This window comes from Mesoplodon bidens (genome assembly GCF_964165515.1).
Source record: "Mesoplodon bidens genome assembly, chromosome: 1".
Lineage (NCBI taxonomy): Eukaryota > Metazoa > Chordata > Mammalia > Artiodactyla > Ziphiidae > Mesoplodon > Mesoplodon bidens.
The window spans coordinates 229,611,704-229,683,792 of NC_138176.1; the positions used below are offsets into that span (position 1 = coordinate 229,611,704).

Consider the following 72,089-nt stretch of genomic DNA (forward strand, 5'->3'; position numbering starts at 1 on the left):
GGAGACTGGGATTGACATATATACACTACTGATACTACGTATAAAATAGATGAACTAATGAGAACCTACTCTATAGCACAGGGTACTCTACTCAATGGTCTGTGGTGACTTAAATGGGAAGGAAATGCAAGAAAGAGGGGTACATGTATATATATAGCTGATTTACTTTGCTGTACTCTAGAAACTAATACAACTTTGTAAAGCAGCTATACTCTAAAAAAATTAAAAATAAAATAAAATTACCAGAAAGCTAAAACAATAAAATAAAAAAGAAATAAAAAGAAATAATAAAGAAAACCTCCCAAACCCCAAATAAACAAACAAAAGAAATGCAGACTGCATTGTGGATTATAATGGCATTCTACTTTCCCCTTAGAGTTCCATGGGCCCTGTATTCCCTGCATATGAGAAAATGCAAAATGTTCTTGGCACAAAGAAGGAGTCTCCTTCTGCTTCCTCTGCTGTGACAAGTGACAGAGTTGGATAGTCAGAGCTATAGTCATCTAGGGAGGGCACCACCCATGGGGTGCAATAAAAGAAGTCATACCTGAGGTATTGCTTTGCTTCAGGAATCCTTCATGGCCAGGTGTACTAATGTCTCTGAGCCAAGCTGGCCTCAGCCAAAGTAATTTTCTTCATTGAATATATCTATCATGACACTTTAAATATACAGAAGTTAAAAGTCAAATTTAAAAGTTTCTGTGAGAGCTAGTACATAAGACTGGAAGTCAGAGGTGAGGAGTTGGGGATCCAGTATTGCCGCTGACTGGCTCTGTGACATGGGGCTGGCACTCCAGCCCCCCAGATGACTCTTAAGGTGTCAGTCAGCTCTGGTTCCATTGTACCTTGTTATCCAAGGAAGCATGCAACTACACCAGTGAGATAACACAGGAAAGAGTTCATCATGCTCTCTCCCCAACCAAGTGTTTACGTTTCTAATCTTCACTATCAGAAAATTATTTTTTACATGTGTCAGTTTTCTCATGTTATGAGTTAAGTCAGAGGGGGAAATATTTTTTTCTGCATTACCTAACACTATTTCTAATATTGTAGTTGATTAAAAAATTAATTGATGACTGGATTTTTTTAACTGAAAATGGGAAAACAAGGGCCAGATGATCAGCATAGCTCTACCATTATTGACAGATGATGTTACTGACAGATGAGTTACTAGAATTCCATATTGTGAGGTTTATTGCAGTTTTTTTCTATACTAGGAAGAGGCTACATCAAATTAATTTGGTGATTCTAGCATAATGGTTCTCCATTCTTTTTTTAAATTATTTTAATTTTTAAAATTGAGGTATAATTGACATAACACTATGTTAATTTCAAGTATACAACATAATGATTCAATATTTGTATATAATGCAACATGATCACCACAATAAGTCTAGTTAACATCTACCAATATATATAGTTACACCTTTTTCCTTGTGATGAGCACTTTTAAGATCTGCTCTTAGCAACTTTCAAATCTGCAATACAGTATTATTGACTATAGTCATGCTGTACATTACATATTACATCCACATGACTTATTTATTCTATATCTGGAAGTTTGTACCTTTTGGCCCCCTTCACCCTTTTGCCCTCCCCTCACTTCCTGCCTCTGGGAACCACTAATCTGTTCTCTGTATCTGCAAGCTTCTTTTTTCTTTTCTTTTCTTTTCTTCTTTCTTCCATTTCCCCTTTCTTCCTTCCATCCTTCCACATAGTTACTAGCATTGCATATTCTGAGGTTTATTGCAGTTTTTAAAAGTGAGATCATACAACATTTGTCTTTCTCTGTGTGACTTATTCACTTAACATAATGCCTTCAGGTTCCGACCATGTTGTCACAAATGGCAAGATTTTATTCTTTCTTATGGTTGAGTAAAATTCCATTATATATATATACATATATATATATATATACATATATATATATATATATATATGTATATATATATATGAGCCAGATATTCTTTATCCATTCACCCATTGATGAACAATTAGGTTGTTTATCTGTCTCCAGGCCTTAGCTCTGGGTTTACTCCCTGTGTAGACCATTAACCTATGTACGAAGATCCCAAAGATTTGCTGCCTTGGAAAGCTAGGTTGCTAATCATGGGAGGTACACTGAATGGATGTAAAGATGGCTTGGTGTAACCTATCACCAAAACTGGAAAATGCGCTATTCTACTTTATAATCATCTTGGTACTGGCATTCACATCCCAGAGTCATGAAAAATTCAAATTAATCTGTCAGGCAGAAAGCAACAAATCAGGGTGAGAAATTAAAGGGCAGTGAATTGAATTAAACATATTTAATGTAAGTATGGAAAAAGTTCCTATACTTCTGAAAGGGTTTTGAGATATCATTTAAATTTGAGAGTCACCAAATTAAAGGAGGTTCTCTAGCTCCCAAGCTATATTCATTAGTTCTATAAACATGCAAGTAGTTGCCATGTTTTTGGTGGGTCCGTGCCATCACGGCCAGATATGGATGAAGGAAGCTCCAACACATGGAAAACAAAGCAGACTGCCACACAAGTCTCTTTTATATAAAACTGTTCACTTTTTACTCCTTTTATTAGGACCAAGCTGGATTTTAAACATTTATAAGGACTTCTCATTGCTTTTATTTCCCTTTTGGGGTTTTGTATTTTATAGAAGGTATGTGAAGATAACTTAATCCAAAAAGCTTGCATTTAATATGGGGAAAAACACATTTACATGGTATCCAGATCCTTTATCCAACTGTATTTTGCATACTCCTCCAGTTTTTTATTGGTAACTTTTTCTTTCCATGTTCCACAGTATTATTTATCTTTCTGGCATTTACAGAGCTCCCCTTCTATTTTCTCCCTCACCAATAAGTATCTTTCAACTTTTGGCTTCTTTTCAGTCAAAAACACCTCTACATAGCTTATCTTCTTTCTTCCATTCATTTGGATCACATTCCCCATAAATTTGCAAATAAACTTCTAATAAACCCTAATTTGGGATCCATTCCTGAAAAATAATTCAAGTTGGTATAAGTGTTTTAGATTCTCTTTTCTAGGAACCTTGAGAAATAAAGTTAAACGTCATTCCTTCAATTTTACATGTAAAGAATATAGTTTTAATAGCATTTGAGAAATATACCTATTTATAGGCTATGGATAATAAAAGATTTAGAAGGAATCTGACCAAAACGACATACAATATAAGCAGCAGAGGGGTCTTCAAGTAACACTGTCTTATCTAAAGCAAAGTTCTTTGGCCTGACTCTAATGCCTGTTGAGGAACTTTTCTTTATTTGGTTTCCTTTACACTTGGAGTAGAAGAAAAAGGAAAAAAGAAAACTGGAAATGTAAAACAACCCTTCAGTCTGCTTCCAAGAACATCTTGTGCAGCTCACAAGATAACATCTCCACCTACTGTCATTTTAAGGATCCTACAGCAACTCCTTAAAAAATGATTAAACTTTTCAGACCAATATGTCTAACACAATTTTAGTTAGTTTAACCTTAAACATGTGTTATTTAGAATTAATTAATTGGATTTGAGGAGGCATCAGCATGAAAATTAAGAATGTAAGGAATCTTTCTCTTCAGAGAAATAAAAAGAGCAGCCACAAATAGTAATCAGTATGATAGAACAATTACCATCCTTGTAGTTCCTGAAGTGGAGAAATGACATGTTTAAAAAAAAAAAAAAAAGCTAGGTAGGTGTATCCTATCAGTCTAGGTTTTCTGGTTGCTGTCCTTTGAATGCATGCAGCCTATATAAATGAGATTGGTATTCATTGACTGAAAGGCAGAGAGTTTAGGGAAGAGTATTTGCTGAGCTTCTAGTATGCACTGGGTATTATGCCACTTGTTTCTGGACACACTTTGAGACAGTATAACATAGTGGTTTTGTCTGCAGGTTTCAGAGACAAACTGGGGCTACTTATTTGCTATATGACCTTGAGTAAACTACTTAAGCTCTGTGTGTCCCAGTTTCCCCAACTGAAACGTGGGGCTACAGGGGGCTAGCATGTTTGCCAAAGTTACTGGGGAAAATAAATGAACTAATATGTGAAAATCCCTTAAAGTTGTTTCTGGCACATAGTAAGTGCTCATTATTAACATCATCATTTAAACCTCATGAACCCCATTTTAAACTGGCGCTCAGAGAAGTTATTTCTCCAGGGTGTCATAATCACAAAATGGTAACAGGGATTTGAGCTCAGATCTGTATGACTCCAAAGTTCTTGCTCATTCCTCACTGTTGGAGTATGTTAAAAAATATATATATATATACACACACACACACACACACACACGACTTGTTAACTAAGCAAATTTAAGACATTCATTAGTGCCTCGAATATATGGAGACAGCAAATTGAAATCACAAATTAGTGTAGAAGAAAGCAACATGAGGTTGGGAATTAGGGGGCCTGTGTTATTGTGTTAACTCAGTGGATTATTCTGGGCATCAAGTTCCTCCTTTGTCAAAGGAGAAGCTACATGATCTAGGTTCTTTCCAGTTCTAATATTCCATGAATCTATGGAGTTGGTTCCTAAAGTCGTCTGTTTCTTTGGTTGTCTGCCATATAAACCCAAGCTCTATTTTTAAAGGAGGCAAAATTCAGGGTTATGCGTGCAGAATGAGACACAACCGTATCCATGAAAGCTGGTTTTACACGAGTACAACCTGGTTCTTCAGCTCCGCCACCGCCAAATCACTCTCCCAACTGATTATAGCGGTAGAGTCCGACCTATTACTACTAAGTCTCCGATTCAGCCCAACCCTTGAGCACTTAAACCACTCAATCTTTACAAGTCTAGTCTATTGCAAATCCTCCGTTTAGGCTTATACCTCCCCACCCCCACCCCCAAGTCCTTATTTAAAGAGGTCCATAGTTAGTATATATGAATGTCTTGGGTCAGACTAGCAGTTTAAGACTTGAAAACGCTGAGAAAAATAACCTTTACAATGCATCCACATTCCCCCCAAGTAAGAGAAGTACGGAAGTTCAAATCACAGCCCTTGTTTTTAAACGCCTCAACAAAACACACAGGACCTTTTTTGGTATCCGTCTCTGCCCAACTGCGCCGGCAACTGGCTCTTCTCGCTCCAATTGGCTAAAGCGTCTGTCACTCCAAGAGTTTTTAATCTCCCCTTCCAAGAGCCACCTTCGGATTTAAACCTTGGTCCCGCCCACTCCCCCGCCTCCCCTCCCCGGGGCTGGTCACTGATTGGTCGAGGCGTCATTCCTCGTGGGCTGCCAAGGCCACCAAGCGCTGCGCCAGCTGGGAGAGCCAGGCTAGGCGCGAGGACGGCGCGAGCTTCTTCACGTGGGCTCCCCTCCCCCCTGCGGCGACCACCGCTCCGACCGACTGGCCCCGAAACGGTGGCGGCGGTTTGTGGTAGTTGGTCCCAGGGATTTAGGACGAACATTTTAAGACCTGAGGGGTGAGGAAGGAATGGGGGCCGCGGGGACACTGCCAAACCGTTGGTAACGGATGGAGACCCTGCCTCCTGGCTGCAGAAAGCCCTGTCCGACTCCCTGACCCGGCAATTGAGCAGCGGGGACCCAAGCCCGGAGGGAGGCGGTGTTTGCGGGTTGCCCCAGCCCCGTCGAGCAGCGGGAGGGCAGGTGCCCTCGGCGTGGCTTCCTGCCCCAGGGGCATCTTTTGAGCAGACTGGTGCCGCCGTCGCCGCTCGCGCCGCGAGGCCTCGCAGGCACTCCGCCCCCAGCCCCGCGGTCCCGTCGGGGACCCTCTGCGGCTCCTTCCGTCCGCGGCGCCCTGCCCTCTCTCCGCCTTATTTCCGCTCTCCCCCGCCGCCTTCCGGCTGCTTCCCTCCATGTTCTTCTCTTAACACTCTTCTGTCGATCGCTGCAGGTCCAGGCCGCCCGCCTGACCTCCCGGCCGTGCAGTTGTTGTCGCGCCCGCGCGTCCCCTCTGGAGGCTTTTGGACGACGCCCTGGCCGTCCCACTGCTGGGTGAGATTTGGCAATTACGTCGTTCTTTTCATCGAATTGTAACGGGGATGAGCCTCGAACTTTCTTCTCTGCCTTGGACTCTCTTCTGTTCCTCCCCAAGGGCTCCCTAGTGTGTCGGGTGTTGACAGTGGCGGGCTGCGGGTGGAGAGGGCGATACTGACCCCTCTCCCCCGCGACAAGCGGCGTGCAGCCATGGACTACTACACGCGTGAATACCCGCACAGTATTATCTTTGTTTCCTAACGCCACATGGTCTTAATTACTAATTAAACAAAAATATTTTGGGGGGTGCCGGAAAGACCGCTGAACCTGGAGTCAGGAGACCTGGGGTTTCATCCTTGCATTGGTTTGAATTCTGAGATTCTTGTGAAGCTGCTTGTTTTATTTGCGCACCGTTGCTTCATATGTGAATTTAGTTTAGCTAATGTTGACGTTTCTTTAAGCTGTCTCTTTACATTCTTGATGAATACTCTATAGCCTTTATCGTATATGGTGATTCTAACATAGGCCAATATCATGGAACATCAGCAGGTGCTTTTAAAGACTTGCCTTCTTTTACACATCTGTACCACTTTGTGTTTGAGGATGATGCCATAGAACCAGGAAGCAGGATATGTTGCATGTATAAGTAGACTAACATATAAATAACATTCGCATGTTGATAGAATTTTGCTTATTTAAATAATTAGAAGGTATTTTCCTTTCAAGAATCACTGCAGCGTATAGTTGAGGAGTTCGACAAACTTCCATTTAGAGCTTTTCAGAATTAAAGTTCATCATGGGCTCTAAAATATTCCTTTCCCGAGTACACATTAAAAATATTCTATTTTAAGAATAGCTTGTTTGCAATTATGTGCCATTATAGACATGAAGATTAGTATTAGTGCTGCAGTTATTAAATATTACCAGTGCCATAATTAGCACTGCTTCAATTGCTAATTTTCACTTAAGAAGATGGAGTATTCAACTTGAACATAATTCCCTAAGAGTATAATACATATCAACACTTGAAATACAAAGTGAAATGTAAAGTGTATATTTTATTGAAAAATAAGATGTAGCATTACTAGAGATATAAGGAGGTAAAAATTATCAGTAACAAGAATATGCCCAATTTGTGGACAGAAATTAAGCCTTATATTTTTAAGGGTGTCGTTTTTGTTGTTAGGAAACTTAGACATGCTAGTTTAAGGAGGGTTTGGTGTAAAATCTGTCCAGATATGCATATTAATGCTGGATGTTGTTTCTCATTTAATTACCTGAGAGTTGGTGAAGCAAGAAAATGAGTGAAGAAAATATGATCTCTGTGTTCAAATTGTAACAGATTTCAGGTGACAGATTATAGAAAACCTTATGTAAGCAATAGTAATGCATAATTTTGTAGTAGTGTACAAGAATTTTGGTCCTATTGTGGATAGCTTTATCCAAAGTTCAAAGAGCACATTACACTTGCGTATTCAAAGCACTATTTAAAAAATTTATTTTTAGTTACAATTATTTTTAAAATAGTTCAATTTTTAAGTCTTTTCTGAATTTAAGCCTGCCCTCCACAGTATTGCTAGAGGTTGTGAGACACCTAGTACTAAAACTTTTTATACTTGATGTATTTAACTTCTAGGAATAAAAATGTGCTCTCATTCTTTCATAAAAGTAATGGAATTGAACTGATCCAATTCTACCCTTTTAATGTTAGACTTACACATCCATACATTTTTGACTAATCCTTCTCATTTTTCCAACCATGTTCCTCTAGTGCAGTCTGTCACTAAAATGAATTGTTGCTAAAAAACCTCCACTGACCTGCTAACCATGTACCACACTCAGTAACAACTGAACAAGTGAGGAATTTAATGCCATGCAATTTAAGGGATGCCTTAAAGATCTAATGTGCTTTCTATAAATGTATTTTGATATTTTAAAAATTAATACTTTTTCACTATTGCATTCAGTTTTTTAAAATCCAAATAAAATTTATAAAATGTTCATTTTCACAACTTCATAAATTTTTAGAGTAATTCAGAAGATGAAGTTTCAATTTAAGTAATTTGAACACAACTGACAAGTTCCTTTAGATGAATGATTAATTTTCATTTATATTTTGCTAAAATTGTGCTTGTTATTTTTTCATTAATATATTTTCTATTTTGAAAGGCAGTAGGAATTTGAAATTTTATATTTTTGTTAACTTATTAAGATTAATGAAGATATAGTTAGCATTTCAAGCTAAAGGCTTGATTCAAATTGCTGCTTGAGTATCTATCCTGTGATTAGCTATACTATCTTGGACATCTGCTTTATAGCTTAGTGGGTTTTTTGTTTTTCTTTTTCTTCTACTTTTGAAACTGAGATGGAGAGGAATCTTTGAAAGTCCAAAGTTTAGGAAAAAAGATTTATCTGTGAAAGCTAGAGTTTATAGGGTACAACAACTTTTAACATACCCTTCCCACTTTTTTGTTTTTTTTGCATAAACCATGTATGCCATTCTCATGCTCAGGACCCTCCTTCCTTTACTCAGATTCCTTGGGTCAGCAGGGTAGGGGGAAAGTTTGTAAAACACTTAGGACTGTGACTACACAGCTGAAAGTGGCAGAGGACTAACTGAGCCTTGGAGGCTTCAGTTGGTATGTCAGCTTTCTCATAATGTATTGGACTGCTGTGCTTCCTTGGAATTTTGGTAATTCTCAGATTGATTCTGGAACATTTTGGAATGAATATAAAGATATTGTATGCCTGTTTTAGATTTGATTTATAATTCTCTGGTTGAGGTTCTTGAATTCTGGCCCCTTTAGAAATGTATTTTGGTTAAATTAAGTATGGTCTTTATGTTAGATATTTTTAAACTTTCTTAATTGTGACTTAGATATGTGTATATGTTACTTGTGTTTTAGAGACTTTAAGAACATACTCCTTTTTAAAGAGAGGGTAGGATTGGTGACTTTCCAGTGTATCTTATACTTCTGTAATTTCAAGTTTTTATATTTTGATTGAGATTTCTTGAAATGTACTGAATATAACATACGTTTCTAGTATTTGTTTAGTGAAAAGAGTCTTTAATGTGGAGTCTGGCCTATTGGGGGCTTTAGATAATGTCTTCAAAAATACAACGTCAGTGACATGGATTAACCCAAAATATATGTCTATAAAGTAATTGGAGGGGTGGGGTGAGTTGCAGAAATCAGCCATTTAGAGCAGGCTACGCATTACAGTAAAAAAAAAAAAAAAAAAAAAAGTCCAAGACTTCTTTGGATAAAATGGAAGCAGAAACCGTATTTATCTATTATGTTTATAGGCAGTAAATTTCATGTGTAAGGTAGCATATTAAACTAGAGCCTTTTTTTCCTCATTCTTTTTCCTGCAGCCTGTTTTAAAAATGGAAATCTCACACTTTGCTTTTCTCTACATTGTATCAACATGATGTCTTTAGTGTAGTGGGCCAGTATGATGTCCTGTGGGATGTTTATTCCATTAAGTTTCCTCTAGACTAAATGATAGAAGAGAGCCAGAGTTTATAAATCTCTGAGGGCTTGAGCCTCAGGTCTTTTCAGTTACTAGTTTTGTGACCTTAAGCACATTTCCTTACCTTACTTACTCTTGATTTTCCAATGTATAAAATTGGAGGTGGTTTAAGGTCCACTTGCAATTATAATATTTTCTTACTGTAAAGTCTTCAGTGACGGTATAATGGCAAAACCTAGAATAAAAACCATCTTAGGGGCTTCCCTGGTGGCGCAGTGGTTGAGAGTCTGCCTGCCGGTGCAGGGGACGCGGGTTCGTGCCCCGGTCCGGGAGGATCCCGCATGCCACGGAGCGGCTGGGCCCGTGAGCCATGGCCGCTGGGCCTGCGCGGCCGGAGCCTGTGCTCCGCAACGGGAGAGGCCACGGCGGTGAGGGGCCTGCGTACCGCAAAAAAAAACAAAACCCACACTGAGAGACCACTTCACACCCATTAGGATCGCTATTAGCAAAAAAAAAAAAAAGGAAAATAATAAGTGTCGGTAAGGATATGGAGAAATTGGAACCCTCCCGCATTTCTGGTGGGAATGTATTAAAATAGTGCAGCAACTATGGAAAAAAGTTTAAAAAAAAAAAACCATCTTAAACAAAGCAAAGTAGTTGTATCATTTAAAATGCTTTTGATTTTAAAGGAATGATAGTAGAAAAAAATTGTGTTTAAAGACAAGAGGTTGGTTAACTAATCTTTCTCTCGTTAATGATTTTGATTGTCAAAGAGTAGCATCTCTTTTATAAGAATCTATTAATAATACATTGATTTATTTATTGGGATTTGATGTCACATTAATAAAATATATTCCTGAAGTATAGTATAAGGTACACAGTTAGCTGAATGTACAGCCTTAAGACTTTTCCCTTGATAAGACTTCTTTCCTGCTTCTGCCATTTAGTAAATATATGAGGCCAGTAAATTAAAAGAATCTGAAAAGTATATGAAGAGAAATGAGGCATTACTAGCCTGATGAAATGAACATGGAAGGAGGAATTAAGGAAAAGCTGAACAGCTTTTTACCTTTTCTGGAGATGGGCCTTTACAATGTAGCTTTATTATTTAAAACAAAAGTTCTTTAGGGTATCACATGTACCTGTTCTTCAAGTGTAAATACATTTTTAAAATGAATTATCAGTACCCAAATAATATTAATGGGTGGATATTCTGTTTTATTACAAGGATGACAGAATGTTGACTATTTAAGCCAATGTTGAATTCTGTTACTATTCACTGGTTAGACTAGGGCAGATTTAAGTTGTTTTTTAAAATTATATTTGGAAAGATAACTTAATTAAGCTTGCACATATGTGAAAGTTGTGTCTTGGAAGAGGGGGATAAGTTAGGTCATTTCATGTATGGAGCACCAGTTGGATTAGAGAGGAGGGTGGGAAGAACTGGTTGGTTAAACCTAAGAAGATGAAATTCGGTATGACTCTAAAATCTGGTTACTTGATATAGGCTAGGACAGATTTGGGTTTTTTTGTTTTTGTTCTTTTGACAGTTTGCTTAATTTGAACTGTGTCATGCAGCTGTGTAAAACATGTAATCTTTCTCTCTACTGGTGGACTTTTCAGTCTTGGCCATCATGCTTTTAAAGGTAAAAGAGGATAGTGAGGGAACATGAAACTATACAAGAAGCAGTTAATACACCCATTTTCCAAATGGCTCTATAGAAAGCTAATAGAGGTACTAAGGAGAATTAGGGTATCATATTGAAATGTTTGGAAAACACTGAGTTAAACAAAACTGAAAGGTTTGTTTAACTAAAACTTTTTGTGGGCTTAAATATGCTGGTGTTCCTTGTGATGCTCTTAAGAGGAAGGTATAGTGATTCTCAGATGTTTTTAGGCATTGAACACAATTTTGAGGCCTGATAATAGCTCCTGGAATAATCCTTTTAGGGACATCAATTTAGAAGATGTTGGGTTAAAGAAACTGATAATGTTTAGCCTGGAGAAGAGAAGAATCATTTTTCAAATGCAGTTATATGAAAGAAGCATGTTCAGTTTGGCCAGAAGAATAAAGTCAGAACCTATAGGTGAAAGTTACAAGGAAAGAGATTATGATCCATTAAAAGGAAGAACTTTCTTAAAGAGTTAGCCAAACTTAACGTTGCTCTAGTGGATAGTGAGTTTGTTGTAAGAATTCAAGAGTAAGATGGATGACTGCTCTGCAGCAATATTATAAAGAAGATGTAAACATCAGGTGGGTGGTTGAATTAGATGATTTTTAAGGTCTCTGATAAGTTTGAAATTATTTTATTAGGGGTTTTCCAAAATGTTTTTTTTTTTTTTTTTTTTTTTTTTCCCGGTACGCGGGCCTCTCACTGCTGTGGCCTCTCCCGTTGCAGAGCACAGGCTCCGGACGCGCAGGCTCAGCGGCCACGGCTCACGGGCCCAGCCGCTCCGCGGCATGTGGGATCTTCCCGGACCGGGGCACGGACCCGTGTCCCCTGCATCGGCAGGCGGACTCTCAACCACTGCGCCACCAGGGAAGCCCCCAAAAGTTTTTGTTGATGGATTTTTTTTCCCCTCTAAGTTTGTACAGTGTTGTGATTTTTTTTTAATTGTGTTGTAGTTTTTCAAAGAAGGCATGAATGATTGATTAGCTATTTTAACCTTTTTTTTAAAACTATTATGAAAGAAGTCTGGATTCAGGTACTGGTATTGCAGTTTATAAGTTTTATGATCTCCGGCAAATTATATCACTCTTTGGAGATCTCAGATTATTAAATAACTAAAACGAGGGTAATATAAAGTAGGGGTTTAGGAGTCCACTATTTAGGCAGACGGGTCTCTAATTTGCATATCTACCTTACAAGTGCTATGACTTTTGTCTCTCTTAGTCTTAGTTTATTTATTTTTAAAATGGAAAAGAATACTTACCTCACAGGGTAGGTACTAAATGAGATAATGTGTATAAAGTGCCTGTTGTCATGCAGAGTATATAATGTGGTAAATAAATGAATGCAGAAATAAGCATAAAATGGAATTTCAGAAATTAGTAGAGGTAAAAGTGTAAAGTGATTTGTCAAAGGTCTGTTGACTGAGAAGTAGAACCCAGGTCCGTTACTTTTAGTTAAACCACAATGTGTCTCTCTCCCTGTGTCATTCATTGAGCATTAAACATATGCCAGGGAATGTACATTGTGGTAGAGATCTGGAAATAAAAGACTAGACCCTTCTGAAACTCTGTCGGGGGCTGGAGAGGAGGAGGGGTAGGGGTTGACAGCCCAGCACTCTGTGTTGGTAACAGTACAAAGGAATACAGTACCTAATTTGGCGTTGAGAAGGGAGGGTCGACAAGGGTTTTTTGGGAAAATATTAAGAGTGGGCAAGGCAAAGAAAGTGAGGAAGGACTGGGGGAGCAGCCGATGCAAAGGCTGGTATCCGCGAACATGGCACATTTGCAAAATTGCAACTAGATAAGTGTTGTTGTTGACATATAGTAAGAAATGAAGTTGGAGAGGGGTAGGTGGGCCAGGTTGGGAAAGGACCTTTATGACTTTTCTAAAAAAGAGTTTAGATTTTATCTTTACGGAGGAGTGGGAAATCCCTGAAAGGGTTTTCTGCTTTTAACAAAAGTAGCATACTCCTGATAGTCACAGAAAAGTGACAAATGAAGGTCCCTTAAGTCCTTATTCCTACTTACCAATGATAACTACTGTTAAAGTTCCTTGTAAATTTTTCCAAAATTGGATACCTTAATTTTTGTATTTACAAGCATCTGTGAGTGTATACATATATATCTTTAAACAAAACACACGGTTGATATATAGTAAAATGTATTGTTCTCCAACTTACTCTCATGTGATATTTCTTGAATATTTTTCTATATCAGCACACACAAATGTATGACATTCTTTAATAACTACATAACATTCCATTGTGTAGTTATACCATAATTTTTAAATCACTCCTCTATTGGTAGACAACTAGATAGTTTTTAGATTTTTTATTTTGCATACAATGTTTCAGTGAACATGCATGTGCATATATCTTTATATACTTGTGCAACTATACCTGTAGGTTAATTTCTTAGTAATTGAATTACTGAGTATATGTACATTTTAGATTTTAATAAATATTAACAAATTTTCCTCAAAAAATCATTCCAATTTAATGCATACCTGCCCAAAGTGTATGAAGTTATGTTAAGGATTTTTTTGAATTTTCTGTTAGATTATTCATCCAACAAATAATTACTGAGTACCTACTGTGTACCAAGCACTGTGGTGGGTAACAGGGAAAGTGTTCAAGGCAGGTGGGATCTCTGCTCTTATGCAGCCCAGAGTTTAAACCACAGAAAGTCTGCAGGTATTTTGTTTGGTCTCTACAGTTTTTATTACTGTTTTTTTAATTGAATTAATTTCCTTTTTTTTTTTTTTAACCCTGCAACATTTTGTTTTCAAGGAACTATGAATCTCTTGTAGAGATAATGCTCTCTGAAATGCAGGCTTAAAACATAGAAGGTACCTAACTGGATGATGATGGTGATATTACTCTTTCCTGGATTGTAAGTCCTTTTAAGGCAGGGTCTATGCGTGAACTCTCTTGTTAAAAGCCACATGGTGCAGCAATGCACCCTTTGTTTGAATCTCTCCAGCATGTCCAACCTGTATTTGAATACTTCAGTTTGGCGGGAAGATACCTTCTGTTCAGCCCTTTCCAACTTTGTGCACTTCTCTCTGCTTAGTAGAACAATACAATAGCCAGGCGTTCCTTTTAAAATGAAAAATCATATTACCCTTGTGCTCAAAATCTCCAGTGACTCCTCATTTACTCAGAATAAATCCTGAAGTCCTTCGGCACCTGACTTACAAGGTCTGTGTGATGAGGCAGCTTGTTACCTCGCTGACTTCATCTCCCACTGTTCCCCTCTTGGCTTTACCATGCTGGTCCCCTTGCTGTACCTTATATGTGCCACGCACGCTTCTACTCTTGGGCCTCTGCCCTCATTTTTCCATTTGTGTTGAATGTTCTTCCCCAATAACTGCAATGGCCAGGTTCCTCAGTGTTATAGGGAGGCCTATGCTGGTTATCTGTTTAAAATTGCACCCTGTCTTCTGCAAACCTCTTCCCCACCCATGTGCCCTGTCTCTCTTCTTTTTCCCCCTACTGTTATCTTTTAACATATATTATTTACATATTACCTGTATTATCATTTGTTTTCCTTACTGGAGTATAAGCTATACAAGGGAGGAATTTTGGTCTGTTACTTGCTGTTGGATCCCAGACATAAGGAGTAGCGCCTGGCACACACTCCTGGGCCTCTGTCCTCTGTTTTCCATTCATTAGTTGGTCCTTAATAAACATTTCTTGAGTAAATGAATGAATTTGAGTTTGCAGTCCCTGGTCAGCCGTTTGTTTTATTAATTTATTATACAACAGTATTATTTTATTAGAAATTACTATTAATTATATATTGTATTATATTAATTAGATAGTAAATACATTTATAGTGCTTATATGCAAAATACTATTTTAAGCACTTTATGCTTAATCCTGACAATAACTCTGTGAAGTAGAAACTGTTACTATCTACCTTTTAGAGACAAACTGAGGCCAAACTTGCCCAAAGTCATAGCTAGTAAAGGGGAGGAACCAGGGTTCACACTTAAGCAGTTGTTTCGGTACCTGAATTTGCTCTCAATTATGAAACCATACTGCTCCTCTTATTTGAAGGAAATGAGCCTTTTTTGTTGTGTTGCAGATCATTTTTCCCTGTTTTTAATTTTCCGTCTTAGTTTTGTGGTATTTTTTGCCTTCAAAATAGTTAATACTTAGGTAGTAAAAATAATCTAGTAATATTTTTCTTTGAGGCCTTTTGTTTATTTTTTAACAGGGCCTTCTTGACTCTAAGATTTAAAAAATAAATTTACCCATTTTTTTCCCTTAGTTCTGATTTGTAGGAGAAGCTTAAAGTAGTCACATACGTATTTTATATCATCTTGACAGCATTGTGGAGATTTTGTTTGTAAGAGACAAGGCTAAAACCTGGAATAATGGTTAGGAACCTAGCATAGTTGGCCCTCCGTATCCATGGTTCCACAGCTGCAGAGTCAACCAATCTTTGATTGAAAACATTTGAAAAAAGAAATTCCAGAAAATTCCCCAAACTTGAATTTGCCAGGAATGCTGGCAACTATTTATATAGCATTTGCATTGTATTTACAACTGTTCATATACCATTTACATTTTATTAGGTGTTCTAGTAATCTAGAGATGATTTAAAGTATGTGGAAAGAGGTGCATAGGTTATAGGCAACTACTATGCTATTTTATGGGACTTGAGCATATGTGGGTTTTGGTATCTGTGGGAATCCCCTATGGATACTGAGTAATGAGGAAGAACTATGCTAATTCAAGTAAGACATAATTGAGAACAGGCTGTGGGGATAGACAGGAAAAGATTGATTTCAAGAAATATTTAGATGGACACAAAGCACCAAGCTGATCTCCCTGTGCTACGCATCTGCTTCCCACTAGCTATCTATTTTACATTTGGTAGTGTGTATATGCTTGTAATCTCCATATGGCAGTTGCCTTTCGATGAGAACCAGTTCCCTCTGGTACATTTACCAAATGCATTTCATTTTTGCAAAGTAGAGATTAATTACGTGCTCCATGAACTGAAGGAAGGGAGGTCAATTTATTTCGAAACGGTAGAATTTACATGGAAAAAAATCAGCCAAAAGAAGTAAGAAATAGGTATTGTAGGGTTACATTCAAGGTCTACAGTTGGTTCTACACGATGTTCATGTCTTTATTTTCACAACATTCTTTTTTTTTCAGATTCTAAGATATTTTATGTTGCACATAATAGAGTTATTTCTAAGTTATTGAGAACTGTTAGATGTGGTGATAAAAAACAAAAATTCTTTCCTTCAAAAGAAAAGAAAAAAATATTTAGAAGGGAAAATATGCAGGTCTTTGTGACTGATAGCTGTGAGTCAAAGGAAGGACTCAGGGTTTAGTCCCAAGTTTCTGGTTGTGACAGTTTGGAGAAGGAGTAATACATACTCCTTGTGGTGTCATTTATTGGTTGGATGGATGAATTGATGGAAGTCAGGTAAACAGGAAGGAACATGTTTGGAAGATAAAATGACTTTCAGTTCTGGATCTGTTGAATTCAGGATGCCAAATGAAAATCTCATTCTCAGTGCTTGTTAGGCAAACTCAGTAGGCAGTTTGATAAATGACGTTAATAGTAGTTTAATAAGTTACTTTAATAGTAGTTTGATAAAGAACACTGGGCTGCTAAAGTTAAGGCAGTGCGGTGGATGGCAGGTAGAAGCTGTATGGGTGCATGAGCTGCTCTCCTGCCGTGTTCAGAATTACATCATTGGATGCAATAGGATTGCTTGGAAAGAAATGTAAAGACTAAAAAGATTGTGTGGGTGTGATGTGTATGATATGGATGTGTTTGTAGCTGTATTCCTCATCACTCAGAAAAACTCAGGTGTTTTAAAACAAGGAAGGACTTTGGAGGTCACCTAATTTTAGCTCTATCACTTTAGAATTTCTGAATACTTTGTTACTACTTCTGCTTGCTTTTTTCTCCTCTAACTCCCTTTCAGTTACTTCTGTTTTCCCACTTTTGTTTTTGTTGTTGCCTTTCTCTTTTTCCCTTTTGACTTCCTTTCTCTGTAGCTTAGGCCTTAAAAAGGTACTGCTTAATCGATCAGAGAGATTAAAAGAGGTTTCCAGCTTCCACTGTAGGGAAGAACTTTGGGGGCAGGGCTACAGTGATAACCAAATGTAGCAGCCACAACTATCCTTGCTTTTTTGCTACTCAAAGAAATGCTTCATAGATTCCTCCTGGTGCTCCATGTCATAAACACTGCTTTTAAACTTTGCTTTAGGAGCTGCAACCATGAATGAAGAAAATACAGATGGAACAAATGGATGCAGTAAAGTCCGAACGGGTACTCAGAATGAAGCAGCATTACTTGCTTTGATGGAAAAGACTGGATACAACATGGTTCAAGAAAATGGGCAAAGGAAGTTTGGTGGTCCACCTCCAGGTGTGAATTTGTTTATGTTCAAAGAATTGAATCTTTAAATGTAGTCATTTACATCAGGTATATATCTCCACAAGTATCCCAAACAATAGGTCTTTCCTTGTAACCCGCTTTAAGACGTCAGCAATCATTTTTACTGTTGGGAGGGAAAAGAGGTAGATTATATGTGTTACGCATGCCTTTCCCTTACATTTTTTAACTCTCCTCTTGGTTTAAGAAGCAGCTGAGAAAGAAGTCAGTATTAGGTCAGTCGGGAAAGGGTACTGTAGGTATGAAAGGGGAGGTCATTTGGGGAGGAATTTGAGAGTAGTGAGTAGAGGGGTGCTGTTTATACTAGATGCACACAGGTTATTGGGTATAACGTTTTGCCTTTCTACCAAGAGCCAGTACAACTTCCTTGCTCAAACCCTCCAATTAACTTTCTGTCAGACTTTAAAGAAAATCTTGGCCTCTGACTGCATTGATGGCTACCATTTTACTCCTCCCTCCAGTATGCATTTCCTATACAGACCTGCATGCTCTGGTTGTTCTAATATAACTAATATAAAAAGCACTTGCTTTTCTTTTTTCTGATAGATCCTCAAGGCTCATTCCCTCATTTCATTCAGGCTTTATTTTTCTCCATAGCACTTATTACTCATTGTCTCCTTTCTCTGTTGAATATAAGCTTCATGAGGGAAGGGGGGCTTCTAGCTTGTTCACTGTTGTATCCGCAACACCTGTAATAGTGCATAGCACATAGAAGGCTCACAGTAAATTTGTGGAATGAATTACTGAATAGTGAACATAAATATCTTATTAGAATTTATTTGTCTGTTTATTTATTTTTGCCTTTCAGGTTGGGAAGGCCCACCTCCACCTAGAGGCTGTGAAGTTTTTGTAGGAAAAATACCTCGTGATATGTATGAAGATGAGTTAGTTCCTGTATTTGAAAGAGCTGGGAAGATATATGAATTTCGACTTATGATGGAATTTAGTGGTGAAAATCGAGGTTATGCTTTTGTGATGTATACTACAAAAGAAGAAGCCCAGTTAGCCATCAGAATTCTTAATAATTATGAGATTCGACCAGGGAAGTTTATTGGTGTGTGTGTAAGCTTGGATAATTGCAGATTATTTATTGGAGCTATTCCGAAGGAAAAGAAGAAGGAAGAAATCTTGGATGAAATGAAGAAAGTTACAGAAGGAGTTGTAGATGTCATTGTTTACCCAAGCGCAACTGATAAGACCAAAAATCGCGGTTTTGCGTTTGTTGAATATGAATCTCACAGAGCTGCTGCTATGGCTAGGAGAAAACTAATTCCAGGTAAACTTATCCTTTTTCAAAGGTTATTTTTCTGTGTTAACCTTACTGTACTTAATGGACAGACGACAGTACCTCATAGATCAATTTATGAAAATATGTAGTGCCCTTAAAGAGGAATGGAGATTGTTTAAGGAAGTAAAATAAATCAGGTGATTCCAAAAGACATAAGCTGATCTTATGAGTCATTATTTATAATAATTTACTGATTTACTGAATGTGTACATTTTAATTTAGCTGTTAATTGTTGTTTGATAAAAATACAAAGGACAGTACATAATTCTTCTAATAAAGATCCATCTTTGAAGTGTTTTTGTTCTTTTGACTCTTAAAATTAATTTCACCATAAGTTCTGGCTAGGTTTGCCTTAGTAAAAACTATTTTGTGAGTAGGAAGCTAATGCTGACCAAATATATCGATATGTATTTGAGTTTCTGCTTCTTTGGAGAAACAGTTTTACTTAATTTTGACTTTTATTTGTTTTAATTGTCTTCAAATTAATTTATTCTTTTTTTTACAGGAACCTTCCAACTGTGGGGCCATACCATTCAGGTAGATTGGGCTGACCCAGAGAAAGAGGTTGATGAGGAAACCATGCAGAGAGTTAAAGTTCTCTATGTACGAAATTTAATGATCTCAACTACAGAGGAAACAATTAGAGTAGAATTCAGTAAATTCAAACCTGGTGCAGTTGAACGAGTAAAGAAACTTAGAGATTATGCTTTTGTTCACTTTTTCAACCGAGAAGATGCAGTGGCTGCTATGTGTGTTATGAATGGAAAATGCATTGATGGAGCAAGGATTGAGGTAACACTGGCAAAACCTGTACATAAAGAAAGCACTTGGAGACAGCTTCTTAATGGTCAGATTAGTCCCAATTCGGAAAACCTGATTGTGTTTGCTAACAGAGAAGAGAGCCACCCCAAAATTCTAGGCAAGCCACCAACTCTTCCAGCTCGTCTCAATGGCCAGCCTAGCCCAGGCCCCCCTGAAATTGAAAGATGCACTTATCCATTTTTTCCTGGAACAAAGCTTACTCCAATTAGTATGTATTCTTTAAAATCCAGTCATTTCAATTCTGCAGTAATGCATTTGGATTATTACTGCAACAAAAATAATTGGGCACCACCAGAATATTATTTATATTCAACAACAAGTCAAGATGGGAAAGTGCTCTTGGTATATAAAATCATTATTCCTGCTATTGCAAATGGATCCCAGAGTTACTTCATGCCAGACAAACTCTGTACTACTCTGGAAGATGCAAAGGAACTGGCAGCCCAGTTTACATTACTTCATTTGGGTAAGTTTAAAAGTACTTTAAACAATATTGTAGAATATGAAATTAGGCAGTATTATTATAGATTATTTATAAATTCATTTCTTTTGAACTCAACGTTAATGGTGAGTATTTAACATAAATTTTACCTCAATTTTGTGAATTCATGGTAAATTTTGTTGAGACTTCTTTTGTATAAACTTCCTATATTTAGCTATTTAAACATTACCTGGGGGGGATCATTTAGTTTTGATTTACTTTATAGAGTTCATGATCCTGTTTCATCAATTTACTGTTTTTGTAATGACTAATCCTCATTTGAACTGATTTCTGTGTAAGTTACAAGATTTGTTACTTAAACCAATTTATAAGAGTGTTACTGCATCTTTGGTGAAGTCTACACAATAATCTTTTTTTGAGGGCAGGGATAGGGAGTTGGTAAAATCAGAGGCATTTCAGATGGGTCATGTGTAGACACAACCTTATGCTCACCAATCTGGAAATCTGTCATTATTACTCATGAAAGACAAAAAGCATCATTAAGAGATGTTTATGACCATTCTCTTAATTTCATGCTTTAAAAAAAGTAAGTTTCTCTAAAGCATTTGAGGGATAATTAAGACAAGCTTTGGGCCATATGCTAACTAACTATTTGGCATTGTGAAGGAGGAGATGTATATCACTCTGGTATTTTCCCACTGCCTGTTTGTTACTGTGTTAACCTCTCCCCTCCCCCCTCCCCCTGCACCAGTTTGTCTCATTTTTTAATGCAGCTGTAGATTTCAGTTGGTTATTACTTCATGCTCAAAATAATATTTATTAGAAGAATATTGGCTTATTGAAAAGTCCAATAGAAAGAAAAGGTCTCCTACTAAGGATTATAATTGTTCTTGATTATAATTGTCAAAGTCATAGCTTAAATCGATTTGTTATATAGTTGCAGAATCATACTCCTGAAGCTTATATCTATTTAAAATTGACATTCTCAAATTTGGTAAGAAAAGGAAATCGAAAAGGAAAAACATTGTCAAAAGGGAGAGTAATTTTTATACACTATATAGACTTGCTTATCCATCATGGCCACTCCCATGGTATTATGATGAATACTTTTAGGAGATTCTGATTAGGAGGTAGAGTCAGAATTTTAGAACGGAAGGGAGGGTTCCCTACAAGAAACTTTTCAGCAGTATCCTCAATTATTAGTTTGGAATTTGGGAATTTTACAATCATCTAAGTTAATAAAGTCTTAGGTATGATTTCTGTTAATTTACAAAATAGAAATCCTTCCATTTTTCTTTTAATAAAGACAACTGAGTTAAAGATAAAATTAGGTGGATAGCAAATGATTAACATTAGGGTTCTTAGAGCAAATTGGATTAAATTATTCTTTTGGAGTGGAATATTAGGCATTCAGTTGCTGAGCAAGATACTTGTGTCTGATTTAACATGGTAATGCTGAAACGTTTTATTTCTGTATCCATTCATTTCCCTTACAAATTTAACTTAAATTTCCAAGATTCTTAAAACTGTTTTTAGTTTGTCAGACTTGCTATTTAAACATGGTTTACCCATCTGCTTTTTTTCTTTTTGTGCGGTACGCGGGCCTCTCACTGTTGTGGCCTCTCCCGTTGCGGAGCACAGGCTCCGGATGCGCAGGCTCAGCGGCCATGGCTCACGGGCCGAGCCACTCCGCCGGCTGTGGGATCCTCCCGGACCTGGGCACGAACCCGTGTGCCCTGCATCGGCAGGTGGACTCTCAACCCCTGTGCCATGAGGAAAGCCCCTACCCATCTGCTTTTAATTCGATTTTTAAGATGTTTTTTACATGAGTCGTAGGGCCATAGTTAACTCCTATTCACCTGTAGTTCCCAAAGGAAACCCCTGTTCAGTTATAGCATTTCCAACTTGATTATGTTCATTAGGGATACAGTTAGCTTCAAGAATTGAAATTCTTAGAGGGCACAGACAGTTTGCTTTAGTCATTCTATTTCAGATTTTATACACTTTATATCAAAACTGCTTATAAAAAAATTGAACAATTTGTGTTTTATATATTTTTTCAGTTTTAGTTCATCATCAGAGGCAAAAGCTAAGATCCAATATAAGCCAAAAATTTCAATTAAGTACTAGGGCTTGTAAACACAAGGCTCGAGGCCTTGTCTACAGACAGTACCACAAAAATCCTTATTGTGAATATGAGTGAAGCTTGAGTTAAGAAGCAACTAAGCAGGAAAGGAGAGAGAATTCAAGGAAGTGGAAGAATCAGAGATCAGGGGTCTTTGATAGGAATCTTTGATAAGAAAGCAAATATCAGATCTTCAGAGGTCATTAAAGTAGGGGCAGGAGCTATAGACAGCCAGGAAGTTACATATTGCCACAGGGCAGGTTAAGAATAGATTGAATATTGTTGGCAGTGTTCGGGCTTACCTTTTCCTTTTGTTAATATTGGATCATCTGGGCTTTAAAGAGCTGATGCCTTTTTATGTGCAGTTTCCTTTAGATAAAGATTGTAGGGTTTTGCTGAATGGCTCAGGGTTGAGATCACTTGGTGATAGTGATGTGTTTTTAGAGGGGAAGGGATACTGTGTTACTGATATATCCTGCATGTTTCAAGCATTGGATTGTTTTGAGATCTTGAGAGGTTGCTACTGGTTCCTAGAGTCCCTTAAATGCAGTTCCATTAGATCATCCTTTGCCTCTGTTTTCTTGAAGAATTTGACTCTAATTTTCTAGAAAGTGAATTTAACTGCTATTTTAAGATGTTTTCTTTGGGTGTAGTATTTTTTTTTTTTTAACTTGCTTTGACACTCTTCTATTACCCTTTCAGTTTTGATGCTATTTTGAGCATTACTATCAAATCTTACCTTAATGATCTTTTGCTATTATATGTGATATAAACAGTCATTTACCTTTTTATTTTGGAGCTCTTTAAGAATGTGCTTTTACTATCCACATTGTTTTGGCATGACCACGCCCATTTTTCAAGTCTGAAAAATAAAAGAGAAAAAAATTAGACTTTATTTAGTTAAATGACGATTATTGGTGTTGAGGAAAATAGAAGTTTTTTCCAAGGGAGAGCAGGCATCTATATAGGTACTAAAGCCAGAGTACTTCTGGTGACCATTTAGTGCTCTTACTAGAATCCCAAATGTTCTCATTGCATAGTACCTTAAAATAAATTTTTAAAATATTTTGGTTTTTTTTTCTTGGTTCCATTTATAGCGAGCTTTATTTTAAGCGAAATATTTTAAGAAAAGCTGAAAACTGGGGTTAATGCCAAAATTACCCCCACACACACCTTTTTTTACTTCAAAGATAGAGACTGTCTCCATCTCCAAAATGTCAGAGAATAACCTCCCTAACCTCACTGGGGACTTAGCACCCAATCAGCAGGGTAAGAAATTATCTATCACCTGATTATATTAGGAAGCTGTAGTAAATAGGATACTTACTGGGTTTAATGGTAGAGTACAGACTTGGGGGCTAGGAGATAGGTTCTATACTAAATATTTGATGTATGGAAACATCTTAGGTCATTCAGTATCACATCTTTTTAAATAAGCCTTTTCTATCGCATAATTTTGTATCTGTTTAATAATGGATCAGACTATCAGTGTGAATAATCCTGCTTTTGCTAAAACTTTGCCTCTGTTTTGAATCTGGGCCTTCTGATATTGCCACTGCTTTCCCCTGGAGGATTCTTCACCATCTAGGAGATCAAAATCAAGGAGATAGAGGAAAGTCTTAGCTTTGTAGAAGGAAGTCCTGGAAAATATTTAGTGGAAGGAGGGAGGTAGCCTCAGTGTGTGTTCATAATTCATTTTATTAAATAATTTATTAACAAATAACTGTAGGCAAGGCATTTCTTGTCTCATTTCTGTGTTTGTGTAATCCTGGTGCAAGTGGTAGTTTTTTACTTGAATGACCAGCTAAAACTTTTAAAACAGAGGTGAAGAACCTCTGTCACAAACGAGCTTGTGCCATTGATTTAATTTCATCTGACTTTTGTACTGTTGTTTTGGCCATGTCTGATAAACTTTAATTAAAGAACAAATCTGTTTTGAATGCCTCTCATGTGTTAACTGTACTTTCCTAAGCAATCTGGAGCTAAAGATAAATAAAACATTGTTTTGGCTCTTAAGGAGCCAAAGAAGAAGGCAGAGACACAAACTCTGAGCATAGGTTATTTGGGGAGTACAGAGGAAGGGGACGCCTCCCACCTGATCTGGGTTGTAAACCTTGAGGAGAGTTTATGGGCAGAAAGGGGCACAATATGAGCAAACACCTATTAGAAAAACAGCGTGATGGTGACTTAGTGGCAAACATTTCTGTATAGCATTTGCTTTGGTGATTTCAGTGAGATTTTAAGAATTAGAAATTGAGAAGATGTGGACTTTTAGTTAACTGAAATTTTATCAGTCCTGCTTTTTGAGACTTTGCAGATATATATATTTTTTAGTACAACTGTGTTGACTGTGCTTGCTTTTTCTCTAAGTAATTTTTTTCTTAGATGAATCCATTCTGATTTGTGTGGACCATTTTATGTGTGAATATTCATCTTTTTTATATCTTCTGTACTTTCTTCAGTATTCATTTTGTGTCTGACTTGTATGTTGCTTCTCATATTTTGACTTTGTAATGACAAACATCATCAGAAACTTTCATTTTTTTCTCGTCATTGAGTGCTAAAATATTTAATATATATATATGTATATATTCTAAGCGTGATAGCCATTGTGTTTGCTATCCCTTTAATATTATTTAAAGATTAGGGGATTAGGTTTTGATTTCTGTTATCACTTGTAAGTTGGTTGAAAGTTATTGAAATAGAAGACACAGCAGGATGAAGGTATAGTCTTCTGAGAAGTTTTAATCTGAAAAATAACTGGTGCTTTTTTCTTATGAGCTATCGTTATCTACAGATTGATGGGCAGAAATGCAAAAATGAAATTTCGATTTAAAAAATTTGCCAATAAATTGCTTTGAAACAAAGAGAAACCTCTAGTTTTTTTTTAATTTAAGAAATAATTTTAGAAGACACTTAAGCTAAGTATAATATAATGGTTATATTATAGTGAAATTTTATTATAAATAATTAGAAGAAAAATAATAATACTTTTAGAAAGTTATCCTTTTCTTTCCAGTTTTAATATAGATCTAACTTTTATACTATTTCAAACTTACATTTTAAAGAACAAAAATAATTTTCTGAATTTGCTTTAAAATTCACCTAGTTATGTAGGATGAGCACCAGCATTTTATACATTGATTTGTTTTCATATGACCAAGTGGTGAGATGAAAATTCCATTAACTCAACTATGTTTCTTTGACCCTCTGAGAGGGCCCAGTGTTCATGAAAACGTGTTTCTGTTCCTCTTGAAACTTACAATTTTTTTTTTCTGAAAGATCATCCTCTGGTATTACTCATAATTCTTATCTTACTAACACTTGTATTAACGGACCATAATTGTTACGGAGTTGCTGCTGTCAGAGGAGAAGCTTAACAGAGTAATGAGTAGTCAAGTAAAAGTAAAAGAAGCTGTAGTCTCAGCTGCCAACAAATTGTGACCTTGAAATGGGCAATGAATCATTTACTCTTTGTGGACCTTAGTGCCTTCATCTCTAAAGTATCAGGGTTTTACTTGGTGACCTCTAAGGACATTTTTATCCGCCAAATTATGGTTTTGTTCAAAATATGAAAAAAACTCTATTAGGTACCAAAAATAATACTTGAGTTTTCTTTGTGTGTGTACTGAGATAGATATTTGAATTAAAAATAGTTTAAAATCAAGAGGTAGTTTTGTAGGAATCAACTCTTCTCAGTTTAATATTCCTTTCTTCATATATAATAATTCAAAGCTTATATTTGTCCACTTCATAGCAGAACAACTAGATAAAAAAAAAGGAGTCAGTTACCTGTTTCATTTTCATGATGACAAGTAATTACTTTTTATTTCTTTCCCTGAATTTGTCAATTAATTATAATCAAAACCAAGATTTTAGAAAACAACCTAATTACTTAACAGTTTGGAAATTAGTTTTCCTTTTGTAACAGAAAATCTAGGAAAATAATGATGTATATTAAAACATATCATGTGACCAGTATTTGTTCCATAGTTATGTTATTAACTGATGAATGTGATCATGTGATTTCATTTACTTTATACATTTATTTAGTCATGCTTGATCCTCTGTCCTACAATTTCTTAGTATCTTTGGTTAATACATTCCTAAAATATTTGTTCTAATACACTAGTTTTAATAGTAGCTACTGCTGTTTAATTTATAAATGTAATGTATGATATTTTTATTTAATATTTTAAAAAATCATGGTTTGTAAAATTTTGCCTATTGTATCAAAGGCCACACAATAAATTTTGCATGTGCATTCTTAGATGTCAGCAGCAATTCATAATTTTGCCACATGATGTCCCCTAAAATATTTTTCAGTGTGGCTTTAAAAGGAATTTCCATGTTGTATTGATTTTTCTCTCCTCTAAGGCTTACTTATTTTGGAGGGGTTTAGAATAGTGAAAATCTATGTAGAGGTTGCACTATCGTGCCTTTATTTCTGTTTCCTGTTTAATGTTTAGTAGACAGTAATTGCTTGTGCTATAGGATGAATGGACTAGTGAATGGAGATGGAACATGTTTCGGAAAAATGGTTTTACTGTGATGAATTTATTCAAGTGATCATCTGCGCTTTTAACCGTTTTAAGATTATTCAGTGTGAGTTGCTTCCAGGCCTTTTGGTTAAAATTAAATATAGTATCTACTTTTAGTAGTTAATTTCAGATATATTATCTATCCTAGAGCAATTCGTCCTCTATCCTAGAAGGATACATCCTCTATCTAAAATCTGATAGTGCGTTACCTCTAAGAGGAGTGCACGTCCCTCTGGAGATTCAAAACAAAAGCAAACAAAATAAAAAACCTCTAATTAGAATCTCCAAATTGCCAAAATGTTAATAATAACTTGGATTTTCTTGCCCTTAAATTTGTAATATTTGGTTAGAGATCTGTTAGTTACATGTGGGCCATTCCTTACAGCAAGTGACATTTGAGCGGTAAAAATGGCCTGTATATTGATTTTTATATATATATAATAATTAATACTTTAAGAAGATGATTTATTTGGCTAGCTGTATACCTTCCTGAATTGCTTTTAATAAATATAATCTTACATACCACCCTGATAATGATTTCTACTATAAATGTATTTATAACTTTATGTTAAAAAGCATATAGGAATGCAGTCATTAGAAAACATGTCTGTTGTAATTGTATTGCCTGATGATTTGATGAGTATATTCTGAACTCCCTCACTTCTTACCTGTTTAAACAATATAGCATGATTTTTATACACAGATTAATCAAGAATAAATGTGAATAAATAAACATTGTAAACTAGGATGTACAACTCCAGCTTCTTTTATACAGTAGTTATGTTGACCTTCACTTTTTCTTTGCATGTTTGATTTCCTTTCATTATGTTTTCTAAGGATGTTATTTCTAGAGATACTTCATGCTTTTTTTTGTAATCCTGTCTCATAGGTGGATTGTTGTAAGACTACAAGCCCATGAAATTAATTTTTTTCTTGTTACCTTTGTTTCAACATACATGTTCCAGTCTGCTTGTTTACTGGCCAGATTAGGGGGTAAACAGATTTACAGCAGTTGTGCCATATGTGTCTATGGCTTTTTTTTCTTCTGCTGCTATGTCAATTTTTGGTCCAAAGGTGACCAAATATGTAGTTATAGATTTGTGAAAGTAGAGTTTCCCCCCACTATCCAAGTTAGAGCGTTCCTGTGAAACCTTTTGTAGGCTGAAATGGCATAAAGCAAAGAAGCAGTTACCTTAGGACACATCTTGCTAACAGATGGACAAAATAAATCAAGTTAAAGCACAAATGCTCACAGACACAGTTCAAAGCTATGATGGCTGATGCTGAGGCACTGATGTAGTTCTGGGGGAGGGATCTTGGCCATGCCAGTCTGGATGTTCAGGCTGCGTGCTGCCTTTATAACGAAATTGCTACAAAACAAACCCGGAATGCTATTTTTGCTTTTTGCCTTTTTTCATAGAAGGGAAAATCCTCTTTGGATTTCTTTTGGTTAGCAAAAACAGATAACTATTGTATGGTGTAAAGTGAACTTTTGAAAAGTGGGGGATACCTGTATTGTGTAATTTGGGGCACAGAATTTAAAAGGTTCCAAGTGAGCCATTATGATTCTTTGAAAAACAGGTTTAAAATTGTATTCTGCACTATAAAGTTATAATTTTTACCAAAAGCAAAATAATTCAAACAGAGAAATGTTTACTCATTTAAGCATCTCACTTGTGTGTATTAGGTGTCTACATATATTTCTTTGAGAGATCACAAATCAAGTTTCCTTGAGGGATTCCTAGGTGTAAAATTTAGATATATCAAGTATAGGAATAATGAAGATATCAAATCATTGGAAAGTTAATTTCTTTTCTCTTAAGAACTAGAGGGAAAGAGGAGATACTGAGCAAAAATAGGATTGCTTACCCTGTGAAAGCACTCTTTTGGCTTCTGAGGGGGATTTACAAATATGATGAGATAGCTGTGTTTGTTTTTCCTTCTTTATTTCTTAAGTCTATGATTTACTGACTTAAGATTTTTAAGTACTTGTATTGAAATGCATCTAGGATATCTGTGACTCTCTAGGATATCTGCTCTTTTTTACAATCATCTATTTCTCATTTATGCACCAGTGTCTTTTTTAAACCTCACTTTTCCTAATTTTTAAAAATGTTTGCACTTTTATTTATTGACTTGCTTATTTATTTTTATTTATTGTGGTTTATGCCACAAGCAGGGAATGGCATGTTACTGAACATGACTTGGGAAGGGGATGAACAGCCTTTTTCCATCAGTCGTCTTAGGCTTTGGCAAGTAGATTGATGTCAGCCAGTCTTTGATTTAAATTGGTAAATAAGGCAAATTTCATTGCCTTGAGATCTTATCTGAATTTTTAGGCAGTAATGATTATTTTCAGTTATTTTAGTCTGATGTTCTATTTTTAAAGTTTTTATATGAGAAGAAAAATTTCTGTAGTCAACTAGCAAATATTTATGTTTAGATACGAGGTATGAGTAAATTGAAACTAAATAATTCAAATGTCGTTGCCTCATTTATTTAATTATATTTATCCTGGGATGCCCTTTAAATATGTAGTTCATTAATTCAAGGAATTTACATACATTCTAAAGCCCTATTATAAAACCCAGGTTAGGAGAAAGATTGAAAGATGTTCAACTTCGCCTCAGCTCAGTTTCTTTTTGGGGAGAGAGAGCATTGTCTCATACTGATGGGGCAGGCTGACCTAAGCAGAATATTAATCTTACCTTTGTGATGGGCTATCCACTGTAGTCCCTGCTTCACTCCCTGAAAGATACGAGGTGGCTTATTAAAAATAAGTGAAATACGAAAAGATTCATATCTTACATTGAAGGAATTGAGGCAATGGGAAATTATGAGTAGGAAAATAAAGCCAAGCAAAACTAAACAATATATTGTTTAGGGATGAAGGAATGTATGACAGAACTATAAAGGAAAGCAAGAGAATGGTTAACACTTAAAAATTAGGATCATGATTACTTTAAAGACTAAAAGGAGAAGTTGGAAAGGATATAAGAGAGACTTCTAAGGTATTGATAATCTTCTGTTTCTACACCTGAGTGGTGAGTACATGTTTTTATTTTTAAAATTATGTTGACTGTACATCCATATTTTATACATTTCTCTGTATAACATCCTTTTATAATAAAATAAATAAGGTGACAAAGAATGAAAGTCAGCCAACCAACCAATAGTAAAAACCTGAATTATTTTGTCAAAACCAGAATAAGAGTCATTCTACTCTAGAGATTGTCAGATTAACATACATACCCTGGAAACAATATGGGTTTGAGTTGTGCTGGTCTACTTATATGTGGAGTTTTTTCAGTAGTGAATGCTCCAGTACTACGAGATCCAAGGTTGGTTGAATCTGCAAATGCGGAGGGCTGACTATAAGTTATATGCGAATTTTCAACTGCTCAGAGGCTCAGCACCCAACCTCTGCATTGTTCAAGGGTCAACTGTAACTCAAGGCAAAATTGGAAAGTTATGTAGTATTCAGACCAAATAATTTTATTCCGCTCAACCTATACCTGGAATGTTTTGTTTGCTTTTGGGCACCAGCATTTAATTAAACATTGGCAACTAAGGAAGACTTAGAAAATCTGTAATAAGAAGTTGGGACAGTGAACAACTGAAGTATGTAGATCTGTTTAGTCTGTAAATATTAATGCAGTATTTACAGGGGGAATATGATTGCTGTCTTCAACAGCTTGAAGAGCTGTCACATAGAAGAGAGACTTCAGTATGAAGCTCCAGGGGTTGGAATTAAGTCTAATAGAGGAAAGTTTCAGGGAGGTAGATTATGATTGAATATAATGCAGAACCATGTAAGCTTTTAAACTACTAAAAGCTCTGTACAAAAGGAAAAAAAAAACTTTACTTTTTTAACATTTATTTTAAAATTTTAATTTTTTAATTTAAGTGTAGTTGACTTACAATATTATATTAGTTTCAGGTGTACAGCATAGTAATTTGATATTTTTATAGACTATACTCCATGCTAAACTGTTATAAAATGCTGTTATATTCCCTGTGCTATACATTACACTTTTTTAAACTTATTTGTTTTATACCTAGTAGTTTGTGCCTCTTAAACCTGTTTACATTGTTAAGTAAATGTATGGAGGCAAAGCAAGATTCTTTACTAGACTATTTTAACTCAGAATTATCTTCTTTAACACCACGTGGAGTGTATTAGCCTTGCTATTTTGATGCCTTCTGAAAAATTTGCCCTTTTTTCACACTTTGATTTAAGAAAGTTTATTTTTAGAATCCTTATTCTTATCATATGAATAACCTTTTTGTTATTATTCAGTCCTGTAGGCTTAATTATTTGCATTTTCAGTTTATTAGCTGGCTGATGGTTAATCCTTGTTAATATATAATATATATGTTAATGCGACAAATATGTATTGAACACTGTGCTTTATATGAAGTCCTGAGGATCACTGTAGTGAATCAGACACAGTTGCTGCCTTCATAGAGTTTACATTGTATTGAAGGAGACAGTTATTCAGTTACAGTTCTGATAAACACTCTAAAGAAGTATGGGGTGTTATGAGAAAATATAATTGCATGACCTGACCTAATCTGAGATGAGAGGGTCAGGAAATAGTACATTGCATTTTAGAAAGAATTACAGCAAAAGGAAGTTCAGTACTTTAAATTTAGTATAGCGTACAGGCCACATCGAATAAAAGAGCATGGCATTCAGAGCCACATTTCCTGGATTCACATCCCAGCTTCATTACCTACTTGGAAAAGTTACTATAACCTGTCAGTACTTCAGTTTCCTCATCTGAATGTTAACAGTATTTATCTCATAGGGTAATTATATATATTAAATGAGTTAAAATTGTAAAGGGCCTACAGCAGTACCTTTTATATTAAAATATGCTATATAAGTATCGAAGAATAATACTTATTCAGAAAACAAATCCAAGACAACAGATTTTTCCAATTATTTATAATAATGAACTTTATTAGTAATAATAATAGTTAAGATTCCTTGAGCACTTACTGTATGTTAGGTACTGTGCTAAATGCCTTTACATGATACTACATTATTCTGTCAATTCTTTGAGGTACTATAGATATTATTTTAATGTCTTCACTTTGTTTTTTCTAACAAATGAAGAAACCAAGGCTTCAGTAGATTGAATAATTTGCCCAGGACCCCCCAGTTGGCTAAGAGGCTGTGCTCTTAACTGCTATTCTTTGTTAACTTCACATGATCCCAGTGAAAAACTGACCTTGTCTAATGTTAAACATTTGATAACAGACTGTGAACTTGTGGAATATTATTGGCAAGTTGTTCTTCTAAAACTTAAAATATAGTGTAATGGGCTTTTGTTTCATACTTTATCTCCTTTTCAGAGACAGTTTTATCTCCACTAGTCCAACAAGCCCATATACCGGACCACTCCATGTAGTGTGGACCTAGGACATCTGTCTGAATCCTGGAAGAATCATTCTGAGCTACAGAGATCTTGCGAACATATCTTGTTTACCTTGTAGCTTTGAGATTTTTAAGTTTACTCTAGGATAAGCATTGCCAGCTGATACTATATGTGTCAAGGTGGCAGAAGATATGTGTTTTTTTCCTCCATCAGATGCTAGACAGAATTTCAAATAGGCAAAGTTTGTCTACGTCTATTTCATGGTCTCTTGTTGCTTGGTATTCTCATTTTGCTTTTTGATTATACTCCAAACGTCTCATTTTGTAATTCAGCAACATAATTTATCACTCCAGTTATGTCTGATTATTCTTGTTCATCATTATTTCCTTGCTCAGGAACCTACAGTGGCTTGCTATTGTAATGTAATAAAGTCCTCTGAACTCCTCATTCTCCTGTTCAGGATGCTCTATTGTTTGACCCCATCTTACCTAACCATAGATAATACCTCTTGCTTTGATTATCTGAACTTGCCATGCTCATTGGTGTTTCCAAGCTTTTCCTAGTGCTGCTTACTCTGCTTGGAATATTATTCTACTTTTATCTACTTTATCTGTTATACAAAGCTTTTCTTGGGCATTGTAACTGAGAATGATTTGTTCTTTATAATATTACTCAACAGTTTAGTAATTTTTATATTACTGTTTATTTACTATTATAAAGTTTTAATCCATTAGGATTATAAGGCCAGGGGACTTTGTACATATATTTTTTTTAATTGTTGTTATTATGTCCTTCACTTATTATAGGTCAGTACTATCTCTTCCTTTAATACTCAGCATGTGGTGCTTTTCAAATAATTGGAAGTGATCTACATTCTGTAAGATTAAGAGATAAAATTCTGAGGAAAGATAAAGTTTGGCTGTGCTTTGAGCAGAAAGAAGAAAGGATTAAAAAAGAAATATCTGAGATATAGAGTTGGTAGGTGCAGACACACAATCAAATTATGAATGGTGCTTAACAGGATGATATATATTTATATTTCACTGAAGTAGAAATGAACAGTAAATAATTTTTAAAAGGCTGATAAAGTGTTTTAAAATAGTGAAACCTTTGAAATATAGACTGAGTCGTGGGTTATTTTATATTGAATATGTAGATATGTATTGTGTGTGTGTATGTATATATATATGAATGAAATTTGGATATTGGAAGAACAGGAGGGTATGGTTGTAGTAGTTGCTTTTAAACTATCTGAGAAAAACTTCACGTTTTTATCTCTGTCAACAAAATGTAGTATAGAAATAAAGGATTGTATTACGTACAATATTATTAGTATTTTAATGAACATTATGATAGCTTCCTAAGTTCATTATGTAGTCTACAGTTCTATTTAGTGCCATTTGTTAGGACTTCGCAAGTGGAAAATAATTGGCAATAGCTTACTGTGTATTATTTCTAAACTTAGTTTATATTAGCATTGCATTTCTTCATTCTTCTACACAGGTATAGACCTAGGCGATGGAGTTGTTTCAGTTTAGTTTCCTAAAGGCAGGAAAAGCCCTGAAAATTCAGGATGCTAATATAGCAGTCTTATTTGGAATATACTGGAATCCTGTGCTTTTAGTCATTTTCTATTTTCAGAAGAAGAAATAGCAGTATGACACATCCAAGAGTCTGAAAAACAGCTTTTCATCTTCATACCATTTACTATAAAATGTATATGGGAATCTTCTTCAAACTGAAACCAGTAAAATCTTCAAAGATACAGAATATACTTGTAACATTTAGTTTTAAGTGACTTTTAAAACTTTTCATCACATCTTTACAGAACAAGTCATAGTTCTACAGTGTCATGTCTTCATGAGTATAATGAAAATTAGAATCCTAATTAGTGGAAATTATACGTAGTTTATCTTTCTTTTGGCTCTTATTCCTACATAGCAGAAGAGTAAAATAACATATCCAATATTTCAGTTTTCAGAAAACAAGATCCTGTCTCTGACCTTTGAAGTTTTATGTATCCTATTCTTATTCTTGACTTTCAATATACCTTTTCTTTTCCTGGTCTCTTTCTGTGTCTTGATTACTGAATAATCTCATTCTAAATAATTTATCGGAATATATCGGTCTTCTTTTAATGGAAAAACACTAATAAATTGCAAATTAAACTGGACTAAAGCAGCAGTAGTAACCTTGTGTTTGATATTAAATTGAGATTCTGCTGTTAGGTTTTCACCATCTCTTCTGTATATTTATTAACAGAAATGTAATTGTCCTATATCAGTAATTGAAATCCCAGCATTTTTTCCTGTTGAACTTGATTTCATTCAACTTAAAGATGAACAGAAAACTAATTCTTAAAACTCCAGGCCCAGGTGGTAGTCTGTGAAGGCATTTTGGAAGGAAGACTTGTTCCATATTTAATAGTAATTCCATTTAGCATCTCTACTGAAAATCGCCATTATAGTTTTTTAAAGTTACTTTGAATCATTTTTCTTTTATATGTTATTCTGTATTGATAGTAACTTTATTAAGTGGTTTAATTTTTTATAATTATAAATGATCAACTTCTCATGTGTATGTTCTAATTCCTCTTTTTTATAACTTATTACATTACATACAAACAGAAAGGTGCACAATTCATAACTGAAAGCTTTGTGAATTGCCACAGAGGGACCACATCAATGTAACCACTAGGTGAAGACATAAATATCAATACCCTAGAAGCCTCCTTTGTACCCCCACTCAGATATTACTCTCTCTGTTCCCAAGGAAACCAGTCTTCTGACTACTTCTGTTTTTGAACTTTGTACAAAATTTTGTAAACTTTTGTCTGGCTTATTTTGACATTATGTTTATGAGATTGGCCCGTGTTGTTGCATGTAGCAGTACTGTTCATTCACTCTCATCAATGTAAGGATTCTGTCGAAATCATAGAGTTTATTTGCTATTTCTGTTGTTAGAAATTTGAGTGCTTTCAGTTTGGGCTGTTTGAGATAATGATGCTGTGGAGATTCTTGTACATGGTGTTTTTGCATGTATTTCTGTGGAATACCTAGGAGTGAAAGTGGTAGGTCATAGGTTTAAAACTTGAGTAGATAATGCCAAACAGTTTTCTAAAGTGATTATACCAATTTACACTTTATTAGCAGCACATGGGTTTCAGTTGTTCCATACATATCCCTGCCAATACCTTGGGTATTATCAGTCTTTTAATATTGAATATTCTGGTTAGTATGCTGTCTCGTTGAGATTATAACTTCTATATCACTATTCAGTAATGTTAGTGAGCATCTTTTAATAGGGTTATAGGGCATTAAGATATCCTCTTGATGAAGTGTCTCTTGATTTAAGTCTCTTGTCCCTTTATTGTATTGGGTCATCTGGTTTTTTCTTTATTACTTAAGATACAAGCCCTTTGTTGGAGATATACTTTAACAGATACCTTCTTCCACTTGTGGCTTACCTTGTACTCTCTTCATGATACTCTGAAAAAAACAGAAGTTCTTAATTTTAGTGTGGTTCAATTTATCAGTCTTTAAAGTTAGTGCTGTTTGTACCCTGCTTAAGAAATCTTTGCTTACCTTGAAGTGATAAAATAGTCTCCTGTATTATCTTCTGGAAACTTTTTTTTAATCTTTCAAATTTAGTGAGGTTGTGAAGTATGTGTTGTATGTATGTGTGTGTACACACATACACATACCTATATACACATACATATGTATAAGTCTTACTATACATTCTGTATTCTCTTCCATTGATCGATTTTATTATAGTGTGTTAATTATGAAAATCTTAATATTTGGTAGAGAACATCTTCCCAACTTTTTTCTCCGTAATTATCTTGACTCATCACAGCCCTTATATTTCCACCTGAATTTTAGAATCAGGTTGTAAATTTTTACCAAAAAAATCCTACTGGGAATTTGATTGGAATTGAATTGAACCTGTGGCTCAATTTGTGAAGAAAGGACATTTTTATAGTGTTGGGCCTTCTGATCCATGGAAATTGTAGATCTATCCATTTATTTAAACTTTCTTTAATTTCTCCAAACATTCAGTAGCTTGTAAATATTTGTGTAAATACCTCCTATATTTTTTATTAGATTTATTCCTAGGTATTCAATGTTTTGCAATGCCATCGTAAAAGGTGCCTTTTCTATTTCTGATTGTTCCTGTTTATATAAATACAATTTATTTTTTATGTATTGAATAAAACATTTGAGTATAATGGTTTGTTTTGGCTCTACATTATTTAAAATTTTTCTACATACACAGTCATGTCAATTGCAAATAATGAGAATTTTTGTCTTCCTTTCTATCCTTATACTTTTCTTTTTTCTCTTGCCTTATTGCACTGGCTAGAACCACTCGTCCAGTCTTGAATACAAATAATGATAGAAGGCATCCTTGTATACTTTCAATATTTCTCCATTGAGGTATGATGTTTGCTGTGGTTTTTATTATAGAAGCCCTTTATCACAGTAAGAATAGTCCCTTCCAGTCCCTTCCTAGTTTGTTAAGAGGTTTTATCACAAATGGGTGATGAATTTTTTCTTTATCTATTTAGATAATTACATCATTTTGTCTATTATTCTTTTAATGTGGTGAATTGCATTGACTGATGTTTGAATGTGACATCAGTCTTGCATTTCTGAAATAAACCCAGTTTGGTCATGGTACATTATCCTTTTTTTGTATTGATGAATTTGATTTTTGATACTTTCTTTAGGATTTTGTATCTATGTTCATTCATAAGGTTGTCCCATACTTTTCCTCATAAAAACATTAGGAAGTTTTTTCTCTTTTACCATTCTATGGGAGAGTTTGTTTAAGATTGGTGTTGTATATTTTTTGGATATGTGGAATATCATTTAAGAAGCCATCTTAGTCTAGAGTTTTCAGCCTTTCTTTTATTACATTGTATGCATTTCCAGGCTACAAATTGACTTCTTAAGTATGATTGTAGCTGCATCACATACGTTTTGATGTACTTTATTTTTATCATCATCTGTTTGAAAATATTTTGATTTCTTTTCACGAGTATAAATTTCTGAAATATGAAGATTTTTATAGTTATATTGTTTTTATTTTACTATGATTGGAAAGTATATTATGTATCATTTCAGTCCTTTGCTTTTTGTTTTTTAATGACCAATTAAATATTTCATGCCTGCTTAAAAAGAATCTGTTTCCAGTTTTTAATTGCTGTGTATTAGTTTGCTAGGGTTGCTGTGACAAAGTACCACAATCTGGATGGCTTCAGCAACAGAAATTTATTCTCCCACAGTTCTGGAGGCTAGAAATCAGAAATCAAGGTGTTGTTGGGGCCATGTTCCCTCTGAAGCTGGTAGGGGAGCATTTCCTTGCCACTTTTAGCTTCCAGTGTTTGCCAGTAGTCCTTTAGTTCATTGGCTTATAGATGCATTACTCCAATCTCTGCCTGTGTTGGATATGGTTATCTTCTCCCTGTGTGTCCCTGTGTCTTTACATGGCATTCTCCTCTCTGTGTTTCTCTATTCCTATAAGGATATCAATCATAGTAGATTAAGGGTCCACCCTACTCCAGTATGACCTCATCTTAACTAATTTCATTTGCAGTTACCCTATTTCCAAATAAGGTCACATTCTGAGGTACTAGGGGTTAGGACTTCAATATATCTTTTTTGGGCACACAGTTCAACTCGTAATATAAATTAGGCCAAGTTTACTAATTATATGTAAATTTCTTTACTTTCATGTTTTTTTGGCCTGCTCATTCTATTACTATGAGAGGGTCATGAAAATCACCTACTATGACTACAAATTTATCTTTTCCTCCTTTTGATTCTGTCAGGTTTTGCTTTTTATATTTTGAGGTTGTGTATTAGGTGCATAGAAATCTAGAATTGTTATATTTTTCTGGTGAAGTGTACCTTTTAGTATTATACTGTGTCATTCTGTCTCTATCATGCATTCCTGCCTTAAAGAATACTTTTTCTGATATTAACATAGACTTACAAGCTTTCTTTTGATTAGGGTTGCATGCGTATTTTTTTCTATATTTTAACTTTTACTTTCCCTGTATCTTAGTCTTAAGATGAGCCCAATATATGGTTAGCTTTTGTTGTTGTTGCTGAAGTTTGTTTTTGTTGAAAGTCTATGTGTTTTGAGTTTGCTCACCTTGAACTGAATATACTTATTGAAATGCTTAGAATTAAGTCCGTTGTCTTGCCATTTGCTTTCTATTCCTTGTTCGGTGTCCCTATTCTATTTCCTTTTTCTCCTTTCTTGCCTTCTTTTGATGGATTATTTATTTGCCCTTTTCTCTCTTCTTCTTTTAGCTGTATTAGTCATAGAGTCTTTATTATCCTTTTAGTTATTACCCTGTAAACTCCAACATGTATTCTTAACTCACTGAAATCTAATATTAATTAGTGCTTTTATTCCATTCCAGACAATGCAAGGACTTTAGTACACTCTTAACTTTTTAAATTTTCTCTTCCAGTTTTGTGTAGTGTCTTGATATTTCTGTATGTCTTTAACTTATATGTTTTAACTCCCTACATACCTAATTATAATAGTTTTTAGTTAATATAGATTAGTATTCATTTACCATTTATATATCATTTCCTTTGCTCTTTATTTCCTCCTATGCGTCAACTATGCTTATTTCTTTATTCTGCTCAAAGAACATTCATTTGTGTTTTCTTTGGTATGAATACACCTATGACAGGTTACCTCAGTTTTGTTTGCCTGAATATATCTTTAATTCACCTGCCTTTTGAAAGGGTATTTTTACTAGATCAGCAGTTACTTTCCTTTAATTCTTTGAGGTTATTAATTCCACTCACTGTCTTCTGGCTTCTGTTGTTTCTGTTGAGAAGTCAGCTATAATTTGCTTATTACTCCTTTACTGTAAACCTCCCCACCCCCCAGCTACTTTTAATATTTTCTCTTGTGATTTTCACAAGTGTTACTGTGATAGATTTACTTGTAGCTTTCTTAGTTTTTATCTTAATTGGGACTTTCACCACTTCTAAAATCTGTGGATTAGTGTTTTTCACTTGTTTTAGAAAGTTCTAAGTGATTCTGTTTTCATATATTGCTTTTGTCCCATTTTGTCTATCCTTTCTATATGGTACTCTAGTTATACATTTCTTAGACCGTTTTACTGTATCCTGTTTATCTACTATGTGCTTTCTGTTCTTTTCCATTCTTTTGTGTGTTTAGTTTGCATATTTTCTTCAGACCTGTCTTTTGGCTCATGAATTCTTTTTTTTCATCTGTGTCTAACATGATAAAACCATTATTTGAATTTATTTCTCAGTTCTAAAATTTCATTTGACTTTTTTTTATGATTTACACTTTCCCTCCAAAATTTTCAGGTTTGTTTTTTATTTCCTTGAGTATATTAGTCATAATGATTTTAATATCTAGTTCTGAAAACTTTACATTTCCTGTAGATCTGTTACTGTTGACTTTTGTTTCTTGTGCTTTTAGGTCAACAATAAAACATTGTTTTATCTCTTTGGTTCTTTTCGATTGAATTCCAGATATTGTATATGAAAAAAAATGTGGAGATAATTTGAAAGCGAACATGCTGTTAACTTTATTCAGAGAGGATTTATTTTTGCTTCCGAAAGGTGACCAAAGGACTGGCAATCCCAGATTGTCTTAATCCAGGCAGGGATTGAGAAGATTTGAATTTAGTCATCATTAAAGTTGGTCTACTTCTGGTTCAGTTTTATTCACAGTTCTAGACTTGCCACATCAGTAGCTCCTCAGTTCCAGTTTTTGTCCTCTTATCCTCAGAAATTTGTCGGTCTCTTGCCATCTTCCCTTGCCTTTCAGATTCTTTAGAATTGGCCAATCCTCCTAGGCAAAACACACCTCCAGAAGACGTGCACACCTCTTTGGGTTTCTTGTCTAAGATCACAGTCCACAGTTCTTCAGTCTTGGCCATTCTCAGTGCTTTCATGTGGGTAGTTTTGCTTTTAATAATTGTCTAGGTGTTATAGTTCTCACTGGGGGGGGGGGTTGATTAAATTACCTATTTCATTATGTGAAACTCAGAAAATACTGTGACTGTTTTTTTCTGCTGAGTTATCTTCAAGATGGGTATTTAAAAATCTGTAGTTTTATGTGGATCATCAAACATTTTTCATTTGTTCATACTCTAATGCAGTTTCTTAGCATAGCTTTGGATATACATTCCTATGAAGAGAGATCCACCAAAATGGATGGATGTCCAGAGTTGTACTATATATGGCTAAACTAGGCTTCTAAAGTTTAGCTGTTAATAAGCCAGATATTTTTTATGGTTTGTATTATTTTGGCCATTTATTTCTTTTTAAGATGGAAAGAAAGGATATTGATATTTTTCAAATTCACTTAGATTCTTTGGCTATCTGCTTATCAAAAATTGGGCAATCTCAGTTGTTTTTAAAATCCTTTTCTTATTTTATTGGTAGAGTAGTACTTGGAAAAACCAACTAATAAGGACTTAATTTGTATAGAAAGATATGTTTTTTCTGTGAATGTATTAACTCATAATTTTCATTCCAAAATCAAAATACTGTTCTCTTTGTTCATCTTTGCAGAACTTCAGAAATAACTATCACTTTTTTCTTTTCCTCAATTTATTTTCATATTTACTGATCAAATAGTTTTTACCTAAAGTTATCAAGGATTCCATGCACTTCCAAGGTAAGGGGTAACATCAATCTAAAGACTCAATTCTTTTCTGTCTTCACTGCTTACAGACAGGGAACACAGTCTCTTCAGCCTGGACTTATGTAGAAGAATTTGGAGAAAATAAACAGGTAAGAAAAAGTCTCTTAGGAATATTAAGTGATATATTTAGTTTCCAGAAAGCCAGTTATAAATTAATTCTTCTTATGGTTTTAAGAAGAAATATTTAAAATTGTTCAATGAAACCTTGTGAAAATTTTTAATTATTATAGCTTTGTTAATTATAGATGCATTAAGCAAAGTTTTAAAGAGTTAAACTGACTTCTATATTTCAGGTCTTCTGAAAACTTTTAACATGCTAGTGTGTACACTGTGAACCACCAGGATGGCAAACAGTATTAAGGTGGATGTAGTTGGAATGAGTGTATTATAAAGTAGATTACCCAGAATTTCTCAAACTTATTTGAAAATGGAACTCTAGTTTTTTCAAGCTTACTAAACCAAAATTATTATTGATACAATTAGAATAAAAGTTATGTTTATTAGGATTCACTGTTTAGTTTTTCCAACATGGTACTGAGAAGGATAAGTTTTAGTAGGAAGCTAAAGGTAGTCTATAGTTTGAGTAAAGATTATTACTATCCAAACTCCTTTTTACATGTAGAGGCAAAAAGAATGTTGTAGTTCCCTGGGTAGTAATCCATGTGTTATTGAGTAGGTTACAATCCTAGTTTGCTATAGCTTGGATCATAATTTTCCCCCTCATAGGCTGCTCTTTTATTCCTCTGTTTCCAAAATGGTATAGAAACTAGCATTAAAGGGAATTTGACATAATTCAATCTCTTAATACAAAGGTAGCAAACTGGAAGCTCTTGATATGATTTGTTTGGTCTCTTCAGTTTTTCGAAAGGAAAGCAACTGGGTTTCATTTCACTACAAATAGCTGGACAGCATTTGTTTTATATTTGGTCCTTTTTGAGTTCTTCTTTTGTTTGTTACATCTTGGCCTCTGAAGGCATTTGAGTTTGTAATTGCTGTGTTTCGTGTATTTTAAGAATTTTTCTGATTTGTTTTTAATGTTTTCCCATTATATAGGGTCCCTATTAAAAGTTCTTCCCAAACTGATTTGCCAAGTTGTTGAGTGAAATAACTGTTTCTATGGTCAAGTTTGGGAAGAACCATGTACTATATATACTCCCCATGGAAATCATAATGCATGTTAGCATCCTGAATAATTGTAGTAGCAATTTGTTTAGCTGTTAAACCCATCTTTCCTAAAGTTTTCCCAATGTCTTTTGGCCTAAGGGATTCTTGTTTTGACAAGGTACTTGAATTGTGTGGGTTGTAGTTTGAGAAACATTTAAACTAACCTAGAGAAACACTTGGGATTTCTTTATAACTTTTTTGAGGTATAATTGAAATACAATAAAATGCACATATTTAAAGTGTACACTTTCGTCAGTTTTGCTTTATGTATAAGTCTGTGAAATGACCATAATCAAGAAAATAAACATTTCTATCACCTCTACTATAATCCATTCCTCCTACTCTCTTTCCTAGGCAACCACTGAACTGATTGCTGTCACTATAGTGACATTAGTTTGCATTTTCTAGGATTTCAAACCCTTGTTTTTGAAGTTTAAATTATAACCTTTAGAGATAATTTAGAATGAAACGGCTGTAATTTCTTAAAAATAAAAGTACTGATATCTGACAAAGTATATGGTTATGATTGTTTTACAATATTGAAGTTGCAGAGTAAGAATTTAAAGTCCAAATCACTCTTTCAAAATTATATGGGAAAATACGTTGTAAAGTAAAAAAATAATTTAGTTGAAAACAGAAATAGATGATTTTCTCCCAAAACTGAATCTGAAAAATATAATCATCTAGTAAAATCAGAGAACTAATTAACTAGAACCTTATAAGGAAACAGTTGTAGACAATAATTTTCTTATCCAGCCACCTGTTACTAAGATTATCATACTCAAACCCTCCTATAAATCATCTTAAAACAGAAATAGTGGCCTGAGTTACCCTGTGGGCCTAGTCTTAGAAAAAATGTTGGTCATTGCCCGTCTACTTTTTGCCCTTTGCTGTCAGTCATCTGATAGGAAAAATTAAGTAGACAATAAAAATACTTTTTAAAAATTGAATTGAAGTAGGGAAAGTAAATGAAGTAAAAATGCCAGTAAATTTGATAATACTAGTGTATTCCAGCCAGAAGTATCACTTAAAAATTAATGATTTTTAAATATTTCATAGGTTATAAGTTGCTTAATAATTACCAATTCTGAAAATTCTTTCCTCTGCCTTATAGTTAGCTCTTGGTCTTCTGTACTAGGAGAAAGTACAAAATAATAAATGATAAATGTTAATAATATTCTATTACAGATGATTTTTGTAAATCTCTGTGTTTGAACCCAGCTGTATTTTATATTCGGGGTATGTATAATAAATACTGTTACCAAAAACTTGTTTTGCAGATGAAATTCAGTGGTTCAGTAAAAGAAAGTTATTGAGTTATTATAGTTATGACTCTTGGAATGATAGAAATTGAAATAATAAAATAGTAAAATGAATTTTTTTCAAAAATTTTAATAAAGATCTCATAGAAATCTAAAGAAATACTTAAAATATGTATTAAGGTGGGAAATGTATTTCATAGGTCAAAATGTCAGGTGCTTCACCCTTATACATTGCTGTTGGGAGTGTTAAAATGGTACAGCTGCCTTGGAAAACATTTGGCAATACCTCAGAAAGTTAAACATAGAGTTTACCATATGACCCAGCAATTCCATTCCTAGTTATTTACTCAAGAGAATTGAAGACATATGTCCACACAAAATCTTCCTAACGGCCAAAAGGTGGAAGCAACCTGGATGTACATTGACTAATGAATGGATAAACAAAATGCAGTATCCCCATACAGTGGTTATAAAAAGGAATGAAGTTCTGATACATACTACATGGATGAACCTTGAAAACATTATGCTAAGAAGCCAGTCTAAAAAGACCACATAAATTATATGATTCCATTTATATGAAAAATCCAGAATAGGCAAATCTATAGAAACAGAAAAATTAGTGGTTGCTGGGTCTGGTGGAGAGGGAATGGGGGGCGACTGCTAGTAAGTACAGAGTTTCTGTTAAGGGTGATGAAAATGTTCTGGATAGTGGAGTTTGGTTGCACAACTTTGTGAATATACTAAAAACCACTGAATTGTACACTTTAAAAAGGTGCATCCAAAAGAGAGGGGATGAGTGTGAAGGTAGAACTCAGAGCTAACAAGGAAAAGAAAACAATTATGAAGAATTTACTTTCTAATGGAAAATTAGTTTAAAGAATATCTGGTCAGAAACAAACTAAAAGAAAAAGATTAGTATGAGAAGACACTTTCAACTGAACTCACTTTAAAGTCTCTATTAAGGGTTTCCCCCGCTTCATATGAAACAAAAGCAGCTAGAGAATCTGTGATGTTCGGTCAAGCGGTGTAAGAGAATTAGAAACAAAAAAGGGACACACAAGAAGAGAGTAAATCAGTATATATCTATTGCTTAGTTTTCACTAAGGAACATATTGATGGTATTCGTCTCTTGTGCTGGACAGAGAAAGGTAGGAGACCAAATTATAATCGCTGCAGAGGCGGGACTGGCAAGCAGGTGATGAATGTGCTGCCGGCTCTGCTCTTGCGCCCATGTCAGATGTGGCGCTACAGTTACTACTCACTTTCTTGCTCATTCCAGACACAGCTTCAGAATCCTTTGGAATCCAGGGTCCTTTTAGCGATTACTGCTTGATTAGAATTGGCACTTAAGGTTAAGCCTATTTACTAGTCTTAATATAGGTCAAAGTTATTCTGTAAAAATGTGTCCATTCAACATATAAATATGAAATTTTAGAGGATTTGATCAAAATGTTATCTCTAATAATTATATTAAAGCGTTAAAAGGGCCTTTTCTTCAAATGAAGTGTTACATAAAAGTTTAGCATATAAAGCAAGGGAATGCAGAGCTGTGTGGGTTTAAGTGGGGAGTGTGGGCGTGGGCAGGCTCAAGCAGAAGCCAGGTAACTTAGACCATCCTCTATTTCTCTCCCCCTACACACAACAGCCTTTTGAAACGCTTTCTCTCAACCCAGTTTTGAGAAGATTGCCAGAGTAAAAAAGCTTGATCAAGTGGAAATAATACTTTCCTAGGAACTGGGAAGCCTCATTTTTAATTTGTTTTTTTCTCCATTTAACTGTGGGAATATGGAACAGTCACTTAATCAACCATCTTTTGTCTGTAATATTCTTCAGTGAAAGAGGTGGTTTGAATTAGAGACTTGTGAGGACTCAACCTATTGCTATTTAACATTTTGATTTAGAGAATCTAATTAGTCAAAAACTTTATTGATATCAACGATAAAAAGACAAAACCAATAAGAATGATCAAAAGGCTTGAACAGATACTTTACTAAAGAAGATGTTCAAATGGTCACTAAACACATTATTAGTCATAAGGGAAATCCAAATTAAAGCCAAAATGAGATACCATTCATATCACTGGAATAGCGATGATTAAAAACACTGGCAATAACAAATGTTGGTGAGGGTTTGGAGCAACTGGAGCTCTCATATTTTATTGACGTGAGTGTAAAAATGGTCACAGTGCACTGTTCGGCAGTATCTATCTCTAACCTACCACCCAGCAATTCTACTCTTAGTTATTTACCCCAAAGAAATGAAAATTTGTATCCACAAAAGGACTTGTATAAGAATGTGCAGAACAGCTTTATCCATAATAGTCAAAATTTAGAAACAACCCAAATCTTTATCAACAGGTGAGTGTGAGTGGATAAAGAAATTGTGGTATATTCATTCAATGGAATACTACTGAACAATAAAAAGGAACAAGCTACTAATACATACAGTATGAATGAATCTTAGAAATTATGTTGAGAGAAGATATAAAAAAATACTTTAAGAATACATTTTATATGAAGTCCAAGAACAGTCAAAACTAAGCATTACTGATAGAAAGTGGTTGCCTCCAGCAGAAGGGCTCTTGACTGGAATGAATAATGGGAACTTCTAGATTGATGGACATGTTTTATATCTTGCTTTGGGTGTTGGTTACATAGATTTATACAGTTCTCAGAACTCATTGAAATGAACACATAGGATGTATGCATTTTATTGTATGTAAATTGTGCCTCAATTTAAAAAAGTGTTAAGACAGTTGAATAATTCTCAGTGTAAAACTTAAATTCTGAAATTGGCTCTGTATCATTCCCTTAAGAAGAGGGGGGAAAGGGAGTAATATCCCAGTCTGAGGCAGAAACAGTGGGATCGAAGAGCTAAGGATGTTCATTGGGAAGAAAAAGCAGGGGTGGGCAAGTAAGTATATGTTAGGAATTTTAATTCATTTGTTAATTTGTTAATCAGTGATGTTTTCTGATTTTTATTGTCTGTGATATATAAGTTGTATGTTAGGGGAAAACATGGTTCATCTAGGTTTATCTCACAGTTATTGTCTCAAGTTTGACATGTATTATATTTTCTAATCACCCAGATGTTTTCCCGAATATATTTAGATTCTTAAATTGTAAAAAAATTATTTTTGAAATGCTTATAAACATCTGAAGCTTTTCGTTTCCTAATCTTTATAGTATTAGGGGGAAATTTTTTTTCTTGATTTATCCTCTGTGAATAAAGTCATCAAAGTGAACTTTTAATTTTATACTTTAATTTAGTCTCCTTAAAAATGTGAGAACAAAACAGTCTGTTAGGGTATTTGTAAATTGAAGGTTTACATCAGGGAAATATCAGAAATACAAATTTTCAGACCTGATAAGCACTCTACTAGTAGCCAGTTGTCTATCTTCTTTGTGAAATCTTCTCCTGAAGATCTCTTTTTTATCCACATTTCATGAGTAGGCTGCATTAGATCTTGAATGGATATAAACCCAAAGTGAAAGTGATTTCTCTGAAAACTACATTTCCCCACATACAGAAGTGTAAATATTTAAAGATCTGTTCTTCTAAATCATGTTGTCTGTATCACATTGTTAAAATTTGAAAGAGCTAGTTATATATACATGCTTAATAAGGAATTTATTGTATTTGTGTGATAACGTTTAGAAGGAGAGAATCAGAACTTTTTTTTAGCAATTATTTGAATTATCAGGAACACTAAGGTTTTTGTTCATACTCAATGCCATAACGCTTCAGGCAAAGTGGATCCGTTAAGAGAAGAAAAAAAGTTCTCTAATACCTAGAGTTATCCTACTTTTGGATATTAGAAGAGCAAATGGTGTCAAAGTCATTCCTTATCCAGTTTCAAAATACTGAAAATATTTTGAACTGTATGCCTTGAATGTATTTATGTCTTCTTGGAACAAACTGCTTTTATTGATCTTATGGTACCATTAATAAAAATAAAAAGGTTATAAAATTATTCTAATTAGAGTTTTACAGTGCTAGAAATTAAACCTATATTTAACTGATTATTTTTTCCATTTTTTTTCTTAACTAGGTCCTTTCTGATGTTGCTTGAGCTTATTCTCCTGCAGCTGATCTCATTCCTGTTGGCTTAATATTAAGTCCCATGAGAATACTAAGTTAACATTAATTTTTAGGCCTCATTTCTAGCACCAGGAAAATATAGAAAAAACTTTACCTGTGCATAAGGTGACCTAATTTCTTCTGTTCCTAGAAACACCATACCTTTTATAAATAATCACTTCATAGTCATTTTCACACCCTTGGCTTACTCTAAACCAAAGAACGTAGTTGAGTTTTTGGAAAGTACAGGATTTACAAATTTGGTCTTTAGTACTCACACACATCTGTAAGCATTATAACTAATGAAGCAGGAAATTATTCATACATAAGATGAATGTTTATTGTGGAATAGTAGTATTTCAAATGTTGGTTTCTAAAGAAATAATTTGGTTTAATTTTGGGATTTTTCTGTACTGTAAGTTGATAATGGTTTCTTGAAGTTTATTTTGTGAAGATGATTCATTTTACTGTTTTATGGTACCAGTAGGATTCTAATGTTAAATTGGCTTGTGGGGTTGTATAAATGTTTACATTAGTATTTAAATAATGAAATATTAGACAGTTTTTGCAGTCCAGGGGTAAATGTGTCTGCTGGTTTGGTACCTAATACAGTTTCAGAAAAGAAGCAAATATGAATTCACTGTTTTATATCTTCTTGGACGATCCCTTAGTGTCAGTACCAAATTTAAAAGGAGTTGCCTTGTGGATAGAGCAAGAGAAATCAGAGGTTCTCTTTTTCGGTGATCATAAAGACACAAAACAATAGATATCCAAGAATGCATTCTAGTAAGATCTCTGAAGCATTGTGTCAGTGAAAGTTTACGTAATACTGACTGATGAAACTATCAGGATTTGCAATGCAGTGAATGCTGAAACAGTCTTTACCAGCAATATAAGATTATCAGGATTTTGAATGTTAGAACATTATGTTAAACTGTGATTATAGTTTTAATGCTTTGTCTCTTTGAATTAAATTTGTAACCATAAAGATGTGAAGCATAATTGTTATGTATTTATTTACAGACTACAATTTCCATCGCAGCTCAATAAATAGTCTTTCCCCTGTTAGTGCTAACCTCTCTTCTGGGCCTCCCAGCCTGCTTCCTTACACTTCAAGGCCTTATTCTTATCCAAGCTATCCCTTGTCACCAACAGTATCACTTGCTGATGGCAGCCATGTTGGACAGCGGCTATATATCTCCAATCAGGCCTCATTCTTCTGAAGAAAATATTATAAATAGGAGTATGAAAGTTTCCTTGTAAAACATGCAAATTAAAATAGTTTTATTTTAGAATCGGGTTTGTACATTTAGTTTTAAAATGATAATTATATATTTATTTCAACATAGTAAATATCAGTCACAATTCAGAATAACCTACCATTGTAAAACTTTAAAAAATGCTAAGTTTAAAAAGTTACTTAGTGATTTCTCTTGATAAAGTTATAACAAACTGCTGTTCTTTTTAAACTTTTGGGATTTTAAATAACTTCTGATTCCTGAGTGGTCAGTAGAACCCAGAAATTTACATTAAATTTTTTCATTATAACTTTGCTAAATAGAGTTTCGCAAGTATTAAAGCACTTGCAGACAATGGTTACACTAGATTTGATTACCAAGGATCACTATCTGTTTTAGTGATTAGAACAATTATATAAACAGAAGCATCTAACTATTATGTAGAAAGAAATGAAGGGCAAAAAGATTAAGATGCAGATTTTATGCAGTACTAAAGAAAAAGCAATCTACCATTGTGGTCCTTGCAAATAACTATAAATATTTTAGTTAATTGTTTGTTGTAGAAATACATTATAATTTTGCTGTAATGTATTTAAGGTTTTTATAGTTACGCTCCATTTGTGTTTTTGATATTCACTGTATAGTTCTTTGAGTAATAAGTGTTATGGTTTTTAATGTTGAAATCATGTGTTAATTTTTGTACTTGAATTCAAATTCTTTGACATTAAATATACGATGCTTCTAATATGCACGTGTTTCACTTTTGTTTATTAATATGCACCAAAAAATCAGCTCTCACAATTGCTTTGACCTTCTGAGAACAGTTTCCCCTACTTGGTATACATAGGCTCAGTGTCTTCACTGGGACCAAAGCAAAGGATACTGCAGAAGGAAAATTAATAGTTTTGTGAAACGTAACAAAAGTCCTTTTCAGGGGCCAATAGAAATACTTTGTTCATGAACCCAGTGACGTTTCCTCCATTTTTTTATGAATAATTAATGAATCCAGGTCATTTGGACTGTTTAATAGTTTAGCAGTATACATCTCTAATCAGTTTCTAATGATGGTTTGCATAATTTGTAGAGACAAAAATCTTTCCTCTTAGAATATCAGACATTAACTTTGTTGATCAACTCATTGTATAAGTTATAGGGTTTTCATTAATAGAATATGAAATAGTTGCATATATTTCTTCTACTAAAGTTTTTTCTAGCAGAAGTTATCAGAGAGTAAATTAGTTTCTTTTTTCATCCTCTAAAGAAAGTTCATTCCATCTAACTATATGTAATACTTTCCAGGTTACTGCCTTAGATCTTCTAATTTAAATGAGCATAGACATTATACTTAACTAGCATTAATTTTTTTCTAACATCTGATTTTACAGTTTTAACTCCCGTGACTCACAGGTTCATATCACTCCTTCAGCAAACATAACGAGTATTTATTTCGTTAGCTACTGTGGAAATACCCTTGGGATGCAGAGGTGACTCAGATTGCAAACCAGAAGATAAACAGACAATTTAGTTTTTCATAGAAATATTTGGAATGGCCCAAATAATAATAATTACAAGTTCACACATAATTTTTTCACTTAAAATATTACACAGTTGACCCTTGAACAATATGGGTTTGAACTGCACAGGTCCACTTATACATGGATTATTTTTTCAATAAATACATACTGCAGTAGTACACCATCCATGGTTGGTTGAATCAGCCAACATGGAACCATGGGTGCTGGAGGGTGGGCACCCCCAACACCCGCATTCTTCAAGGGTCAGTTGAATATCGTGAACAATTCAGAGAGCTTACTGACCACATAATGTATTTGGAGGTCCATAGTTATATGGTGGGAAACGTATAAGCTTTGGCATCCGGTTTGATTACCACTTCTGCCAAGTAAACAGGTCTTTGAACTTGTACACATTTTTTAATCTCTCTGAACCATACTTTCAAATCTGTATAATCATGATATAAATAAACCTTATAATGTTAAAGGTAAAACACTTGCTAAGTAGAAGACACTGAAGTGGTAGACTATATTGTTTATGTATAATTATATGAAGAATATAGTAGTCATTTATTTGTACTGGTTTTTCATTCCTTCTGCCTCCTTCAACCAGAAATATATAAATCAGTGCATTCATATCAAGCACTGTCTCTTTCTATGACGTTATGGTTGAGCAGTTTTGTTCATACTGCATATGAATTTTCATTTGACTTGTGATCATAGCTACTAATTATTTGCTGCATTAATTCTTGTAGCACAGGCTCTATAATAAGCTATTGACCACAAGCCACTATTGGTAGGTTTCTTAGCTATATCATGCAGCTCATTGGGCAGGGAAACACTTCTAAAGACAGCCCTTTATCAAATTCTTTGTACAATTTTGTGCCAGGGGTTGTGGCTGAGATGTTCTACTAAGTAGCCATGATCCCTTGGCTTGCATAAAATCCCTTGTAAGCAGAAAGAAAGGTTATGCAGGAAGTTTAACCTTACCTCTCTTCTCAAGTTTTTCTTTTACAATATTGGAGTGAGAAAGTTTTCCCTAACTATGACTCAAAATCTAGAGGCCATAATAGAAAAATTTGGTAAGTCCAATTTAAAAAGGAAAGCCTGTGTGGCAAGAAAGTGCCGTGGGTCGTGTCAAAAGACAAATGATGAACTTCAACAATAATGGAGAATTGTTTCGCAAAGGGCTAATCTCTAATATTAATAAAAAGATCATCCACTCAAGAGGAAACTGGACAAAATGTATGAAGGCAGATGACGGATGGCCCTTAAATGTATGAAAAGGTGCTTTATCTCATAAGAAAAATGCAAACTAAAAACTCAGATTTGCAGAAATTCAAAAGGTTAAACCTTTGGAGGCATTCAAGGAAATGAGCATTCTTATACATTGCTGGTGGGATTATAAACTGGTGTAGAGAACAATTTGGCAGCTATCATCCAAAATTACAAATACTTAAATCTTTTGATCCAGCAGTCCTACTTCTGGGATATACTTGCATATGTGTACGAAATGGCATGTTTAAAACACTATTCACTGAAATAGTTTGTAATCCAAATACCCATCATTAGGGGACTGATTAAATAAAATAATAAATGTATTGGTGCACAAAAGAATAAGAATACTCTATTCCTAATATAGAACGAGAGATGTGAAAAAAAACAAGGTTCCGAAATATGTGTGTAAGATCCTATGATGTATTTTGGGTAAAGAAGGAGAAAACATTTGTATGTGCTTATATTTGCACACCAAACTGTGGAAGGACTACAAAAAAACTAAATGATTATGAGGAAAGCTTACGAGATCACACTTTAAAAGTTTCCTTTACTTCAGACACAGTGCTATGATAAATCTATCTATCTATCTATCTATCCATCTATATTTTATCTAAATTTCTTTTAGGTAAAAAGACATATAACTGTTCTCAGAAACAAAATGAAGATCTTTAGTGAACCATATCCAAACAAAAGCACATTAGGAAAAACTACACTGATGTATTTACTGAGTGACCAGACGTTAATGGGTTTTGAGTAGGGATCTAGGGCAAAATAAACACGTGGTAAATGCAGCAGTGCAATCAGCTATTCACTTCACCAATTTTGACTCAATGGGTTCAACGTGCTTCAAATGTGTCACTATTATGTGTGCATGAAGCATGTATAATCTCTGATAGTAAAAACAATGAAGACCTCTAAGATTTGAAACAAAGTTGTGTTATCTTAGGCAAATAATTCTCCTCCTTCTGAAAAACAGGTCTTAGCTCGTGATTTGGCTTAATAGAGACTGACCCGCATGAACTGGGTGTTACTTTATCACCACGTACAAGTCCAGCAGCACCACCATCAAGTGGAAATGGCATGTCACAGTCTAAAGAGCTTTGTGCTGTACTGCCGTCCTTTGCTCTTTTGTATTATGGGGGATTCCTGAAGTCGGTTGGCCAAGGGGAGCATTTTTGGAAATAATGGAACTTACCAAAACCCAAATCTCTTTACACATCCTCTGTAAACTATACAGAACAACCAAAAGCAGATAAAGCCACACATGATCCACACCTTTTGCACAACTAGAGAACACTACAATTTGCAAATTACCCGTAAGTAAAAATAAGTATGGATAACAAATTCCAGAAGTGTTTTATATTATCATTGAGATGTATTTCACATATAACAACTATATTAGTTTCAGGTATATAACATAATGATTCAATATTTGTATACATAAATAAATCTTAACATCCACCACCACACATACTTACAAGTTTTTCTCGTAATGAGAACTTTTAAGATCTATTCTTTTAGCAATTTTCAATGTACAATACAGTATTATTAACTGTAGTCACCATGCTGTACATTACATCTCATGACTTTTTTCCTTTTTTAAATTTTTTTACTTTTTACATGTTTAAAGGAGTATAATTGCTTTACAGTGTTGTCTTTCTGCTGTACAACAAAGTGAGTCAGCTATATGTATACATATGTCCGTGTATCCCCTCCCTCTTGAGACTCCCTCCCACCCTCCCTACCGCTCTAGGTCATCACAAAGCTTTGAGCTGATCCCCCTGTGCTATGCAGCAGCTTCCCACTAGCCATCCATTTTACACTTGGTAGTGTATATATGTCAATGCTCCTCTCTCACTTCGTCTCAGCTTCCCCTGCCCCACGTGTGTCCTCAAGTCTGTTCTCTACATCTGCGTCTTTATTCCTGTCCTACCACTAGGTTCATCAGTACCATTTTTTTTAGATTCCACATATATGCGTTAGCATATGGTATTTGATTTTCTTTTTCTGACTTATTTCACTCTGTATGACAGACTCTAGGTCCACCCACCTCACTACAAGTAACTCAATTTTGTTCCTTTTTATGGCTGAATAATATTCCATTGTATATATGTGGCACATCTTCTTTACCCACTCATCTGTCGATGGGCATTTAGGTTGCTTTCATATCCTGGCTATTGCAAATAGTGCTGCAGTGAACATTGTGGTACATGTATCTTTTTGAATTATGGTTTTCTCAGGGTATATGCCCAGCAGTGGGATTGCTGGATCATATGGTAGTTCTATTTTTAGTTTTTCATGGAACCTCCATACTGTTCTCCATAGTGGGTGTATCAATTTACATTCCAACCAACAGTGCAGGAGCGTTCCATTTTCTGCACACCCTCTTCAGCATTTATTGTTTCTAGATTAATTGATGATGAGCATTCTGACCAGTGTGAGGTGATACGTCATTGTGGTCTGATTTGCATTTCTCTAATGATTAGTGATGTTGAGCATCTTTTCATGTGTTGGTTGGAAAACAGTATGTCTTCTTTGGAGAAATGTCTATTTAGGTCTTCTCCCCATTTTTGGATTGGGTTATTTGTTTTTCTTTTTGATATTGAGCTGAATGAACTGCTTGTAAATTTTGGAGGTTAATCCTTTGTCAGTTGCTTCATTTGTAAATATTTTATCCCATTCTGAAGGTTGTCTTTTCGTCTTGTTTATGGTTTCCTTTGCTATGCAAAAGATTTGAAGCTTCATTAGGTCCCATTTGTTTATTTTTCTTTTTATTTCAATTTGTCTAGGAGGTGGGTCAAAAACGATCTTGCTGTGATTTATGTCATAGAGTGTTCTGCCTATGTTTTCCTCTAAGAGTTTGATAGTGTCTGGCCTTACATTTTGGTCTTTAATCCATTTTGAGTTTATTTTTGAGTATGGTGTTAGGGAGTGTTCCAATTTCATTCTTTTACATGTAGCTGTCCAGTTTTCCCAGCACCACTTATTGAAGAGGCTGTCTTTTCTCCACTGTATATTCTTGCCTCCTTTTTCAAAGAAAATGTGACCATATGTGCGTGGGTTTATCTCTGGGCTTTCTATCCTGTTCCATTGATCTATATTTCTGTTTTTGTGCCAGTACCATACTGTCTTGATTACTGTAACTTTGTAGTACAGTGTGAAGTCAGGGAGCCTGATTCCTTTAGCTCCGTTTTTCTTTCTCAAGATTGCTTTGGCTATTCGGGGTCATTTGTATTTCCATACAAATTGTGAAAATTTTTGTTCTAGTTCTGTGAAAAATGCCAGTGGTAGTTTGAGAGGGACTGTGTTGAATCTGTAGATTGCTTTGGGTAGTAGAGTCATTTTCACAATGTTTTTTCTTCCAATCCAAGATCATGGTATATCACTCCATCTACTTGTATCATCTTTAATTTCTTTCATAAGTGTCGTATAATTTTCTGCATACAGGTCTTTTGTCTCCTTAGGTAGGTTTATTCCTAGATATTTTACTCTTTTTGTTGCAGTGGTAAATGGGAGTGTTTTCTTAATTTCACTTTCAGATGTTTCATCATTATTGTATAGGAATGTCAGAGATATCTGTGCATTAATTTTGTATCCTGCTACTTTACGAATTTCATTGATTAGCTCTAGTAGTTTTCTGGTAGCATCTTTAGGATTCTCTATGTATAGTATCATGTCACCTGCAAACAGTGACAGCTTTACTTCCACGTTCTGATTTGGATTCCTTTTATTTCTTTTTCTTCTCTGATTGCTGTGGCTAAAACTTCCCAAACTATGTTGAATAAGAGTGGTGAGAGTGGGCAACCTTGTCTTCTTCCTTATCTTAGTGGAAATGTTTTCAGTTTTTCACCATTGAGGATGATGTTTGCTCTGGGTTTGTCATATATGGCCTTTATTATGTTGAGGCAAGTTCCCTCTATACCTACTTTCTGGAGGGTTTTTATCATAAGTGGGTGTTGAATTTTGTCAAAAGCTTTCTCTGCATCTATTGAGATGATCATATGGTTTTTCTACTTCAGTTTGTTAACATGGTGTATCACATTGATTTTTTGTGTGTATTGAAGAATCCTTGAATTCCTGGGATAAACCCCACTTGATCATAGTGTATGATCCTTTTAATGTGCTGTTGGATTCTGTTTGCTAGTATTTTGTTGAGGATTTTTGCATCTATGTTCATTGGTGATACTGGCCTGTAGTTTTCGTTTTTGGTAACATCTTTGTCTGGTTTTGGTATCAGGGTGATGGTGACCTCGTATGATGAGTTTGGGAACGTTCCTGCCTCTGCTATATTTTGGAAGAGTTTGAGAAGGATGGGTGTTAGCTCTTCTCTAAATGTTTGATAGAATTCACTTGTGAAGCTATCTCGCTCTGGGCTTTTGTCTGTTGGAAGATTTTTAATCACAGTTTCAATTTTAGGGCTTGTGATTGGTCTTGCATATTTTCTATTTCTTCCTGGTTCAGTCTTCAAAGGTTGTACTTTTCTAAGAATTTGTCCATTTCTTCCAGGTTGTCCTTTTTATTGGTATAGAGTTGCTTGTAGTAATGTCTCATGATCTTTTGTATTTCTGCAGTGTCAGTTGTTACTTCTCCTTTTTAATTTCTAATTCTATTGATTTGAGTCTTCTCCGCTTTTTTCTTGATGAGTCTGGCTAATGGTTTATCAATTTTGTTTATCTTCTCAAAGAACCAGCTTTTAGTTTTATTGATCTTTGCTATCATTTCCTTCATTTCTTTTTCATTTATTTCTGATCTGATCTGTATGATTCCTTTCATTCTGCTAACTTTGGGGTTTTTTTTATTGTTGTTGTTGTTCTTCGTTCTCTAATTGCTTTAGGTGCAAGGTAAGGTTGTTTATTCGAGATGTTTCCTGTTTCTTAAGGTAGGATTGTATTGCTATAAACTTCCCTCTTAGGACAGCTTTTGCTGCATCCTATAGGTTTTGGGTCGTCGTGTTTCCATTTTCATTAGTTTCTAGGTATTTTTTAATTTCCTCTTTGATTTCTTCAGTGATCACTTCGTTATTAAGTAGTGTATTGTTTAACCTCCATGTGTTTGAATTTTTTACAGATCTTTTCCTGTAATTGATATCTAGTCTCATAGCATTGTGGTTGGAAAAGATACTTGATACAATTTCAATTTTCTTAAATTTACCAAGGCTTGATTTGTGACCCAAGATGTGATCTATCCTGGAGAATGTTCCATGAGCACTTGAGAAAAATGTGTATTCTGTTGTTTTTGGATGGAATGTCCTATAAATATCAATTAAGTCCCTCTTGTTTAATGTATCATTTAAAGCTTGTGTTTCCTTATTTATTTTCATTTTGGATGATCTGTCCATTGGTGAAAGTGGGGTGTTAAAGTACTATGATTGTGTTACTGTTGATTTCCCCTTTTAGCCTTTTCCTTATGTATTGAGGTGCTCCTATGTTGGGTGCATAAATATTTACAATTGTTATATCTTCTTCTTGGACCGATCCCTTGATCATCATGTAGTGTCCTTCTTTGTCTCTTGTAATAGTCTTTATTCTAAAGTCTATTTTGTCTGATATGAGAATTGCTATTCCAGCTTACTTTTGGTTTCCATTTGCATGGAATATATTTTTCCATCCCCTTACTTTCAGTCTGTATGTGTCTCTAGGTCTGAAGTGGGTCTCTTGTAGACAGCATATATATGGGTCTTGTTTTTGTATCCATTCAGCCGATCTATATCTTTTGGTGGGAGCATTTAGTCCATTTACATTAAGGTAATTCTCAGTATGTGTGTTCCAATTCCCATTTTCTTATTTGTGTTGGGTTTGTTATTGTAGGTCTTTTCCTTCTGTTGTGTTTCTTGCCTAGAGAAGTTCCTTTAGCGTTTATTGTAAAGCTGGTTTGGTGGTGCTAAACTCTCTCAGCTTTTGCTTGTCTGTAAAGGTTTTAATTTCTCCATCAAATCTGAATGAGATCCTTGCTGGGTAGAGTAATCTTGGTTGCAGGTTTTTCTCCTTCATCACTTTAAATATGTCCTGCCAGTCCCTTCTGGCTTGCAGAGTTTCTGCTGAAAGATCAGCTGTTAACCTTTTGGGGATTTCCTTGTGTGTTACTTGTTGTTTTTCCCTTGCTGCTTTTAATGTGATTTCTTTGTGTTTAATTTTTGACAGTTTGACTAATATGTGTCTTGGTGTGTTTCTCCTTGGATTTATTCTGTATGGGACTCTCTGTGCTTCCTGGACTTGATTAACTATTCCCTTTCCCATATTAGGGAAGTTTTCAACTATAATCTCTTCAAATAATTTCTCAGTCCCTTTCTTTTTCTCTTCTTCTTCTGGAACCCCTATAATTCGAATGTTGGTGCATTTAATATTGTCCCAGAGGTCTCTGAGACTGTCCTCAGTTCTTTTCATTCTTTTTCTTTATTCTGTTCTGCAGTAGTTATTTCCACTATTTTATCTTCCAGGTCACTTATCCCTTCTTCTTCCTCAGTTATTCTGCTATTGATCCCATCTAGAGTATTTTTAATTTCACTTATTGTGTTGTTCATCGTTGTTCATTTCATCTTTAGTTCTTCTAGGTCCTTGTTAAATGTTTCTTGCATTTTCTCTATTCTATTTCCAAGATTTAGGATCATCTTTACTATCATTATTCTGAATTCTTTTTCAGGTAGACTGCCTATTTCCTCATCATTTGTTAGGTCTGGTGGGTTTTTATCTTGCTCCTTCATCTGCCGTGTGTTTTTCTGTCTTCTCATTTTACTTATCTTACTGTATTTGGGGTCTCCTTTTTGCAGGCTGCAGGTTCGTAGTTCTTGTTGATTTTGCTGTCTGTCCCCAGTGGCTAAAGTTGGTTCAGTGGGTTGTGTAGGCTTCCTGGTGGAGGGGACTAGGTCCTGTGTCTGGTGGATGAGGCTGGATCTTGTCATTCTGGTGGGCAGGTCCACCTCTGGTCGTGTGTTTTGGGGTGTCTGTGGACTTATTATGATTTTAGGCAGCCTCTCTGCTAATGGGTGGCGTTGTGTTCCTGTCTTGCTAGTTGTTTGGCATACGGTGTCCAACACTGTAGCTTGCTGGTCGTTGAGTGAAGCTGGGTGCTGGTTTTGAGATGGAGATCTCTGGGGGATTTTCGCCATTTGATATAATGTGGAGCTGGGAGGTCTCTTGTCAACCAGTGTCCGGATGTTGGCTCTCCCACCTCAGAGGCACAGCACTACCTCCTGGCTGCAGCACCAAGAACCTTTCATTCACACGGCTCAGAATAAAAGGGAGAAAAATTAGAAAGAATTAGTTGAAGTAGAAAGAAAGAAGGAAAGAAAGAAAGAAAGAAAAGAAAGAAAGAAAGAAAGAGAAAGAAAGAAAGAAAAAGTAGGAACGAAAGGAAGGAGAGAGGGAGGGAGGAAGGAAGGCAGGAAGGAGGGAAGGAAGGAAAAAAGAAAGAGAAAGAAGATAAAGTAAAATAACATGAGATACAATATAATAAATTTATTAAAATGAAAAAGTAATTATTAAGAAAAAAATTAAAACAAAACAAAACAAAACAAAAAAACTAATGGATAGAACCCTAGGACAAATGGTGAAGCAAAGCTATACAGACAAAATCTCACAGAAGCATAAACGTACATACTCACAAAAAGAGGAAAAGGGGAAAAAATCATAAATCTTGCTCTCAAAGTCCACCTCCTCAATTTGGGATGATTTGTTTTCTATTCATGTATTCCACAGATGCAGGGTACATCAAGTTGATTGTGGAGCTTTAATCTGCTGCTTCTGAGGCTGCTGGGAGGGATTTCCCTTTCTCTTCTTTGTTCTCACAGCTCCCAGGGACTCAGCTTTGGATTTGGCCCCACCTCTGCGTGTAGTTCACCGGAGGCCTTCTGTTCTCTGCTCAGACAGGATGGGGTTAAAGGAGCAGCTGCTTGGGTGCCTCTGGCTCTCTCAGGTCAGGGGGAGGGAGGGGCACGGAGTGTGGGGCGAGCCTGTGGCAGCAGAGGCCAGCGTGACGTTGCACCAGCCTGAGGCACGCCATGTGTTCTCCCGTGGAAGTTGTCCCTGGATCCCTGGACCCTGGCAGTGGCGGGCTGCACAGGCTCCCCGGAAGGGGGATGTGGATAGTGAACTGTGCTCGCACACAGGCTTCTTGGTGGTGGTAGCAGCAGCCTTAGCGTCTCATGCCCGTCTCTTGGGTCCACGCTTTTAGGCGCGGCTCATGCCCGTCTCTGGAGCTCTTTTAAGCAGCGCTCTTAATCCCCTCTCCTCGTGCACCAGGAAACAATGAGGGAAGAAAAAGTCTCTTGCCTCTTTGGCAGGTCCAAACTTTTCCCCGGACTCCCTCCCGGCTAGCCTTGGTGCACTAATGCCCTGCAGGCTGTGTTCACACCACCAACCCCAGTCCTCTCCCGGCGCTCCAACCGAAGCCCGAGCCTCAGCTCCCAGCCCCGCCCACCCCGGTAGGTGAGCAGACAAGCCTCTCGGGATGGTGAGTGCCGGTTGGCACCGATCCTCTGTGTGGGAATCTCTCTGCTTTGCACTTCGCACCCCTGTGGCTGTGCTCTCCTCCGCAGCTCCGAAGCTTTCCCCCTCCGCCACCCTCAATCTCCTCCTGTGAAGGGGCTCCTAGTGTGTGGAAACCTTTCCTCCTTCACAGCTCCCTCCCACTGGTGCATGTCCCGTCCCTATCCTTTTCTCTCTGTTTATTCTTTTTTCTTTTGCCCTACCCAGGTACGTGGGGAGTTTCTTGCCTTTTGGGACATCTGAGGTTTTCTGTCAGCGTTCAGTAGGTGTTCTGTACGAGTTGTTCCACGTGTAGATGTATTTCTGGTATATCTGTGGGGAGGAAGGTGATCTCTGCGTCTTACTCTTCCGCCATCTTTACAAGTTACCGGCCCGCCGTCCACACGACTGTCGCAGCTTTGGCCACCAGGTCCCCTCCAGAGCCGGCAGCCTCAGTGAGGCTGCCCTCCCCTCAGGCTCTGGGGCATTTCCGTGACAGCGGAGGGAAGAGACCCCGAGCCAAGAGCTCCAGCTCTGTGGAAATGTGGGCCCTTCTAGAGTATTTTTAATTTCACTTATTGTGTTGTTCATTACTGTTTGTTTGCTCTTTAGGTCTTGGTCCTTGTTAAACGTTTCTTGTATTTTCTCCATCTGTTTCTGAGAGTTTGGATCATCTTTACTATCAATACTCTGAATTCTTTTTCAGGTGGTTTGCCTATTTCCTTTTTATCTTGCTCCTTTGCCTGCAAGATATTTCTGTGTCTTCTCATTTTGTTTAATTTACAGTATTTGAGGTCTCCTTTCCCTAGGCTTTGGGGTCATAGTTCCTCTTGCTTCTGTTCTCTGCCCTCGGTGGTGATGTTTTTCCAGTGGATTGCATAGCCTTCCTGATGGGAGAGACTGGTGCCTGCGTTCTGTTGGGTGGAGCCGAGTCTTTTACCTCTGATGAGGAGGGCCATTTCAGGCAGTGTGTTTTGGGTGTGTCTGTGAGCTTAGTATGACTTTGTGTAGTCTTTGTGCTGATGGGTTGTTTTGTGTTCCTGTCTTGTTTGTCATTTGGTGTGAGGCGTCCAGCAATGGGAGTTGCTGGCAGTTGGGTGGAGTCAGGTCTTGAATTCAGAAAGAGGCCATTGTGAGAGCTCTCAGCGATTAACCTTCCCTTGGTCCGGGAATTCTCTAGTGGCCTAGAGTCCTAGACTCGGTGCTCCCACCCTAGAGCCTCAGGCTCGATTTCCTATCAAGGAACCAAGACCCCGAGAGTTGCTCATCCCAGCAGTACAGGGGATTAAAAAAAAAAAGTCTAACAAAACCCAAGACAAATGGTAAAAAGTAAAATCAAACAAACAAAAACAGAAACAAGGAAACACACACAGAAGAAACAAAAACAGAACCAAATAAAACAAAAATCAAGAAAACAACCAGACAAAGTAAAGAACCCCAAAGCGAAATCAAACAATTAAAAAGAAAACTGACAGAAACACAAAACCAAAAAACAAAACCAAAGCAGAATGCCAACTGAAGAATGAAGCAAAGAAACAAAACAAACCAAAAATTATTTAAAAAAAGAAAGAAAAAGAGAAAGGGGAAAGATGACAGATCAACAGAAAAGCAATGTAGAAAGAGAAATATAAAAAAATAGAAAATATATTAAAGAAAAACAAAAGACAAAACCCCAGAGAAATGGTAAAAACAAAGTCAAACAAACAAAAACAGAAACAAGGAAACACACACACATGCAGAAGAAACAAAAACAGAACAAAATAAAAAGCAAGAGAACAAGACAAATTGAAGAACTCAAAAATGAAATCAAATAATTAGGATCAAAACTAACAAATATACAAAACCTAAAAACAAAACCAAAGCAGTGTGCCAACTGAAGAATAAAGCAAGGAAACAGAACAAACCGATAAAAATGATTTAAAAGAATAATAGTAAAATAAAAAGGGAAAAAACGCAGGACAACAGAAGAGCAAAGTAGAAATGGAAATTAAAAAAAAAAAGATATATTAAAGAAAAAGAAGAAAAGAACACAGAACAACAGAAAAGCAAAGTAAAAATTGAAAGATATAAAAAAATTAAAAATTTGTTATAAAATACGAAGATCCCAAAAGACTAACAAAAGACTAAAACAACTACAAACAAAGAAAAGAAAGAAAAAAAAAACCAAACAAGCCAGAACCAATGACAGAACGAATCAAAACTTAATAAAATTAATAGTAATAATTATGTTTCCCTGGGGTCTCAGCTGTAAGTGTCCTGGCACATGCTATTAGCCACAGCCCCCCTCCGCCTCCCCAAGAGCCCCTCCTCTGCCTCTGGGCTGGTTTCTGGACCTGCTGTGGGCATTGTGGGGACCACTCAGACTCTGATCTGGCCCAATTCCTGCATGTGTTTGCCCCCAAAGTCCACAGCTGCCAGAGCTAGACTGTTTTCATTTGTGGGAACACTTATTGTCTACTCAGCTATTCCATAGATGCAGGGTCTACCTAGCTGATTGTGAGGATTAAATCTGCAGCTTGTACAGCTTATGGAAAGATTTTTGATCTCCTTCCTTAGTCGCCCCATCCCTGGGGTTCTGCTTGGTTTTATCACCACCTCTGCATGTGGTCCACCCACAGGAGTCTGGTCCTGAGGCTGCCTTGGAGCTCTGGGTTCTGCCTCAGTGAGGACTGGGTGCAGAGGTGGTATGACTGCTTGGATTGCAGCAGCCCTGCTGGCACCAAATGCACAGGGAATCTGGCAGCCAGGGGTGCAAGAGATATGGCCCTAGTGAGGACATTTTCTGGCGCCTGACATATGGTGCGTGAGGGCTGGCCCTGGGAGGGCGTTTTTTTTAAATTGCCCTGCAGCCAGCGTGTGAGTGCTAGCCCTGAGGGGGCTTTTTTTATTGCTCGTCAGCCAGCACAAAAGAGCCTGCCCTGAGATGGTTTCTTGTATTGTCTGTCAGCATGTGGAGAAAGAGAGGCTACAATAGTGGTTCCTCCCCCTGTGTGTGACTCAGCAATAGTGCCCTGCTTCCATGACTGTCTGGTCTTCCTCCGTAGTCATTCCCTGCTGCAGGTTTCCTCCCTCCCATCCCCTCAGTCCATCTTCCCACAGCCAACAGCAGTTCTTGCTCTGAGCCTGTTCTCCAATCCCCACACTCCAGCTCCCAGCCCCCTTGCACACCTGTGAACACACGTCCCAGTCTGGGGCATGTACAGCCGCAGTACGGACAGTCTGTGTATTTCTCACTCTGTCCTGTCTGCCATAGATCGGCCACTTAACCCTCTTCCAACAGCCTCAAATGCTTCCCTTCTGTCCCTGGAGAGGGTGTTTCCCTTTCAGAGAGGGGTTTTCCCCAAATTCGGGAATCTCTGCTTCAGCTCCCCCATGCCAGGTTGCAGGTCCTGTCCTGCTTCCTCTCCTCCTCCTTATCCCTTCTTTTTTTTTTTTTTTTTGTCCTACCCAGTTATGCAGGGATGTTTATAGTCCTTTGTTGTGTCCAAGATCTTCTGCTAGTTTTCAGCCAGTGTCCTGTGAGAATTGTTGCATCTATAGATGTACTCCTGATGCATCCGTGGAGAGAGATGAACTTCACGTCCTCCTACTCCTCCACCATCTTAACTCCTCTGACATTTATTTTATAGCTGGAATTTTGTATTTTTTTACCCCCTTTACCCATTTTGCCAACTCCCAGCCCCTCGGATTTGCACTCTGTACCTATTAGTTCAGATTTTTTGTTTTTTGCTCTTAGGTTACACACATGAGATCATATGGTATTTGTCTTTCTCTGTTTAACTTACTTCACTTAACATAATGCCCTCAATGTCCATCCATGAGTTCACAAATGGCAAAATTTCCTTTTTCATGGCTGAATAATTTTCCATTGTGTATATATATATATATATATATATATATATATATATATATATATATATATATATATATACACACACACACCACATTTCTTATCCATTCATCCATCGTAGGACACTTAGGTTATTTTTCTGTCTTGGCTTTTTAAATAATGCTACAGTGAACATAGGGTGCAGATATCTTTTTCAGATAGTGATTTTATTTCCTTCAGATAAATACCCAGAAGTGGAATTGCTGGATCATATGGTAGTTCTATTTTTAACTTTTTGAGGAACCTCCATACTGTGTTGCATAGTGGCTGCATCAATCTCTACTCCCACCAACAATGCACAAGTGTTTCCTTTTCTCCACATCCTTACCAACACTTGTTATTTCTTGTCTTTTAGATGATAGCCATTTTAACAGGAATGAGGTGATACTTCTTTGTGCTTTTCATTTGTACTGCCCTGATGATTGGTTATATTAAGCATCGTTTCATGTGCTTGTTGAAAATATGTATGTGTTCCTTGGGAAAAATGGCTATTTTGCCTTTTTTTTTTTTTTTTGCAGTACGCGGGCTTCTCACTGTTGTGGCCTCTCCCATTGCAGAGCACAGGCTCCAGACGCGCAGGCTCAGCAGCCATGGCTCACGGGTCCAGCTGCCTCGGGGCATGTGGGATCTTCCCAGACGGGGCACGAACCCGCATCTCCTGCATCGGCAGGCAGAGTTTCAACCACTGCGCCACCAGGGAGGCCCTGCCCATTTTTAATTGAATTGTTGTTTTGCAGTTGAGTTATGTGAGTTCTTTATATATTTTGGATATTAACGACTTATCAGATATATGATTTGCAAATATTTTCTCCCATTTTGTAGGTTGCTTTTTCAGTTGATGATTTCCTTTGCTGTGCAGATGCTTTTTAGTTTGATGTAATCCCACTGTTTATTTTTGCTTTTGTTGCCTTTGCTTTTTAAACGGTCATCACCAAGACTGATATCAAGAAGATGACTGCATATACTCCCTTCTAGGGGTTTTAGAGTTTCAGGTCTTACATTCAAGTCTTTAATTCATTTTGATTTAATTTTTTTGTATGGTGTAAAATAGGGGTCCAGTTTTATTCTTTTGCATGTAGCTCTCCAGTCTTCCCAACAACACTTATTGAAGAGACTGTCCTTCCTGCATTGTATATTCTTGGCTCTTCTGTTGTAAATTGATTGTCCATATATCTGTGAGTTTGTTTCCAGGCTCTCTATTCTGTTCCGTTGGTCTACGTGTCTATTTTATGCCAGTGCCATTTGTTTTGATCATTATAGTTTTGTAATATAGTTTGAAATCAGGAAGCCTGATGCCTCCAGCTTTGTTCTTCCAGTAGAGTTATTTTTTGAGTTCTTGATGCAAACCTTTATGGGGGACAAGGGATGTGTTAAGGGGTCTAGAAAACTGTAGGAAAGGAAATATGAATAGAAAGCTTAATGTAAGCTAACAGTCCACCTCAACTGTGAAAATAGTGGGGAAAAAGTCCTGGTATATACAAGCAGTCTCTTCTTGGAGAAGAAGGTCAAAAGGAACTGGGACATGCCCTTTGGATTCTGGATAGTGAAGGAGAAAAAATGCAAAAGCTGAAATTCAGGATTCTGCAAGACAAATGAGAACCACAAGAGAAAAGGGAGCATACAACTCCTATCACCCACAAAAAAAATCCATTTAAAAAATTGTACTTTACTACACTGAGAGCAGAGGACATTTTTGAACATGGAATCTTATGAACCATTCCAAATTGCCAAGCCTATCTGGTGAAATGAGTAGACAAAAGCAGTCTACTTCTTTACAAAGCCACTCTAAAAAGAAGAGAGAAATGAGAACACATCTCAACTACTGAAAGTTTCCTGAAAAAAAAAAAAACCACTAAATAGCAGAAAACAATGACACAATACACTAAACTGAAATATACTCAAACAAGAATTTGGCAATGTGAGAAAAAACAAAACCAAAAAGCACCTTAGTCACTCATGAAATATCCTTCTGAGGCTTCTTGAGGAATCTACTAAAGAGTGATCTTTCAACAACAATATGACTAGGGAAACTTTAGGAAAAGAAATGATGGTGAGGATTTCATTAATTGTAGATCTAAGACTAAAAGGTGGGGCTAAGGGTGGGAATATACATAAGTGTTGTTATAACAAAGTAGAAATAATGCAACTAAAAATGGGAGAAGGGAAAGATGAAGGTGGAATAAGCTCTTTGTTTTGTAATTGGTCGGTAGCACTTGGAGGATTCCCTTAATGACTGGCAAAGCATATCGTAAAATGTCAAATAAGAAAATAGGGACTAAAAAGCTTTATAAAAGATGATATAAGTAAAAAGGTTACCACCAAGAGACTGGCCAAGATAGAAGAGTGGAAAGACCCTGAGCTCAACTCCCCTCATAAGCGCACCAAAATCACACCTATTTTCAGGAAAACCATAGATGAAAAAGACCAGAACCTAACAGAAAATATCTTCTACAACTAAAGACATAAATGAGGAACCACAATGAGACCAGTAGGCAGGGTGGACTCGTGATATAGTCAAGTCTCATAACCGTGGGTGGGTGACCCAAAAACTAGAGAACAATTATATTGTAGAGGCTCTCCCACAAGAGTGAGAGTTCTGGATCCCACGTCAGGCTTCCCAGACTGGGGATCCAGCACTGAGTAGATGAGCCCTCAGACATATGGCTTTGAAGGCCAGTGGGGCTTAATTTCAAGAGTTCCACAGGACTGGAGGAAATAGAGACTTCACTCTTAAAAGTGCACACAAAATCTCATGTGCTCTGGGACCCAGGTCAAAAGCAATAATCTGATAGGAGCCTGGGCCAGACCTACCTGCTAGTCTTGGAGAGTCTCCAAGAGAGGTGGGGGGTGACTGCAGCTCACTCCAAGGACACAGACATTGACAACAGCCATTCACAGGAGTTCCTTCTACTGTGTGGATGATGGTGCAGATGGGTGTCATTGCAGAATCCTCCCTCTAGCTCATTAACTCCTTCCAATAGCCTGTAGGCCAGTGCTGGGACACCTCAGGCCAAGCAACTAACTGGGTGAGGACACAGCCCCACCCATCAGCACACAGGCTTTCTTAAGACCACATGAGCCCACAGCTGCATCTGGACATGGCCCTACCAGCCAGAGAGCCCAGGACCTAGCTCCACCCATCAGGAGGCAGACACCAGATACAAGGAAACCAAAAGCCCACAGCAGGTGAGACCCTGCCCTGGGGCCAACTGGTCCCCAGCCCTGCCCACTAGCAGGCCAACACAAGCTTCAGGACACCTTGGACCCTGTACCCAATGGTGTCAGGAGTGGTACCCCAACCAACCAGTGATCTGACACCAGGTCTGGGATTCCTAGGCCCTGGAGCCAGACTCCATGATCCTGTTCTGCCTGCCAGTAGTCCAGCACTAATTCTGGGGTCCGCTGGGGTTCTGCAGCCTGCTGCCTTGTGACCCAGCCCCACCAAAAAGCACCTGACAGCTTCTGCACAAAGCAGGGTCTGGCAGTCAACCAGACCAGGGACCAGTCAAGCCTACAAGACTGCCCACATAGTCAGCCTGCTACAACAGAAGAATCCACTTAGCCCTCATAAGGGAAACCCCTAAAGCATATAGCTTGGGTAACAAGAGGGGAGTGTGCTTCTGGGATGCATAGTATGTCTCCTACAGAAGACCACTTTTCCAGAGTTGGGAAACATAACTAACCTAACAGATACATAAAGCTACAAACACCAACTTAGGCAAAATGAGGCAACAGAGGAATATGTTCCAGGTGAAGGAACAAGATAAAACCTCAGAAGAAGAACTAAGTGAAGTGGAAATAGGCAATCTACCTGAGTAGAGTTCAGGGTAGTGATCATAAAGATGATCAAAGGACTCGTGAGAGGAGTGGATGCACAGAGCAAGAAGTTAGTAGTTTTTAACAAAGAATTAGACAATATAAAGAACAACCAAACAGAGATGAAGAATACAATTAGTGAAATGAAAACTGCACAAGAAGGAATCAACAGTAGACTAAATGATTCTAGAGGAATGGATCAGCAAACTGGAAGACTGAGTAGTGGAAATCACTGATGCTGGACAGAAAAAAAGGAAAAGGAATGAGAACAGTTTAAGAGACCTCTGGGACAACATCAAGCTCACTAATATTCACATTATAGGGGTCCCAGGAGCAGAGGGAGAGAAAGGGCCTGATCAAAAGAAAGAAAGGGCCTAATCAAAATCAAAAGAAAACTGGAGGAGCAATACTTATATCAGACAAAACAGACTTTAAAATAAAGACTGTTACAAGAGACAAAGAAGGACACTACATAATGATCAAGGGGTCAATCCAAGAAGATATAACAATTGCAAATATATATGCACCCAACATAGGAGCACCGAAATACATAAATAAAATATTAACAGATATAAAGGGAGAAATCAACAGTAACACAATAATAGTAGGAGAATTTAACACCGCACTTAAATCAATGGACAGATCATCCAAAGAGAAAATTAATAAGTAAACACTGGCCTTCAATGACACATTAGACTAGATGGACTTGATATTTGTAGAGCATTCCATCTGAAAGCAGCAGAATAAGCATTCTTTTCAAGTGCACATGGAATATTCTCTAGGTGAGATCACATACTGGGCCACAAAACAAGCCTCAGTCAATTTAAGAAAACTGAAATCATATCAAGCATCTTTCTTGACCACAACACCATGAGGCTAGAAATCAACTATTAAAAAAAAAACCTGCAAAAAACACAAACATGTGGAGGCTAAACAATATGCTACTAAACAACCAATGGCTCATTGAAGAAATCAAAGAGCAAATCAAAAAATACCTAGACACAAATGAAAACAAAAACACTATGATCTAAAACCTATGGGGTTTATTCTCTATCCCCTTAACCCCTAAATTTCTTCATAGCAGTTATCACCACCTGACATTTTATGTATTTGTTTGTTCAACTGCCTTTCTGTCCCCATGAAAATGTGATCTTCATGATAGCATAAATTTTTTCTATTTTGTTCCCTATTTATCTGAAGTATCTAAAATAGTTCCTGGCATATGTTCATTCTCAACATATTTTTAATGGATTTAATGATTAAATTCACAAAATTAGGAAACACTGAAAGAGAAAACACAAGAGTAGTCTAAGAAAACCCACACTGGCCTCTATTTCTAATGCTTTAGTTTAGAAGCTCCTTTGTTTTTCAGTCAATGAAAATATAAGACATACAGAAAGGTGCACAAATCAGACATGTATAGCTCAATGAATTATAACAAAATGAATATACCATGTTACCAGCATGCAAGGCAAGAAATAGAACATCATCAGAGTCCCCAACATGGCCCTCCCAATCACTCACTCCCTTCTTCCTCCCCAAAGGTAACCAGGAAACTGACTTCTAACCCCATCAATAGTTTTACCTGTTCTTGAACTATGCATAAATGGAATAATTTCATTTGTATTCTTTGTGTCTTGCCCCTTTCACTTAATATTAAATTTGTGAGATTCATCCATGTTGTTATATGGAGCAACACTTCCTTCTTTTTTGTAGCTGTATGGGATTCCACTTTATGAATGGTCCACAACTTACTTTCTACTGTTGATGAACATCTGGGTTTTTCCAATTTGGAGCCATTACTACTGACACTGTTATGAACATTCCAGTATATACCTTTAGGTGAACATATGTATTTGGGAGGGTGGGCTATATATCTAGGAAAATAATTGCTGAGTTGTAGAGTATGTATATGTTCAATTTTAATAAATATTACCAAAATGTTTTCAAAAAAACAAACAAAAAAAAAACCTATGGGATGCAGCAAAAACAGTTCTAAGAGGGAAATTTATAGCAATACAATCTTACCTCAGGAAACAAGAAAAATCTTAAATAAACAACATAACTTTACACCTAAAGCAACTAGAGAAAAAAGAACAAACAAAACACGAAGTTAGTAGAAGGAAAGAAATCATAAAGATCAGAGAAGAAGTAAAGGAGAGACTAAAAAAAAAATAAGAGGAAAGTTCAATGAAACTGAAGGCTGGTTCTTTGACAAGATAAACAGAATTAATAAACCTTTAGTTAGACTCATCAAAAGAAAAAAAAGGGAGAGGGCCCAAATCAGAAATGAAAAAGAAGTTACAACCAACACCACAGAAATAGAAAAGCTCATAAGAGACCACTACGAACAATAATATGTCAATAAAATGGACTACCTAGAAAAAAAAGGGCAAATTATTAGAAATGTACAATCTACCAAGACTGAACTGGAAAGAAATAGAAAATATGAACAGACCAATTACCAGTACTGAAATTGAACCTATGATTTAAAAACTTCCAACAAACAAAAGTCCAGGACCAGATGGCTTCACAGATGAATTCCACCAAACATTTAGAGAAGAGTTAATGCATATACTTCTCAAATTATTCCAAAAAAACTGCAGATAAAGGAATCCTTCTGAACTCATTCTATGAGGCCACCATCACCGTGATATCAAAACCAGACAAAGATATCACAAAAAAGAAAATTACAGGCCAATATCACTGATGAGCATAGACACAAAAATCCTCAACAAAATACTAGCAAACCGAATTCAACAATACATTAAAAGGATCATACACAATGATCAAGTGTGATTTATCTCAGGGATGCAAGTGTTTTTCAACATCTGCAAATCAATCAACAAACCAAAGAATAAAAACTATATGATCATCTCAACAGATGCAGAAAAATCTGACAAAATTCAACATCCATTTATGATAAAAAAAAAACCTCCAGAAAATGGGCATAGAGGAAACATAACTCAGCATAATAAAGTCCGTATATGACAAACCCACAGCTAATATCACATTGAATGGTATAAAGCTGAAAGCCTTTACTCTAAGATCAGAAATAAAATAAGGATGCCCATTCTTTCCACTTTTATTCAGCATAGTATTGCTGATAGCCACAGCAATCAGACTAAATAAATAAATAAATGGAATCCAAATTGGGAAGGAAGAAGAAAAAATGTCAATGTTTTCAGGTGACATGATACTATACATAGAAAATCCTAAAGGTGCCACCAGAAAACTACTAGAGCTTATCAATCAATTTAGTAAAGTTGCAGGGTACAAAATTAATATGCAGAAATCAGATGAATTTCTATACAACAACAACATATTTTCAGAAAAAAGAAATTAAGGCAACAATCCCAATTATCATTGCATCAAAAATAGTAAAATACATAGAAATAGACCTACCTAAGGAGGTAAAAATCTGTATTCAGAAAAATATAAGACACTGATGATGAAAGAAATTGAAGACCACACAAACAGATGGAAAAATAGATCATATTCTTGGACTGCAAGAATTAATATAGTTAAAATAACCATACTACCCAAGGCAATCTACAGATTCAATGCAATACCTGTCAAAATACCAATGGCATTTTTCACAGAACTAAAACAAAAAATTTAAAAATTTGTATAGAAACACAAAAGACCCTGAATAGCCAAAACAATCTTGAGAAAGAAGAACAGACTGGAGGAATCATGCTCCCTGACTTCAGACTATATTACAAAGCTGCAGTAATCAAAACAGTATGGTACTGGCACAAAAACAACACCAACATCAATGGAACAGAATAGAGCGGCCAAAACTATACCCACACACTAAAGGTCAGTTAATCTATGACAAAGGACGGAAGAATATACAATGGAGAAAAGACAGTCTCTTCAGTAAGTGGTGCTGTGAAAACTGTACAACTACATGTCAAAGAATGTAATTAGAACATTCTCTAACATCATATACAAAAATAAACTCAAAATGGATTAAAGACCAAAATGTAAGACAGGATTTCATAAAACTCTTAGAAGAAAACTCAGGCAGCATACTCTTTCACATAAATCATAGCAATATTTTTTTGAATATATCTCCTAAAGCAAAGGACATAAAAGTAAAAATAAACAAATGAGACCTAACTAAACTTAAAAGCTTTTGCATAGCAAAGGAAACCATTGACAAATCAAAAAGACAACCTACTGAATGGCAGAAAATATTTGCAAATGATATAACCAATAAGGAGTTAATATCCAAAATATAGAAACAGCTCATACAACTCAACATCAAATAAACAACCCAATTAAAAAAAGGGCAGAAGACTTGAATAGATGTTTCTCCAAAGAGGACACACAGATGGCCAACAGGCACTGAAAATATGCACAACATTGCTAATCATTAGGGAAATGCAAATAAAACCACAATGAGATATCACCTCACATCTGTCAGAATGGCTATCATCAAAAAGAACACAAATGACAAATGTCGGCGAGGATGTGGCAAAAAGGGAATCCTTGTACACTGTTGGTTGAATGTAAGTTTGTGCCGCCATTGTTGAAAACAGTATGC

General features: G+C 36.0%; 1 protein-coding gene across 2 annotated transcripts; it reads left to right on the forward strand.

The window, feature by feature from the left end:
* Positions 1-17,342: 17,342 nt before the first annotated feature.
* On the forward strand, positions 17,343-48,566 carry RBM46 (RNA binding motif protein 46; the record flags this gene model as incomplete). Of its 2 annotated transcripts, none has more annotated exons than XM_081231226.1 (4): positions 17,343-17,493; positions 18,329-18,796; positions 19,314-20,096; positions 48,367-48,566. In XM_081231226.1, the coding sequence occupies 4 exons, from the start codon at positions 17,343-17,345 to the stop codon at positions 48,564-48,566; spliced, it is 1,602 nt and encodes a 533-aa protein (XP_081087352.1). The 2 variants fall into 2 exon arrangements, with proteins under 2 accessions (XP_081087352.1, XP_081087353.1); XM_081231227.1 differs by lacking the exon at positions 48,367-48,566 and adding an exon at positions 40,867-40,922.
* Positions 48,567-72,089: the final 23,523 nt, after the last annotated feature.